This window comes from Gadus chalcogrammus, chromosome 16 (genome assembly GCF_026213295.1).
Source record: "Gadus chalcogrammus isolate NIFS_2021 chromosome 16, NIFS_Gcha_1.0, whole genome shotgun sequence".
NCBI classification, from domain to species: Eukaryota; Metazoa; Chordata; class Actinopteri; order Gadiformes; family Gadidae; genus Gadus; species Gadus chalcogrammus.
In genome coordinates this window covers 29763454-29835542 of record NC_079427.1, presented here as the reverse complement: position 1 = coordinate 29835542, position 72089 = coordinate 29763454, and positions in this window count along the sequence as shown.

Below are 72089 nucleotides of genomic sequence, written 5' to 3'. Positions count from 1 at the left end.
GAATGCAGTCCGGGTGATGTTGTGAATATGGGGTGCGAATGAGAGGGTGTTGTCCAGGATGACGCCGAGGCTCTTTACTTTGGAGGAGAAGGGTACTGGGAATCCATCGATAATTATGAGTGGAGCTGGGGTGTGTTGTGATTTAGTGAGGGTGGATTTGGATCCGATGAGCAGGGCCTCGGTCTTGTTTCCATTGAGTTTCAGGAAGTTCCTGCTCAACCAGCTCCGGATCTCTTCCAGGCACGTGATGAGGGAGGTGGGGGGGATGGCAGCGGTGGGTTTGGTGGAGATGTAGACCTGTGTGACGTCAGCGTAGCAATGAAAATGGACCCCATGGTGACGGAGGAGTGTGCCCAGCGGGAGGAGGTAAGTGGTGAAGAGGAGTGGACCCAAGACTGACCCCTGGGGGACACCCAGTGAGACACCTGAACACCCAGACTTGTGGTTGCTTAGTTGAACAAATTGTTGACGGCCGGTGGGGTAGGATGTAAACCAGGAGAGTGCAGCACCAGTGATCCCAATACCAGCTAGGCGGTCCAGGAGCAGAGGGTGGGAGATGGTGTCGAATGCTGCGCTGAGATCGAGGAGGATGAGAATGGTGAGTAATCCAGAGTCGGCTGCAAGGAGGAGGTCATTGGTGATTTGACTAGGGCTGTTTCAGTGCTGTGTTTTTGACGGAAGCCAGATTGGAACGGTTCGTGGAGATTGTTAGTGTCGAGGTGGGACTGTAGTTGTGCGGCAACCACCCTTTCAAGTGTTTTGGAGATGAAAGGGAGATTGGAGATGGGCCGGTAATGGTTAAGGTCAGTTGGGTCAGCACCAGGTTTTTTTAGGATGGGAGTGATGGCAGCCAGGTTGAGAGTGGGGGGTACAGTACCAGTAGTGAGGGAGGAGTTAATTATGTTGGTGATCATGGGGGAGATGGACGGAAGACATGCTTTGACAAGGGAGGTGGGAAGAGGATCGAGCTGACAGGTGGTGGTTTTGGCTTTGCGGATGAATTCCTGAAAACGGTCTGTTCTGTTACTAGGGTGAAGTCAGAGAGGGAGCTGATGAGAGGTTGGCCAGAGGTGATCATCCAGGGTGGGTCATCAGAGGGGGTGCGAGATGAGGTGAATGGTGTTGATTTTAGAGCTGAAGAAGTCAAGGAACGCAGTGCATTGGGTGGTGGAAATGTCTGGAGGGAGAGATTTAGGAGGCTGAAGTAAGTGGCTGACTGTTGAGAAGAGGACTCTGCTGTTGCCTGTACCAGTGTTGATGAGGTTGGAGTAGTATGAGGTTTGGCCGTGGTGAGGGCATTCTTGTAGTGATGGAGGTGGTCCGAATTCATTTGGCGGTGTACAGTGAGTTGAGTCTTATTGTAGAGTCGCTCCAGTCGACGACCAGTGGCTTTGAGCTGGCGCAGATGAGGAGTGAACCAAGGAGCAGTGTGGGTGAATGAGACTGAGCGGGTTTTCAGGGGGGCCAGGGTGGTGAGGGAGGAGGAGAGGCAGTTATTGTAGTGAGTCACCAGGTCAGTCAGGGAGGAAGCTGGGGGAGGGTTGGGGTAGGAGCTGATCATGGTGGAGAGGTCTGTGGTGTTGATAAGTTTGATGTTTCTGAAGGAGATGGTCCGTTGTTCCTTGGTTTTGTGTAGTTGGGTATGAATGTCAAAAAGTACAGCTTTGTGGTCAGAGATGGGGAAATCAATGACATCAAGGTTAGTGGGAGTGATGTCAGTGCAGCAGATTAAATCCAGAATGTGACCTTTGTTATGGGTTGGGAGGTTGACATGTTTTGTGATGCCAAGACAGTCCAGAAGTGATGTGAAGTCATTAGCAAAAGTACAGGATGGGTTGTCAATGTGGATGTTGAAATCACCAAGGAGGATAACAGTGGGGGACATTGCACATACAGATGTAAGTAGTGATGAGAATTCATTGAGGAAAACGGCGGAGGGTTTTGGTGGTCTGTAAATGGTGACAATGATAGTGGGTTTGGGGCCTGAGAGTTTTACAGCTAGACATTCAAAGGAGGAATGAAGGGTGTGACAGTGGTGACTTTGATGTTATCACGATGGAGGAGAGCAAGGCCACCCCCCCTCCCATTAACCCGGGGTTTACTAATAAAAGAAAAACCTGGTGGGACAGCTTCATTTAGATGGGAGAAGTCATTTGGTTGTTGCCAGGTCTCAGTGAGGCAGAGAATATCTAGGCTCTGGTCAACAATAAAGTCATTTATCAAAAGGGCCTTATTACTGAGGGATCTGGTGTTCAGCAGACAGAGTTTCAGACAGGTGAGTGGAGTGTAGCAGGTTGCTTTGAGCAGAGGGGACAGTACACTGTGATTGACGGGACTGACCGTACGGGCTGTGCGAGGAGGGGGGCGGGGCCCAGTGGACCAGAAGGAGCGGATGTTTTTGTTGCTGGTGTGAGTGTACTGAAAATTCCGTCCAGAGCCTCGGTGGATGTATTTTGGTCGTTTGAGAATGTCCTGGTGGGATGCAAGCTGAGGTGGTTGGGTCCTTGAGAAGATCCGTAGACGTAACATCTCCGTTACCGAGTAACGGGGCGGCAGAGATGCGCTCGTTATGTGAGAGTCAAACATAGCGCAATCCAGAGGAACAGGTTAAAATCCACAGGTTGTGCAGTCGGAAGAAGCCAGCGGTAGATCCAGGCGATTATGGTGAAGCCACAGAGCCAGCACAGCGGAGGCAGAGGAGTGGAGCAAGCCGGTTGTAGCTACGCTGGAGACGGGGAAGCCAGTTGGACGGCGCCGGGGGTTAAAAGCAGTCTAGCCGGCCAGCAGGTGTCATCCACCAACAGCTGCACGACTCCACGCACAAAACACCAAACAAAACACGCAGACGTTTAACGTTCAGAAATAAATAAATAAATCAAGAAAACTGACGCAGTTACTTAACTTAACTTTGTAGTCCGACCCGAGGTCCAGAAGGGTTTCAGACAGAAGGTGTTGAAAGTAAGCAAAAGAAAACTGATAAAAAGTTAAGACTAGAAAGAAAAAGAAAATCGCGAAAAAATAATGTTCAGAATGACGTTCCGGTGAGCAGCAGCAGCAACAGCGTTCAAAAGGCAACAGCGTCAACCAACTGTACGACCTCACATATAAAACACGTAAAAATAAAGAAACCGGCGCACTGACAATAGCGAAAAGTGACTATATAACTAGTAAACTTAGCTAAACGACTAAAAACCAAAAAAAACGACAAAATGTTCAATGCAATCGGAATCATGGATTCCTTCTGCTGATTTCTTGCGTACTCATTGCATGCAGAGCATTTGGCTACATAGTCCTTGATTTCAGCTCTCATGCCCGGCCAGAAGAGGGTATCCCTGGCCCGCCTATAACAGGCCTCGCCACCTATGTGGCTAGAGTGTATCCGCTTCAGTAGCTCTGCTCTCAGGGCCTTTGGGATAATAATGCACTGTCCCCTGTAATGCACACCATTTTGCACATTCAGCTCATCCCGGAATGGCCAGTAGTCCCGCACCGCCAGTGGAGTGTCCTCCTTGAAGTCAGGCCACCCGTCCAGAATCACCGTCTTCAGCTCTTGGAGTACATCATCTGTTTCTGTGTGTTGTGTTATTTGACGGAATCTGAAAGTAGTGACATTCAGGTGCTGGGCTTGGTCCAGCTGTGTGTACTCCGTCTGGGTGGCAAACACTGCATGTCGCACGTGTGGGGTGTCTGGCCCTTGGTGCGGCAGAGTAGCTCGACTTAAAGTGTCACTGGCGTACATTTCTGGCCCAGGCTTGTACACAACATCTAGGTTGTAACACTGCAGCTGCATCAGCATTCCCTGGAGACGTTTCGGTGCACTTAGGAGTGGCTTCTGAATATTGTGATCAATGGTTTGTGGTCTGTTTCAGCAGTGACCGTTTCTCTGCCATATAAGTATTGGTGGAATCTTTGGCATGCGAAGACTATGCTCAAGCACTCTTTCTCTATTTGAGCATAGTTTTGCTCCGTTTGAGTCAGGGCTCTAGAGGCAAAAGCCACAGGCTGCCCCCCTTGCAGCATCCCAGCCCATTCATGCTGGCATCACTTTGGACTGTGACAGGCTTTGTAACGTCATAGTATCTGAGAACGGGTGTATTTGAAACCAGTCGATTTATTTCTTGCACTGCGTCCTCATGTTTGGCTAGCCAGTGCCATTCTGTGTCCTTGTCCAGGAGCCTGCGGAGTGGCTCACAGACCTCTGAGAGCTTTGGCAGGAATTTTGCAAGGTATGTCACGAAGCCGATGAAGCGTTGGATAGGAATGCGCGATATAAAAGATATACGATATAAACGATAAAAAATGGCCTACGATAGAGATTTTAGTTATATTGCCCTATCGCGATAATGCATGTTTGACGTGATCTATCCATGACCCGCAAAATATAAAGAGCGGGTCATGGGTAGAGCTACGAGCTGCAACCGTCTGCAACGCATCGTCCGCGACCCGCGGAATTTAAACAGCCACGAGCTGCAACCGGCTGCATCCGCGAAATTTAAAGAGCCACGAGCTGCAACCGGCTGCAACGCATCATCCGAGACCCTCGAAATTTAAACAGAGCCACGAGCTGCAACCGGCTGCAACGCATCGTCCGCGAAATTTAAAGAACCACGAGCTGCAACCGGCTGCAACGCATCATCCGCGACCCTCGAAATTTAAAGAGCCATGAGCTGCAACCGGCTTCAACGCATCATCGTCATCTAAGCAAATATGGCTGAAAGCGAAACGGAGGAGCTGGTCATTGCCCTAATTTCATGTTCAGTTTAAAATTGTATGCGTTCACTTTGCACCTTTATGTTTTAATATCAAGTATCTGTGCACACACTTGGAAGATTTTCTTTATTTAAAATAGCCATGCCTAATACGTATTTCCCTAATTCACAGTATCCGTTTCTTTATTAACAAGACACCACCAGTTTTAATTTAATTAAGAGAAGCATACGTCATTACACAGAAGATTTTTTTCTTTGTTAAAGATCCCATGCCATGCTATTTATGGATGCTTTAATATAGGTATTAGTGGGCCACAAACACAGTATTCAAAGACGTCCCCGAAATTCAGCCGTGGTGCAGAGTTACAGCCACTCCGAACCTGTCGCACATTGAGCTTCCCCCAAACGCGCTGTTTCGGTGGGCGTGTCAAGGAGGGGGGTGGGGGTGTGGCCCTGAGCAGCTTGTAGCCACAGTACAATGCGCTCTGGTTACGGTGGGCGTGTCAAGGCAGGTCAAGGAGGGGGGTGGGGGTGTAGCCCTGAGCAGCTTGTAGCCACAGTACCATGCGCTCTGTTTACGGTGGATGTATCGCAATGGCTCGTAGAAACCCATATTATACATAGATATCTATATAATATAATATAATATATAATGTATATTATCACCTGGCCCTGAGCAGCCCACGGTACCATGCGCTCTGTTTACGGTGGATGTATCGCAATGGCTCTTAGAAACCCATATTATACATAGATATCTATGTCATATAATCTATAATATATATTATCACCTGGCCCTGAGCAGCTTGTAGCCATGGTACCATGCGCTCTGTTACGGTGGATGTATCGCAATGGCTCTTAGAAACCCATTTTATACATAGATATCTATATCATAATATATATTATCACGGCCAAAAGCTGTGTGAGCCTCCAGACGATAGGCTATTATGAATCTCAAACGACCGCGTCTTCTTCAGATTGATGTGGAAGTGGAAGAACCAGAGACGTCGGAGAACCCGACGAAGTCCTTTGCGATTCATTATATCGTCTGGAGGTGCACACAGCTTTTGGCCGTGATCATATGTATTATTTGATATAGATATCTATGTATTATATGATATTATTTAGATGTAGAGCCCCAGGACTGTAACGCAAGTTTTGTACACTTCCTTGTTATTTGGATAACCGTTCTGCTGTTGGTGTGATGGCGCAGTCGGACTCTCGTCTCTGGTATTTCTACAACGAGACTCGTAGTGGGGGTCATCTCAGCCATGGTTGAGAATGAATTGGGGGAAAGGAACTTTGGCTCTGACTCCCTGAAGTACATGAACCACGACATGGAGGAGAAGGGGATTGTTGGCCGTGAATGTATCCCGCTTGAGCCCTGCTTCCCGCCGCCTCGGCAGCGGTCAGCGCTAATCACCGCCTCCTGAAGCGGTGGTCCATCGGCAGCGAGGCTCCGGCGGGAGACGACCGCGGTCAACAATCCCTTTCTCCTCCATGTTGTGGTTCATGCCTACTTCAGGGAGTCAAAGCCAAAGTTCCTTTCCCCCAATTCATTCTCAACCATGGCTGAGATAACCCCCACTACGAGTCTCGTTGTAGAAATACCAGAGACGAGAGTCCGACGTGTTATGCGCCATCACACCAACAGCAGAACGGTTATCCAAATAACAAGGAAGTGTACAACACTTGCGTTACAGTCCTGGAGCTCTATATATAAATAATATCATATAATACATAGATATCTGTATCAAATAATACATATTATCACGGCCAAAAGCTGTGTGCACGTCCAGACGATATAATGAATCCCAAAGGACTTCGTCGGGTTCTCCGACGTCTCTGGTTCTTCCACTTCCACATCAATCTGTAGTAGACAGAACCGCGCGCTGCCTGCTGCCTGCTGCCGGCGCAAGGCAGCATGTCGCAGTTCATGTACTTCGATGTCGTTCTGCCATTGCATTCAAAATTCTGTAACTAGCCTGTTACTACGAACTAAGCAACTACCATACACGTATTAGCATTTAGCACTAGCTCAATCACGACTCCTTCAGAATTCTTGTGGGTGGTTACGAACCAACCAAGTGGGCAGGGCCATGAATAATAGTTTGACAACGCTACGTCACAGTGTCACCTTATCCAGATTGGCTAATTTCTTCTGCCTTTTTCCTTTCATTGCCTATTGCATTCAGCAGACAAACTGCATAGATTTCAAACTTACCACAGCTCACAAACTTATTCAGACCTATGTTATTTAACAAACAACAGGAAAAATGTGATTTTAATGGCATGGGCTCTTTAAAGTATCTGCAGCTACAACATTATGTTGTATGATTACAGTTTTGCACAATAAATGTTCTCAAAACGACATAGGCCTACTAAGTTTCTTTCTTTTGTTTTATACATTTAGCAGTTTGGCTTTCCTTAGAGTCTATGTAACCTGTTCTGAAATGGTTCTATTATGATTTATATATCGTGATATATATCGTTATCGCAATAGGTTGCAATGTATATCGCAATATGGATTTTAGGCCATATCGCCCATCCCTAGCGTTGGACAGCTTTTGCATCCGTAGGGGTCGGCATCTCCAGCACAGCCCGCGTTTTCTCTGGGTCAATCTTCAGTCCTTCTGAAGACAGAATGTGATGGAAGTGGACTGCTTGAAGTTTGAACTGAAGCTTGCGCTCGCTCAGTCTTAGCTTCACAGCTCTGCATCGCTCCATGAGGGCACGTAGGTTGGTGTCATGAACCCGTTCCGCGTCCACCTCTGTGTCGCCACACCCGACCACCAGGATGTCATCAGCTATTGGTTCAATGCCAGCCAGGCCTGCTAGCAGTTCGTGTTGTTTGCGTTGGTAGATCTCCGGTGCTACAGAGACACCGAATGGGAGTTAGAGCCACCTCATGCGACCCCACGGTGTCCAGAAGGTCGTCAGGCGGCTGCTTTCATCATCAAGCTTGCACTGTAGAAAAGCATCGCGAGCATCCACCAGTGTGAAAATGCGAGCCTTGGGTAGCTTGTACAACACATCTTCCAGTGTAGGCATGTGATAGTGAGACCTCAGCAATGCTCGGTTAAGGGGTTTGGGGTCAATGCACAGTCGTATTTTTTCTGGTTTTGCGACAGTCACCATATTACTAATCCACGCTGTGGGCTCGCTCACTGGTGTGATGTTGCCTGCTCTGATGTGCCTATCTAATTCTTCCTTGACTTTCTCCCTCAACGCTACCGGAACATTTCGAGGTGCACATTGTACAGGGGGTATATTTGGGTCCAGCTCAAAGTGTATCTCACCTGGGACTGACTCGATTGGGCCATTGAAGATGTCAGTGTAGTTGCTTAGCAGCTGCTCTTTAGTGAGGGGCGTGCACTGATCTGCCTCTATCTTATGCAGCTCCTCTGGAATTGTGAATGTCATTAGGCCTAGGCGCTCGCATGTGGCCCCAGAGAGGAGAGGCTCCTGCTGAGTTTCCACTACCTCAAAGACCAGGTCATGCTTTTTCCCTCTAATGACACATTCTGTGTGGAATCTCCCCTGTGACAGCATAGTTTCCCCAGAATATAGTTTTAGCTTAGTTGTGCTCTGTTGTAGCGCTGTCCTAGGTGACAACTTCTCTTTGATCTTTCTGCTCATCACGTTGCAAGCGGCACCTGTATCTAGCTGGCATGCTTGCTTTTTTTTGTTCAAACGCAGGTGCACGAACCATTTGAGCCCTTTAGATTTTATATTGCTGATGCATTCTGTGGCCAGGAACATGTCATCTGTATCTGTGTCCCCTTGCTCAACATCTTCAAGCGCATTTACTTTTTTTGTCTTGCTACTAGCCTGACATACTTTTGAAAAGTGGTTTGAGATGCCACACGCTCGGCATGCCTTACCGTAGGCTGGGCACTGCTCTCTGCCCCGCTTGTGGCTGTTTCCACAGTATTTGCAAGCCTGCTGTATATCTCTTCCTCTCCTGTCTTGAGATCCACATCTCTCGTATTGCCTGTCTGCGGAGTTTACACTGTCCGTTTGCAATTGTGGGCTCTCCAAGGTTTTCATGCGTGTATCGGTTAGCTCTGCCAGGCGACATATACCGACTGCCGTTGCTAACATCAGATCACGTTCACGCAGCAAGCGTCTCGTTATGAAACTGTCAATTGGCTCATCAGTCTCCTGCTTGCAGCATCCAAACTTATATCTCTCATAAATCACATTTTTTTCCGGCTTAAAATGTTCTCCGAGAGCATCTAGGATGGCGGTTGGGTCTTTCTTTTGGTCGTCATCCAAAATCACATTGTGCATATAGATATGACGGCACTGGCTACCCATTAGCCGTCTTAGCGCGGCTGCCTGCACTTCTTCTGCCTTTTCATTAAGGCCCGTAGCTAACACAAAGTCCTCGAATTTCCTTACGGAAAACTTCCCAGTTCTTCGCCAGATCCCCGGACATCTGCATGCCCTCTGGTGCCGGAATCATATTGCTCGAGTTCGCCATATTATTCTAGTTAACTTTGTCAACTATCCCACTTCTGACGCCATGTTTCAGTTCAAGCTTTTAATGAATGAGTTCACATCAAACGCGCACTGCCTTATGGGCTTCAGCATAACGTAACATAACACTAGAACGTAACGTAACGTAACACACTCAACATCCATAACAGTGGCTACGGATAGACTTGAGGTAAAGTTGTTGATTGCATTCCTCTTCAATGAAACTCCTTTTGGGTTCTTTGGGTCAGCAGCTCTTTTGGGAAAGATGAAGTCCTCCAATGCAGACACGGTGATCCTTATGCATTAGCGTCTTGATTGGCGTCTCAATGTCCATATTTAGAACAATAAGCCACTGGTCTACCAGAGATCGGTCATTGTACCGCAATGGCAGTCTATGGAAAGTTTCTGGAGTGTAACTTTTCTTTCTTTTTTCCGCAGCCGGGGAAAACACCAACACGAACCATCTCTCTCTTGACTTCAAGCTGTGGATGGTTCGTCTTCTCCGGTGCTTGAGCTGTCCTTCACTCTATGCGTCAATCACGTGTGCAGTGCGTCTTCCGTCAACAACGTGCCATGCTTGATTGTAGCGAACAATTATTTTGTAACTGTAACTTACATATGCAATTCCTTTAATTTACGTGTCAACACTTGCTATATATTATTTATAAATATATATTATATACATTATAAATTCCAAAACTTTCCTCCTTGAACTGAACACTGGCGCATTCGGCAATCGACTTGTGTGGACTTCCTGTAAACACGGACCTACCGGTAATGCTTGTTAAACTGTCTTTTTAAATAAACTCTGGGTTTGCAAACTAAGTTGTTTGTGCTTCGTTTTATGTGTAGGGACCCTAGTCATGCTACTGCAGAGGTTTGGTGCTATTTAGTGGTTCAAAAATGCGGATTTAGAAGCGAAACACTATGCCCCAAGTCAACAACATGGACGCCAAACATTGCAACACCGGCAAACTATAATACTCGATTTTCAATGAAAAAGGTATCTGGAAGGCTTATTTGATGGGTTTTAATGCCAAAACAAAGATCCTGGGTTCAATTTGCGCCGGAATTACAATTTAATAAGCATTGTTCCATAGAGCTTATTTACTGCTAATAAATGAATAATAAAGCAGTTTTTACCTTCATAAAGTAACAAAAAATGCTAAGTAAAGGTTTAGCAATGAAATAATTAGTAAGTTAGTAATACTCAATAAATGTGTTTGTAATGTGTTTATTAACAACTGTAAGAAACTCAAGACTTAATGTTATTGAGCAATCATTAAATAGTTAACAAGTTTCTCATAAGTGCTTATAAAAGTCTTCAACAAAAATCTCACAATAAACATGGTTATTATGCAATTATTGACCCCTATAGATAATAATAATAGATTCAATTTATATGGCGCTTTTCTTACACTCAAAGCGCTTGAAGATAAAAACTCGAAGATAGTCTTATTAAACCCAATTAGAGTTAATAAGCATATAATAAGGTCTTAATACCTATTAACAAAGGCTTACTACAAGGACTTTGATATAAAGCGTTACCCCCGTGGGTACCCATAACTCTTTCATAATTCACGTTTTGCTCCCCAACCTTTGCATTCATGTCTCCTGTGATAATCAACATATCATCGACATTCCTCCTATCCAGTACATCTTTTAGCCTTGAGTAGAACTCATCCTTGATTCATTCATCTGCGTCCTCAGTTGGTGCGTAGACATGTGTGGCGGGGCTCAGTGTAAAAGTCAATATGAACGGGGGGAGGGGGAAATAACTAAAGAGGGCCCGACAACGCCACCTGGGGAATTACACCCCAGGAAATATAGAACAAAGAAAATTGAACTATGATATTACAGAAATAATAAGGACACAGGTTCGAGAACTAAAGAGGCAGAGACAATAAATATACTAACTGTTTCTTTTATTACAATCATAATAACTACATAAAGAAAACTGGAGCAAAACCAAACCAAACCAAACAGCAAAACAGGGGTTATGTAACCCGGCAGCAACCCAATGCTCAAACAATGAAACAGAAAAAGGGGAAATAACACAAAAGCAAACTGAACTAAAGCAATCAAAACAAAATAGCAAAACAGAACCAAAACGGAACAGCACCGCTAAAACAGAACAATTAAAACCGTACAAAACAGCACAGCTAAAACAGAACAACTAAAACCGTACAAAACGGCAGCAGGGGATCCTAAAAAACAAGAGACACTAATTAATAAAAGTTAAAAAACGGGGACCCTACTCACTACCCTAGGAGGTAACCAACAGAGGCTCAGTTCAGCTATCTTGGCCCTTTTATCTTGCACCAGGGTGCAGGGGGAGGAGCTAAGATAGGGTTGCATTCGGAACCCCTACTGAGGTTCACTACACATGTATGATCGTCAATTTAATGTGCCTTGAATGGAATCTGGCTTGGATGATCCTATATTCAACGTGTGCACATTCCAGTTTCCTATCCTCATGGTGTGTTTCAGCCCAGGTGCGTCCTTCTGGCTTTGGCGCCTGTGCATCATCGTGCATCTACTATGAGGTACGGTCATGGTATTCCCTTCATCTAATGAATTGGTTCTGCTTCTGGTTTATATAATAAATCTGTTTTTCCAGGAGAGGGTAATCAGCCCTCAGCCCAACCCCCAACCTGGAGGACCAGGGGATCACTCTTCATTTGGCCCCTACCCTTTGACCTGTCCGACATGGGTGACCCTGACAGGAGTCTAAGACTCCAGTCGGCATAGCTCTAATGGTCATTGGGACTCGCAAACCGCCTCACCACGATAAGGTGGTGATCCCGTTTGAGGCAATCCGAATAATAATATTATTATTATAATATTCAAACCTGTTATGGGCAGGCCAAGAGGGAGAGACGTCGGAGAACCTGACGCAGTCTATTCATAATATTGTAATGACCACGGAAGAGGCAGTGACTGAAGTATTGATTAGACAGCGATTTATTAGAAACCTAATAAACCGTTGGAACACGCATGACCGGTAACCATTGCAACGCCGGTAAACAAACCTCGCAAAACCCAATCCAGGGCTGAATCCGAATACTCATACTTATAGTATGCATTTTGTAGTACGCCACAAATATAGCGCGTCTGAATGCTCAGTACGCATTGTGTAGTACGGAAAACGTTAAAGAATGCGTACTACCGCCACAGTATACAACGGTAGGTCACTACGCTATCCCACAATGCAACCGGAGTCTGGTAACGAACGAAGAAGAGATGGCTGACCCGACACTACCAACAGCGGCTTAGAAAGACGTTGTAGAAAGCGGCGAAAAAAGGAGACATTAAAAAAGTAAAGTAAGTAATTAAGTAAAAAGAGACATTTTTAATTTAATAGCAACGATTACAAGACGGATAACAGGTAACTTATCAAGGTAATTTTGCCGGCATCTGAGGGGAGATACATCATCTCCAAACATCCGGTGGAGTTTCAGAGGCGTTCTACGCATAGCTGTAGACCGTACTACACTGTCAAGTGTAGTGCGGTCAAGTGGTAGACGCTGAACAGAAATAGTATGTACTAAGTATTCGGATTCAGCCCAGGTCTTACTGGTCAAAATATTATTAATAAATATTCGAATATATTCGAATATTAATATTAATAAACAAACAACCAAGCAAAAGTCAAAGCCCTAATCCGAATCAACATTTAACACGGTAAAATAGCCGTCTTGTTACCGGGAGCACGTTGTGCAGTGGCTACATATCCATGCCAAAGGCACTTTTTTCCAGACTGTAAGAATAAATAAGTATTTTTAAGTAGTGCACTCTGCTACGCTGCTACATTTTAGGTGCCAAGAGTTTGCCCGCTCAACATCCCACGAGGTATCCAGTCTCTCTAGGGCGGCCAGTGTCAATGCCAACCTGTCAGGAGATTTCACACCAGCTGAGCTCAAGGACGCTATGGCCAAACTCAAACAAGGCAAGGCACCAGGCTCCGACAACATCCACCCAGAGTTTGTGATCCACCAGAGCGAAATAACATCCGCCTGGCTGTGTGCTTTCTTCTCTGCGTGCCTCCGGAGGTCCAAGCTCCCAAGGGCATGGCGACGGGCCGCTGTCATAGCCCTCTTGAAACCCAACAAACCTGCGGATGACCCCAAGTCCTACAGACCAATCTCGTTGCTGTGCGTCCCTTTTAAAATCCTGGAGAGGATGATACACAGCCGAATTGAGCCAGTAGTTGACTCACAGCTACCGAGGGAACAGGCTGGCTTCCGCCGGGGCAGGTCTACAGTGGACCAGGTAACCCTTCTCACACAAGATCTCGAGGACAGCTTCCAGGCCAAAACCAAAGCTGGGGTGGTTCTACTGGACCTGACTGCTGCTTACGACACCGTCTGGCACCGCAGACTCCACCTGAAGCTGCTGAGAACAATCCCGGACCGTCATATGGTCAACTTCATCATGGAGATGCTGTCAAAACCGCAGCTTCATTCTCCAGACCAGTGACGGCCAGCGCAGCAGGCTCAGGAGGCTGAGAAACGGGGTCCCACAAGGGTCTGTCCTCTCACCGATGCTCTTCAACATCTACATCTTTGACCTACCGGTGACGACATCTAGAAGGTATGGATACGCGGATGATCTAGCCATCATGCTACACCGGCCCACATGGAAGGCGGTTGAAGAGGGTCTCAATCAGGACATGGACGTCCTGGCTGCCCACCTTCGAAGCTGGCGACTGCAGCTCAGTAAGACTGTATCACCAGCATTCCACCTCTGCAACAGGGAAGCAAGAAGGGAGCTGGAGATCTCAGTGGACAACAAACCCCTGGAGTTCCAGCAGGCCCCAAAGTACCTGGGCGTACGCTTGGACAGGACACTGTCCTACAAACAGCATTTGGATGAAGTGAGGGCTAAAGTAACAGCAAGGGTCTCACTCATCCGGCGCCTAGCTGGTACAACCTGGGGGGCCTCGGCCAAGGTTCTACGTATCTCCACACAAGCCCTCGTATTCTCTGCAGCTGAGTACTGTGCCCCAACCTGGAGTAGAAGCCCACATGCCAAGAAGGTCGATACGGCCATCAACAATGCCCTCCGGATCATAAGTGGCTGCCTGAAACCCACCCCCGTGTTCTACCTGCCAGTCCTAGCAGGAATAGCGCCAGCCGGCCTACGGCGAGAGGCCGCTACCCTCGCCCTGGCAAGGAAAGCCCAGGAACACAGCTGGCACCTCCTCCATGAAACCACCACCATGGCAACACCTCCAAGCAGACTCAAGTCCCGCCACCCATACAATCAGGCCGCACAAGAGATGCTTATTTCCATCCCGGAGGATTTGACAACCAAAGCCTGGCTGGCAGCGGCATGGAAGCAGGAGTGGGAGTCAGCAGGACAGACACGCCTACACCATTACATCCAGGATCCTGGAGGTGGCGTTGAGGGAGAAGATCTACCTCGCCGGCAATGGACCCTCCTGAACTGCCTTCGTACAGGGGTTGGCTGCTTCAAAGCATCCATGAAGAAGTGGGGCCTAACAGACAGTGCAGCGTGTGAGTGCGGGGAGCCTGAGCAGACTGCCGACCACATCATCACCACCTGTCCCCGGCATAGACCACCCTCAGAGGAGGGCCTCTTCCAAGTGGGACCTGAGACGAGGGAGTGGCTACACGACACGAAGTTGGACATATGAAGACGATACACGAAAGAGAGAGAGAGATATAAATTAACAAATACAAAATTTTTACTTACTTCTCCTGCGTGGAGGTGCTCAGTGAATCCGTAAACATGTGTAGCATATAGCAGTCGTTCGCAGCCAGAGCAGGCTGTAGAGGTGGACTTGCCTTGGCATGCCCACCCCAGCCCAGTTCGTCATGACGTAACGGTTCACATAAGCACTTTCATACATTTGTCGTCAAGTTGAATGAAAGTAAATTTACTTTGAGAAATTAATGAGTTGTTAAAGAGTGTTGCTGTTTTTATCTATGTGTGACTTAATTAAAACCACATAGAAAGAAAATGAATTCATACTTACAAAAAAGAGTAAAATGGACTTCATCATTGAGGGTGCACTCACACTAGGCCATCTGGCCGTGGCCGTTGGCCGTCGCAACTGTGGCCTGGCCACGGTAGGCTCTTGTACATACGTCATCACGTCGTAAGTAACACGTCATCACCAAGCGTCCGCTGCATGGGCCATAATAAAGTCTGCCGCCAGTCAGAGTTTTAACAACAATGGACAACAACACAGAGAACACAGTTCGCACTTTGCTGAGTCTGTTGCTTATTTGGATATATGTTTACCGTTTAATGGGAAAGAAGGCTCGTCGCCGTTGTTATGTCCGTGGTCGTCGCATGGACTATACGTCATCCAGCTCAGGTTGCGTAGCCGTGCGTGTGCGCGTGTCGGCTCATTAGCATCTGTACCGTAGCGGCCCGGACCGTAGCAGCACACCTCTCCCAATTGGCCAAATTGGCCTGGCCAGACTGGCAACACTCACACTGGCAGATTTGAGCACGGTTAGGTGTGAAAACGGCCACGGCCAGATGGCCTAGTGTGAGTGCACCCTAAATTCTAGCTTCTGATTGGATAGTTCAGTCACGTGATGGGTCCGAACAAGGAAGTGTTTGAAAATAGATTAACAGCGATATTTTTTTTATCGCGCGATAAAAGTTTTGCGTTAACGCAGCCGTTAACGCCGATAACGGCCCACCACTAATATATATATATCTATGAATGAAATTCCTATTGACGGTATGGCACTATATCCCTGTTCCCCATGCACCATTCTTGAATTTAATAGACCATTTTCGTTGCTTCGAGGAGGTCTGGTGGTCTCCGGTGGTCTCAATAAATAAGTAAATAAATATGGTGATAATAGGGATATAGTGCCATACCGTCAATAAGAATTTCATCATTTCAGAGAGGATGGTCAATGGTCAGATACAGATCTCGTTATAAGAATAATTTATACCAATTATATCAATAATAATAATATTTTTATTATTATTATTAGTAGTAGTGGTAGTAGTATATTATATGATATTATATAGATATAGAGCTCCAGGAGTTCTCAAACGGCAACAATCACTTCTCCTCCATGCTGTTCTTCACTCTGACAGCTCATTGGTCAATGGGCAGCAGCTCATTTGCATTAAAGCTACAGACACCAGAAACAGCGCATTCTGAAGGGACTGAAACAGAGGCGAATAGCGGTGGGCGAGATTATTTTTCCTCAAAGCTATTTCCAGCAATCGGCTTCAAAAACATGTTTTCCGGAACTCATATACTATGTTTACTTGTTGGGAAAACACCATAATATGTCTCCTTTAAGAGCCTGAGACAATATGTTCAGGAGACCCCTTCCCCCCGCCCCACACCAATTGAACCTCTATGTGTATGGTTGTGTGTGTGTGTGTGTGTGTGTGTGTGTGTGTGTGTGTGCGTGCATTTATTACATTTGAGTTACATTTATATTTGTTTTTAAGAAGGTTGTCTCATATCTGGCTGTAGATGACTCTTGAAACTAAGAACACATTACAATTGGTTGTACTAGCATTAACCCTATTGCCGCTGTGTTAGTTTTGGCTGCCGTCGTTGTTTTTTAGTAATAGCTTGTTGAGGTTCAGTCACAAGGTGACAACAATAGGCTTGATTGGTGGGCGAAGCTACGGCTGCCTATTTAGCAAAGTCAGGAAGCTGACAAATCAGTTATATTTGTCTTTAAGAAGGTTGTCTCATATCTGGCTGTAGGTGAGTCTTGAAACTCAGAAGTCTAGTGTTTAGCATTACGATTAGTTGTACTAACTATAAACCTATTGCCGCTGTGTTAGTTTTGGCTGCCGTCATTGTTTTTAGTAATAGGTTGTTAAGACTAGTTTCAGTCACAAGGTGACAACAATAGGCTTGATTGGTTGGCCCCGGGCCGCTGCGTGTGATGTGTAACCTGTGCTCTCTCTCCTCAGGCTGACCCGAGGCTGCTGTGTGACACCGCAGACGCAACTTCCGGGTAGCCGACTTGGTTTGTTTGGTTTGGTTAGCAGGACGCTTATCCTTATAGACGGTTTGTATCAATTTTTTCGGCATTAATATCTGCGACCTGATCTGCATACTCGCATACCTCGTTGGAGCTCCGTCTGCATCAACCACGGTAAGCATGGATTCCGGTTGCTATTGTTCTGCCTTTCTCATGGATAAGATAGCTCTGTTAGAGAGACGTATATGTCAGTTAGAGGATGAAAGGGTAGCGAGCATGAAAAAAAACAGATACTCCAGAAAGTATAGAGACGAGACTCGCCAGGCGGACTCATAGACCTAACGCTATTGTTAGCAGTGACTCCGTCAAGGCAATCCTGTCGGCAGCACCACTTGCGAAGGCTGACAGCAGCCTTTTTCGGGGGGTAAAAACGCTAGTCATAGGCGACTCTGTTACACGTAAAGTTAGACTACACTCGCCAGCGAAAGTTATTTGCCTACCCGGGGCCAGGGCTCCCGACATTGAAGCTAATCTTAGGGTGCTGGCATGCGGTCAGACCACATACAGAGTTAGATTAGATGCACCAAACACCGACACTAGTTTCGACAACATTGTAGTTCATGTCAGCACCAACGATGCTAGGAAGAGACAAACCAAGGTCACAAAAAGCAACATAGCTAGGCTTTGTGACTTCGCCAGAAAGATGCATCGATTAATTCTCTCTGGCCCTCTACCTGATAAGGGTAATGATGAGCGTTATAGTAGATTATTGTCTCTAAATCGCTGACTGGCATGATATAGTTCAGAGCAGGGCTTTGGTTTCATAGATAACTGGCCCTCCTTGTGGGGTCGCCCTGGTGTGCTCATGAGAGACGGCCTTCCACCTCAATTATGTCTAAAAACATAGATAGATGTCTTAGCCAGGCGTGACTCATCCACTTACAGCATGCTGGGTTGCAGGAGTTTAGCAAACCTGCTAGCAACTTGATAGTTTACGTTGCAGAGTCTAGAACACTAGATGGGTAGCTGAACCAGTTCATCAGGATGATGCATCTATTGCATCAACCTTTTCAGAGCTGAGTGTTAACCGGACTCCCTCTGAAATTAACGCTGTACCTATATCTACGGTGGTGCAAAATTGCATGTCAAATCGCATGTCAAATCGCATGACAAATCGCATGACAAACCGCATGTTAAACCGCATGTCAAATCGCAAGTTAACAACTCTTTCAGAACCGAGTGTTAACCAGACTCCCTCTGAAATTAACACTGTACCTATATGTACGGTGGTGCGGCCTCGCACTGTCTCAAGGTGTAAATCCCGCAGGCGAGGGCCATGACCAGTATGTCAAAATCACACCATCCGCTAGTGTTAACCGGACTCCCTCTGAAAATAATAAAATGGAAGCACTCAGAATAGGATTCATGAATATAAGGTTGCTTCCATCTAAAGCGCTCTTGGTCCATGATCTAATTGTTGATAATAAGATCGACATACTGGGCCTTTGTGAGTTTCTGAGTTTCTAGCCCTAAACGAAGCTACTCCCCCCAATTACGTTAGCGCCCAAGTATCTAGAGAAGTTTAGAAAGGTGGTGGAGTAGCCCTGTTATCTAATTCTTAGCTTGATTTAAAGCCAAAGAATAGATATATATTCAGATCCTTTGAGGTGCTCACGTTCTGCTCCTCAGCTCCCCGACAAGCGAAACGAGTTCCAGACTCTTTAATTTTAGCTGTAGTATACCGTCCCCCAGGACCGTATTCACTTTTTGTTGACGAGTTTTCTGATTTTGCAGTGATCAGAGGGGTGTTCCACGAACGGAGGTTTAACAAACACTGAGTTAACGCTGAACTCTAGGTTGATTTACCTTGTGCCGACTAACCCAGAGTTTTCGGTTCCACAGCAGCGGTTGTGCATTAGTTCAATCAACTCGGGGTTGGTTAACACAGGGTTGTGCGCGTCCACGCCAAACCTAAAAAGACGTGATGTATGGATCATGGAAACCCTGATCGAAATGGCGAAACGGGCCGCTTATTTCAATGAAATGGGACTTCAGGCTCTCCTGGAGAGCTATGACGAGGAGAAGGACATTATCACAAGAAAAGGGAACGCCAAAGCCTCTGCAACCCAGAGAACCAAAGCCTGGCAGCGGATCGCTGACCACGTAAATGCGTTAGTTACACGTCAAAAGCATGATCCTTAATATTTGAGCCATGAATATATAAATATCCCAGTTAAGCATTCTTAAAGATCCTACCACATAACCCCTTTCTTCTAAAAAAATATGCACTCCGATGGCTTCCAAGCGGTCAGCGGATCAAGTATAAAAATGAAGTATAAAAAACATACAAACTGGTAAGCTTTTCCCACCATCGTATTGATATAAATTTAAAAAAGCAATTTTTTTAAGCCAATCGTGAAAAGGCAGACAGTCGGCAGACTCAAATTGGCCCTCAAATTGTCTTGACCCCGGTGGAGGAATGGTTAATAAACATAAATTCAGGGCGCCCTGGCATGGAGGGGGTACCTGGAGGTACCTACCTCCTCAGAGAGTCAGGGGCCATACCCCACTGGTTGAATGTAGGTTTTTGTGTTTTCTTGCATTATAGATTTTTTTTGCCTTCGAAGTAACACATGCAAACCATGTGCTTGCCACAGCGCATACTATTCCAAATGTTTATTTTTTTGGTAACTGGGTAGAAAACCTAAAAGTGACAATTCATCAACTTCACAGATCAAGATGGATTAGTGCGTGTAACGATCAAACATTCTCCAGTGGATGCAAGTCTGTTAGGACTATTTTATACTTTGTGTTGTAAGTGCCTCTCGGCATAGTGCTCAGACAATATTGCTCTTTGTATGATAGGAGGCCGATACAAATCTTGGATGGGTCATCTGAAAGGACTGAGATGTGCTCAGCATCTCCAACATTATAGCCTAGATAAAACTACCATTTGCAAAAAATAGAGGGCTACGCAAATAATCTGGAGTGAACTGAGGCCAGGTCCTCGATTGGTAGTGTTGGCTATGTAAGGCTATTTAAATATTGAAAGATTTGCGCGAGAATCTATAGGCCTATCTCTCCACTCCAGCAAAAAGTCATTTGATATGCCAAGAAGAGGTCTTATCAATTGCTCCCGGTGGATTGCACGTATAATTTGCGCTCCGATATCAGCAGTTCTCTCATCAAAGGGGCATGCCATTGTGAACACATGAAATCTGCGGTGAACGCGGGTTTAAATACCCAAAACCGGGTTATGTTTCAAACTTAACCTGTGCCAAACCTGCTCCGACCAGGTTTGATTCAGAGCATGTTTCTATAGCAACTAACATACCGTGATCCTTTTGGAACGGAAAACCAAGGGTTACAGCAAACCCTGCGTTAACTTACCCGGTTATGCGATAAAACCGGCTTTGTGGAACACCCCACTGGCTACATATTCAGACAATATTTTGCTTATTGGGGATTTCAAAATGCATGTGAATAACCCCTCTGATGCCCTCGCAAGGGCTTTTCTGTCCATTACAGATACGCTTGGCTTCAAACGGCACCCAACCCACATCGGTGGAAGCACGCTGGACCTCGTTTTGACCCGCGGTGTAGACATTTCACAGCTAGTGGTCTATCCCTACACCTCAGCTTTATCAGACCATTTTTTGCTCACTTTCCAGGTGGTGGTATCCTGCGCCTGCGACGATCAGCAGGCTACTTTCAGCTGTCGCCGCATCACCCCTGAAACCATTACAGCTATGGCAGATAAGTTACCCTGTTTACTTGCTCCTCTTTGTAACTATAGGGGTTCTGTGGAGTGCCTTACTGATTGCCTCAACATTGCCTTGTCTGCTGCCATTGATTCAGTTGCTCCGCTCTTAATTAAAAAACGATCATTGAAAAAAACAGCTCCCTGGTTTAATGCAGAAACGCGCACCCTGAAGCGAAGCAGCAGAATCCTTGAACGCAAATGGCTCTTGACTAAACTTGAGGTCTTTCATCTTGCATGGCACAACAGTCTGCTCACCTATAAGGGTGCGCTGACTACTGCCAGGAACGCCTACTTTTCCAGTATCAACTTGAATAGAAACAATTCCAAGTTTCTTTTTGACACGGTGAAGAGTCTGACTCAGAAACAGACTGAGACCGTAGGCTCCTCCATCGTGGCAGGTGAATTCATGGATTTCTTTGAGAATAAGATCAATCGATTAGAGAGGAAATTGATGCTTGCCGTGCAGCTTGTCCTACACATCCTGCCCCGCAGGATGTGTAGGATGCCCAATAGGATGGGGAACTCTGACGCAACTCTCCTGGAGTTCAAGTTAATTCCTCTGGTTGAACTTGAAAGGGTGATAAAGGCATCGAAACCAACAACTTGTATGTTGGATCCTCTCCCTTCCAAGGTTCTCAAAGAACTTCTTCCCACGGTGGGGCCTGCAATCCTCTCGCTTATGAATCTCTCGCTTTCAACAGGAATTGTTCCCTCCAATTTATAGGCTTCGGTGATAAAAAACGCTACTCAAAAAGCCTGGCCTTGATCCTGAATTTGTCAGGAACTATCGGCCTATATCGAACCTGCCCTTCCTGTCCAAGGTTTAGGAAAGGATTGTAGCAAAGCAAATCGTCAATTATCTAACGAGAAACGATCTCTTCGAACCATTCCAGTCGGGGTTCAGGAATTTCCACTCAACTGAAACTGCTGTTACAAGAGATGTAAATGACATCCTTCTTGCTTTGGATAAAAATACAAGCTCAATGCTTGTGCTGCTGGACCCGAGTGCTGCGGTTCAACATGATCGACCACAGCACTCTTCTTCACTGTCTTGAGCACTACACCGCGTTCCAAATTATTGTGCAAATTGGATTTAAGTGTCATAAACATTTCATTTTTCATTTTTCAATTAAACTCATGGATGGTATTGTGTCTCAGGGCTCTTTGGATCACTGAAATCAATCTCAGACACCTGTGATAATAAGTTTGCCAGGTGAGCCCAATTACAGGAAAACTACTTAAGAAGGACGTTACACATTATTAAGCAGACCACAGGTTTCAAGCAATATGGAAAAGAAAAAGGATCTCTCTGCTGCCGAAAAGCGTCAAATAGTGCAATAGTGCAATAGTGCAAAGTATGAAAACATTAGACATTTCACGACAACTTAAGCGTGATCATCGTACTGTGAAGAGATTTGTGGCTGATTCAGAGCAAAGACGGGTTAGTGCAGATAAAGGCATAATGAGGAAGATTTCTGCCAGGCAAATTCATCGGTTCAAGAGAGCAGCTGCTAAAATGCCATAACGAAGCGGTAAACAGGTATTTGAAGCTGCTGGTGCCTCTGGAGTCCCACAAACCTCAAAGTGTAGGATCCTCCAGAGGCTTGCAGTTGTGCAAAAACCTACTATCCGGCCACCCTTAACCAATGCTCACAAGCAGAAACGGTTGCAGTGGGCCCAGAAATACATGAAGACTAATTTTCGAACTGTCTTGTTTACTGATGAGTTCCGTGCAACCCTGGATGGTCCAGATGGATGGAGTAGGTGGATGGTTGGTGAATGGCCACCATGTCCCAACAAGGCTGTGACGTCAACAAGGAGGTGGGGGAGTCATGTTTTGGGCCGGAATCATGGGGAGAGTGCTGGTAGGCCCCTTTAGGGTCCCTGAAGGTGTGAAAATGACCTCGGCAAAGTATGTAGAGTTTCTGACTGACCACTTTCTTCCATGGTACAAAAAGAAGAACCGTGCCTTCCATAGCAAAATCATCTTCATGCACTACAATGCACCATCTCATGCTGCAAAGAATACCTCAGTCACTGGCTGCTATGGGCATAAAAGGAGAGAAACTCATGGTGTGGCCCCCATCCTCCCCAGACCTCAACCCTATTGAGAACCTTTGGAGAATCCTCAAGCAAAAGATCTATGAGGGTGGGAGGCAGTTCACATCAAAGCAGAAGCTCTGAGAGGCTATTCTGACATCCTGCAAAGACATTCAAGCAGAAACTGTCCAGAAACTCAATTTCCTCAAGTTCAATGGATGCAAAAATTGTGAAGGTGATCACAGAAGGGGTCCTATGTTAACATGTAACTTGGCCTGTTAAGATGATTTTTTTATTGAAATAGATTTTGATTTCAGTAATTATGACCACCTAATGCTGGGGCGGCAGTAGCTCAGGAGGTAGAGCGGGTTGGCTGGCAACCTGAAGGTTGTTGGTTCGATCCCCAGCTCCTCCTAGCTGAGTGTCGAGGTGTCCTTGAGCAAGGCACCTAACCCTGACTCAGTGTTTCCCACACATTGACGAGACTATGGCGGCCCGCCATAGTCTAATTTCGGCCGCCATAGTCTCTGCGTGCACATGAATTATTATTATTATTAAAAAAAAAAAAAAAAATTTTTTTTTTTTTTTTTTTTGCTCAGGCGAAGTTTGAAGACATACACCCCCCCCCCCCCCCCCCCCCCCCCCGTCAACAATCGCTCCATACCCCCCCCCCCCCCCCCCGTCAACAATCGCTCCATACCCCCCCCCCCCCCCCGGTCAACAATCGCTCCATACCCCCCGTACCCCGTCAACAATCAACAATCGCCCCATACCAGCCCCCTTCCCCCCCCCCCCCCATAGTCTCCAAAATTTCTGTGGGAAACACTGCTGACTGTTAGCTCCCGACGAGCTGGCTGTCGCCTTGCATGGTTGACTCCGCCGTCGGTGCGTGAATGTGTGCGTGAATGGTGAATGTGAGGCAATATTGTAAAGCGCTTTGAGTGGCCAATGGTTAGAAAAGCGCTATATAAATGCAGTCCATGCAGTCCATTTAATGCTGCAAATTCAACAAATGACCATTTTCAGTTCTTTACAACCTATATGATGTTTTGAAACTGTGTTGTGCATAATAATTTGGAACAGTGCATTTTGAGTTTTTTATTTTTGAAAAAAATACTGCTATCATTGGGAGGTTTGTTCAATAAAATTTGAATTATACTCAAATTGTGGGGATGCGACAGCAAGGCGCATGGACGAGATGGGAACAGGCAGTGGACCGCAAGATCTCCTGGTCTGAGCTTTGGCAAGCTGAGCCTTACCGGATCAAGTTCCTGATTGCGTCCGTCTATGACGTCTTGCCCAGCCCATCCAACCTCTTCTGCTGGGGCAAGGTTGACGCACCATCATGTCCTTTGTGCCTCAGAAGGGGAACGCTAGAGCACATCCTCAGCTGTTGCTCCAAAGCCCTGGGAGAAGGACGCTACACTTGGCGCCACGACCAGGTGCTGAAGGCGATAGCAGAAACCATCTTCACCAGCATCACCCAGAACAAGCCTCTCCGACCAGCAAGGCAGGCGATTGCTTTCATTCGAGCAGGGGAGAAGCCTAAACCCAAGCCAAGGGGGGCAGCGGGACTCCTTGGAACCGCACCGGACTGGCAGATGAAGGCCGACCTGGGGAAGCAGCTCAGATTCCCAGAGCAAATAGTGGAAACCACCCTGAGACCAGACATAGTTCTGTTCTCAGATTCAACCAAACAGGTGGTCCTACTGGAGCTGACAGTTCCCTGGGAGGAGCGCATGGAAGAGGCCAATGAGAGGAAGCGTGCCAAGTATGCCAACTTAGTGGAGGAGTGCCGCAGACGGGGGTGGCGTGCCCGGTGTGTGCCAATAGAGGTGGGCTGTAGAGGCTTTGCAGCGCGATCTCTCTGCAAAGCATACAGCATGCTTGGAGTCACAGGTGCACGTCAGAGAAAGGCCATCAAGACCACCACAGAGGCAGCTGAGAAGGCCTCTAGATGGCTGTGGATCAAGAGGGGCGATCCGTGGGTACATGCTACTTAGACACAAGTTGGGACTTGATCAATCCCGGCTGGGTTGCCTGGTTGAGGGTGTATGATGTTGCGAGACCCGAAACACCCAATGACCCCAGGTTCCATCACTGATGATGTGTCCAAGTGCATCAATAGATGTATATTAAACTTAAACGGTTGATGACTTGAAAATTATACTGACAGTCATTCTCATTGACTATTTAGGAAAATCAGAGAAATGTCATTTGCATAATAATTTGGAACGCGGTGTATGTTGGTTTCGGGGGTACGGCTCTTGGTTGGCTTGAATCGTGCGTCACAGATTTGTGCTCCATGAGGGTTCAGAATCAAAGCACTGCAAACTACGCTTTGGCGTACCACAAGGGTCGGTCCTTGGTCCATTACTTTTTGCAATCTACATGCTTCCCTTGGGCGACGTTATCTGCAGCTTCGGAATTAGTTTCCACTGCTACGAGGATGACACCCAGCTCTTCATTCCTGTAGATTCATGGGACTCTGCCCTGATCCAGAGGGTTGAGTCCTGTCTGGCTGCGGTGAAGAGCTGGATGTCACAAAACTTCCTACAGCTAAACACTGGGAAGACAGAGCTGATAATTATCGTCTCAAAGCGGGACCGGAGAGAGTTTGAGGCTGTCTCACTGTGGTTGGATGGCCTTGCCATCCCACAGAGTGCATTTGTCAAAAATCTTGGTGTCCTGTTCGACCCTCAACTGGGCTTTGACCAACATGTTGGAAGTATAACTAGAATTGCCTTTTTCCATCTGAGAAACATTGCAAGAATCAGACCAATATCGGCAGCGGATGCGGAGACTCTGATTCATGCATTTGTTTCATCAAGACTGGATTATTGCAATGCACTGTTCTTGGGACCACGAAAAGTCTACAGCTTGTACAGAATGCTGCAGCTAGCCTGCTGACCAGAACGAGAAGGTTTGATCATATCACACCTATTCTCGCCTCTTTGCACTAGCTACAAATAACTTTCAGATCAGACTTTAAGGTGCTACTGCTAACCTATAAAGCCTTGCATGGATTATCTCCATTCTACCTGAAGGACCTGATCATTCCTTATAGTCCTTCTCGGTCCCTCCGGTCTTCGGGAGCTGGCCTTCTTTCACTGCCGAAGGTTCAAAAGAAATCGGCTGGACTGAGAGCGTTTGCCTATCGAGCCCCCTTCCTTATTTGTGCTTTTGTTAATACAGTATACATTCCCACTATGTACTTTTTCCGTTCTAATTCACTATTATGTTTGTTCCAGCGTGTTTTGGTGACTGGACTGGATGCCTGGACTTTCCTTATGGTTAACCGGCCAGCACCACATCACCAATTTAATATGATGTGCATGTATTTACCTGTATGTCAATTATGGCACCCAATGCACTTCGGACCATCCCTGGAAGAAGGGATCCCCTACTATGCATTTCTTCTCAAGATTTGTTCCTTGCTAATTTCAAGGGAGTTTTTCTCTTGCCCTTGTGGGGGCTTGGGTAAAGGGGGGTGTCATAAATATTTGGCCTGTTAAGCCCTTTGAGACTGTAATGGTGATTAAGGGCTATACAAATAAAATTGAATTTGTGGGCGGAGCTACGGCTGCCTGAGCTACCTTGTGCATTTAAAGGCTAGCTATTATTAGTGTCAGCTGTAGCATCAGGACCCTGCAAACGAAGACCCGGGAAACAAAGACTACGGGAGTCTCTCTGTGGGAGTCCCTCGAGGAAGACCAGGGAAGCCACCCTGATTGTAGCTATGTGTCGTACTTCACTCATCGTCAGGACTTCCACTCATAGACGACGCCACCATAGATCCTCTGCTCGGCGCAGCAACCCATCCAATCTGTGCCATCCACCGACCCTTGCCTACACTGACCTTGAAGTGATGGGAAGACTCTGGAACTGCCAATCAGCGGTCAAGAAGGCAGACTCCATTTCGGCCTATGCGTAACCCTCCCTCATGACCCTCCACTTCCTGGCCCTGACAGAGACTTGGATCACTCCAGAGAACTCTGATACTCATTCTCACACACCCCAAGATCATAAGGGCGAGGAGGAGGGACCGGACTCCTCATCTCGCCGATGTGGTCCTACCAGGTCCTTCCCCTAGAACACTTGGCCAGATCTGCTTTTGAACTCCATGCTGTCACTGTCAACCTTCCTATCAAGCACTCCATTGTGGTGATCTATCGTCCTCCAGGTCCCCTTCGTGACTTCTACGACGAGATGGATGCCCTTCTCAGCTGCTTTCCTGAAAATGGCACACCACTCGTTATCCTTGGCGACTTCAACATCCTGCCAGAGAAGTTGCACTCACCTGAATTGACCAACTTTTTTGCCACCTTTGACTTAACACTCTCCCCTTCTCCCCCCACACACAGGGCCGGGAACCAACTTGACCTGATATTCACAAGGTCCTGCGGCACCTCTGCTCTCTCTGTTACCTCGCTCCCCGTGGCTGACCATCACTTTGTTGCTTTTTCTCTCCCCTTGAAGTCCTCTCTCTAGTCCCCACATTGTCACCACCCACCGTAACTTCAAATCTCTCTCTCTCTCTCTCTCTCTCTCTCTCTCTCTCTCTCTCTCTCTCTCTCTCTCTCTCTCTCTCTCTCTCTCTACCTCTCTCTCTCTCTCTCTCTCTCTACCTCTCTCTACATTTGCCTCAACTGTTCTGTCTTCACTACCTTCTGTCGAACGATTCTCTCAACTATCCACTGAGGAATCCTCAGACACTCTGCTATCCTCCCTCTCCTCCTCTTTGGACTCCCTCCGTCCCTTCCACTCCAGACCTGCGCGATCCTCATGCCCCCTCCTTGGCTGTCCAATCTCTGCGGATTTATAGAGCCGAGTTGCGGGCAGCTGAGAGGAAATGGAAGAGATCAGACTGTCCTAATGATCTATCTCACTATCTTTTCCTTCTCTCTGATTTCACCTCCACTATGTCAACAGCAAAAACTGCCTTCTACCACACCAAAATCAACTACTCCGCCTCAAACCCCAGGAAACTGTTTTCCTTGTTCTCTTCCCTCATCAGACCTCCCTCCCGTCCACCTCCTTCCTGCCTCACTGCTGATGACTTTGTTACCTACTTTACCCAGAAAGTAAGGGACATTAGCTCCTCTTTTACCCCTGCCTCCATTCTCCCTCCTCCCATCCCCACCTCTGTCTTTACCCAATTTATCGCTCTCACCTCCGACGAGGTCAACAGAATAATAACATCTAACCATGCCACCACTGGCCCCCTTGACACTATCCCTTCCTCTCTCCTCCAGGCTGTCTCAATCGACATCCTGCCATTTCTCACCGCACTTTTCAAATCCTCCCTCACTTCAGGCATTGTTCCAGCTTCTTTTAAGACTGCCAGAATAAAGCCTCTCCTCAAAAAAACGACCCTTGATACCACCGACATCCTGAACTTAAGACCGGTATCTCTTCTTTCATTCCTCTCTAAAACACTGGAACGTGCCATCGCTAACCAACTGTCCTCCTATCTCTCATCTAACAACCTCCTTGACCCTCACCAGTCAGGCTTCAAGAAGGCACACTCCACTGAGACGGCTCTCCTTGCGGTGACTGAGTCCCTCCGTGCTGCCAGAGCCTCGTCCCTCAAATCGGTTCCCATTCTCCTCGACCTGGCTGCAGCATTTGACATGGTAAACCACCAGGGGTCTCATTTATAACCGTTGCGTACGCACAAAACGGGGCTGAAAGTTGCGTACGTGACTTTTCACGCCAAGGTTGTGATCTATAAAAAACCAACTTGACGGGAAAATGTGCGCAGCCCTAAGCAAACTCTGACCCATGCGTACGCATGGTTTGGAGGAAAAGGAGAATTGGCGACACAGACGGTGTGGTGGTGAACTGAAGTCAGACCGAAGAATTGCAGAGTGAGAAGAACGATTAAGTTTTATCATCGCCCTTCATCAATTTAATTTCAACCCGTATCATGCGTTAAATCCTAATCAGAATCATTTAAGTCCACTGCGTTATTTCTCAGTTATAACTCCAGAAATATCTCCTTAGAATAGAAATAAAAAGAAATTCTCTATATTTAATCCCGTCACTCCATACTGTCCACTGACGGCGCGACTGCATGGAATAAAGCATCTGTCCAACATATGTCAATAATATAATATTTTTATGTGACACTGTAAACACATGATCAAATGTCAATTAAATCCCAAGTGTGAAAAACCAAGCCACACTCATCACAATCGTTGTCCGTTACTCTTGATGCTTTTCATGACAAATCAGGCATTAAAAAGGGGTTATGTTCAAGAACATTTTACGTGGGTAATTACAAACTGATTATCCAAGGCGTTCTCGTCAGTATTATTACCGTAACCCTATAAATACAGAGGTGAGCGCCGTGGTAATGCTGCACCATATGGCACTTCTGGCGGACCATGCAGGATTCGGAGGGAGAGGGTATTTAGGGACCATAACGATTTATTGGTAGGCTACATAAAAATATGTAACTCTATGTCAGACCACTTCTTTTTTAATTCTGGGACTGTGCTACTGACAGAGTTCACTGCTGCAGCAACATGTTGCCACTCACTCTGCTTTTTGTTGTTGGCGATTCCAATCCCGTGACCGCCGAACAAAACTACCTTTCGGGCCTCCATCTCACCCACAAGTGTCTTCACTTCAACCTCCGTGAAATTTCGCTTTTTTGATTTTCTCAGTACTTCTGCCATTGTTTCCAACAAGACATAATACCGGCATCTGAGTCTGTTTTATATGCAGATCGCATTCATGAGGTCATTTGCATTGACCATTTATGGTTAAAAAGGGGGGTGTAGAGGGCGGAACGTGAAGCTGATTCAGCTGCGCACAATTGTAGTCAGTATGTGATTTATAAATCAAAGATTGCGTACAGGTGTGCGTACGCAGTGTTTTATAAATCCAGATATTTTTTGGCGCACGCAAAACTTGGCTTCTGGGCGTACGCACATTTTTAGTAACGATCCCACGGACAGTTTTATAAATGAGACCCCAGATCCTCCTTGCCACTCTCGCTGAACTTGGCATTGCTGAATCTGCTCTTTCCTGGTTCACATCCTACGTGACGAATCACATTTATCAGGTAACATGGAATGGCTCCTTGTCCAAACCTTGCGCGCTCGAAACTGGTGTCCCTCAAGGCTCGGTACTGGGGCCTCCTCTGTTCACCCTCTATACCAGATCCCTGGGCTCTGTAATTACATCACATGTTTTTTCCTATCACTGCTATCCTGACGACACTGAGCTATTTCTCTCTTTCCCCTCATCTGACAAAGCCCTGATAGCAACACGCTAGCGATGCGCGGGTCAGGTTTTTTTAACACCCGCCCCATCCCAACCCGTTAGGAGATCTGAACCGCCCCGCCCAGCCCGCAAAAATATGCGCCGATAATGATCCAAACCCGACCCAACCCGAGAAAAAAAAAAAAAGGCAGTGAGTCCATATTGCAATGGAACCATAGCCGCGGGAACGTATTCTCAGCAGGGGGTGCTGGAAAAAAAAAGCTTGTCCTGCACTTGACTCGCAACTCGCTACATTGATAAAAAAAAAATATAGCAGCGCAGCTCGATTACACCAATGCAATATTGTACATGCGCGCACAGTCGAAAATCTACCATTGTTCACATCCAGCTGCTCACAGAACAAGTTTAGCGCACCACCGCTCCCCCTCACACTTTTTCAGATAATTTTTTATTTCAGCACTAGGTCATATGAGCATTAAATAAATGCTGCGTCTCAAAATGCCTTGGACAGCAGCGAGGATGACTTGCTTTGCCACGGGCCGAAACAGTGCGGACCGACCACAGCCAGAGCGAACACAGCGGGGCAGAGGAGTGTGAGGAAAAGCCTTTGGTGGACACATCAGTTCGGCCTATTTGCACTACTGTTTAGTGGCAATGCAGTGTTATATTCTATGCCTTTTTATTTTCGTACATTATTTCAATAAATACAATTTATTTATTTATAAAAACAAGATCTGGTGTTCAAATCTTTTTTCCAAATATAGGTCATCTTACAATGGGGTTTGTGTTTATATTCGGACCAATAGGCCTACGGTATACGGATTTATATGAAATAAAGAGAAAATCATGAAACACACTTAAACAAAATGAGATGAGATCAGTTGTCAATCAAAAACTGAAAGGAAGTTTTAATTTACAGATAATTCAGAGCTGATTAGCCGCAGCTTTATAATAACAATAATAACAATGAACCTATGTCTGCAAAAACCTTAACTGACACACAATAGAGGGAACTAAAACAATTAGGTATTGCGGTGTGAATGCTACAAATTTAAAACTCAAAATTGAACTAAGGGCTACTGTACACATGACCGCTGTTTGGAAGCAGTGTGGATAAAGAGGATGGCATCCACGGTGCCGGGGTTTAGCCTATTGCAACACGCTTCCAGCACGCGACCTGCTGAACTGAAAGCGCGCTTGCTTGATGCGCTGGTTGCAGGAACGCAAAGCACCGCTCTTGCCAACATCGAGAGGAGAGGGAAATAGTGACAGTGATCCCTCCAAAATCCAAGGACGTCTTCTGTGCAGTCCTCAAGACTCAAATGTGACAGCATATAGCGCTGTATTTCATCCGCCTCAATAAGGTCTGGAGTGACTTCCCATTCCTGGAACATTCTGTGCTTTTTCAGTAGATTTTCTGTCAAAAAGAACAAGGCACGTCTGAATTTAAATAAAGTCAAGTAGGCTATAAACATGCAGTCAAGGTTTGCAATTAAAACTGTGTGAAACAGTTCACATAATTCACAGCCTTTTGTGGCTGTCATCTTGCAGGTTGGGCCTACCTTCTACTTCTTCCCTCTCTGTTGCACTTGTCCCGTCCGCTGCTAAAATGTGAAAGGGGTGTTATTATTATTAGGGGTCCAAGCCAACAGGTTGGATCCCTATTGTTTTTGTAAGGATTATTATTATTATTATTTCGTACGCCTTAGAAGTGGTACCACAGCCCAAACCGTAAATGGTGCACACGCGCCAATTACATGACTAGAACCAGGTCCGGCACCGCTACTCAGATAACAAAATCCAGACACGCCGGTCCCTAGGTGGCGCTATACCAAGGAATACGCGTTTGGGGCTATAACTCCCACACCGAACCTCCCAGAGTCCAAAAACTGACTCTGGGAGTCTGCTGCATCTTTTGGCCTAGGCCACGCCCATTTGCGTCTATGAATATTTTTCGCTAAATCGCGAAAACCGCAAAACTGTTTTTTCGCTACTCCTCGCACATTTCTTGACCGATCGACACCAAACTTTGCACACGACATCTTCAGACGCACACGCAAAGAAATCATTAACAGTTTTTTGATCCGACCTTCGACGACGAAACAGTAGCGTTTTGAATATTGGTTTATTTGCTAAATTAGACGTGGAATATCAAAAATCCAAATAAATCCAAAATTAGACATCGGATCGAGTCCAAATTTTACACAAATGTTGGTGCTAACCTTCCTGTCGTTCGATAAACATTTCGCCATTAGGGGGCGCAATAAACGAGGAAATTGTATATCTTCTACAAAATTTTGCCGCGAAAACGCTACACTGACTTCTCGCTACTCCTACCACAGTCAAATACTTTGTATCCACAGGTTCAGGGTAGCGTTTTAAACACATGCTTTGCGTTGTGCCGGCGAAACGCACATTTCTTGTCGCGTTGTGCCGGCGAAATGCACACTTCTTGGACCCCTGCATAACTGCTTGCAGTTCTAGTTATTATTATTATTATATACAGAAATCCTCCAATTTATAGGCAATTTAATTTTGGTAATATGACTGGAAGCTACACTGAGGCTTCAATTTACCTTGACTTGTACTTTGCGCAGACTGAACCTGCAGATTTGGAATGAGGGCTGTTGTCTCCTTGCTTCCACTTGGACTGCCAAGCTCTCATCTGGCGAGTGCATCTTTAGGGTCTTAAAATGCGGGGAGAGGAAAGCGGCAATTTTATGGATAGGGGAGATGATCATGTTCTCGCTCAAGAGCTCTCCGGCACGTCTGCGGATGTGTTGCATGTACAATGGGTCGCTGTACCTAGACTAACAGTGTCGCAGCCTGTGGTACCACAACAAAACTGTGTTGATAGTTGGATATTGGTCTCCCTCCATATCCTCTGAGGCATGTTTGAAGGGGGTCAAGAATTCGCCAACTGCATTGAGGACCTCCACCTGTATGCCGTCGAAGCGGTGTTCTTGACCCTTTTCTTCAAGCAGTCGTCGAAACTCACTGTGTTGCCTCGCGATTGAGTTCATCATCTCTTCCTTACTATTCCACCTTGTTCAGTTCAGTTCAGTTCAGTTTAACTTTATTGTCCCAAAAAGGGAAACTTGTCTTGCAGTCAGGTACACATAAAAACATAAAAACACAATATACACAAGGACACACAACAAGGAGATAGACACGGGCTAATAAGTTAAAAAACTGTCATACTTATCTAGTCATCTGATTCAAATACATTTACAAGTATGTGCAAAGAATTGTGCAAATTTAGCAAACGAATTGCGCTAGGAATAAAAGAGTTATTTGACCTATTGGACTTGGAAAGAGGGACTCTTAGTCTCCGGCCTGAGGGAAGGGCCTCAAATGAACAATGAAGGGGGTGATTTTTACAGTCCAATATAGACAATGCTTTCTTAGTAACCTGCTTCTCATAAATGTTCAGCAAGGATACTTGTGGACAGCCAATCAACTTCCCAGCCACCTTCACAATATGGCTGAGGTTGTTTTTGTCCCTAAGGCTGATGCCCCCATACCAGGCAATAAAAGAAAAAGTGAGAACAGATTCTATAAAAGATTTATAAAATAAAGACAACATAACCTTATCGACATTGAAGGAGTTAAGCTTCCGAAGGAAGTACAATCTTTGTTGCCCCTTCTTGCAAATAGTATCAGTATTAACGTCCTTGGGAAAAAGAGATGGAACTTCCGCAAAACCAATTGGAGCAAATTTACTACCGTAGTCGATTCGCTATCCTCCGAACTCCCAGACCCCTCGCGGCCAGCATCTGAGACCTACAAGGCCTTTACATCAACGCTCAACTCAGCCGCTAAGACCTCCATTCCCCGGGGCAGACGTAACAGCTATATCCCCTGCTGGGACAGTGAGTGTGAGGCAGCCTTCCAAGCCTATAACGCCGCTAGTGTCGAGGAGAAACCAAAATCAAAAAGCGACCACCTCATGCAGATTCTTGGAGAAAAGAGGCAAGCACGCTGGGAGGAAACCGTCACATCAATCGACTTTACCCACTCAAGCCGGAAGGCATGGAGTACAATCAACCACCTCTCAGGGCAAAGCAGCAAACCCAAGCCATATCTCGTAACTGCAAACTCTATCGCAACAGTGCTTGTGGAAAATGGGAAATGGGGAGACAAGAGTGCCGATGCCAAGCGCCACACCTAAGAGGTTAATAGGGGAATAAGAGAAGCCACTGCATCACAACATGCCTCATCTGACCTCTCTGGACCAGTTACCATAGAACAACTTATGGACGCTATCATGTGCCTGAAAAACGGCAAAGCTCCTGGGAAAGACTTGGTCCACACAGAATTCCTCAAGCACTTGGGGTTCCATGCTCTTAACAGGCTACGCCTGTTCCTCTCAAACTGCCTGTCAACCCTAACCATCCCTGCTATCTGGAGAAAGGCCCATGTGGCTGCTATCCTCAAACCCAAGAAATCTGCTGAAGATCCGAAGAGCTACAGGCCAATCTCATTGCTCTGTATACCATACAAGTTGATGGAGAGAATAATCCTGGCGCGTATCAATGACATCGTGGAGGCAAACCTCCCACAAGCCCAGGCAGGATTCCGCAAAGGAAGTTCAACGACAGATCAAATAGTCAGATTAGTCAATGACATAGAAGGAGCGTTTCAGAAGAAAGCGAAGGTTGGAGTTGCCTACATCGACCTCACAGCTGCCTATGACACCGTGTGGCACCGTGGTCTTTATTTTAAGCTACTACAAATGATCCCTGACGTGAAGCTTGTGAAGTTTATTATGCTTATGCTCCAGAACCGATCATTCTATGTTACGACCTCAAGCGGTGAGCTTGAAGTAGAAAAAGTAGAAATCTCCAGCTCCGAAATGGCTTACCACAGGGATCTGTGCTTGCTCCCATTCTCTTTAACATCTACACTGCGGACTATCCCGCCACCTCTTCACTAAAGTACCTCTATGCGGACGACAGCGCAATTGCAGCCCAAGCCAAAACATATGAGGAGATCCAGAGCATCCTAGAGGCTGACATCTCTACTCTCTGCAACTACTTCCGCCTCTGGCACCTGAAAGTAAGCGAGTCAAAGACTGTCTGTTCGGTCTACCACCTGTACCACCGACTTGCCAAAAAGGAGCTAGAAGTGAGAATGGAGGGCAAGAAGTTAAGATTCGACTCTGCACCTGTCTATCTGGGTGTCACCCTTGATCGCAGCTTAACCTTTGGGCCTCACCTGAAGAACGCTGCAAACAAAACATCCAAGCGCGTCAACCTAATAAGGAAACTCTGCGGCCTAGACTGGGGAGCCAGTTTTAAAACACTGCGCACATCAGTCCTCGCACTTCTATTCCACTGCTGTATTCCACTGCTGAGTATGCCGCAGCAGCCTGGTCTCACAGTGTCCACACCAAATCAGTCGATGTTGTCCTCAACGAAGCTATGCGCATCATCTCAGGCACCATGAAACCAACTCCAAGAGAGATGCTACCTGTACTATCTGGAGTCCATCCACCAAAAGTAAGGCGCGACTTCCAGATCCTCAAGCTTGCGGAGAAGGCACTCCAGCCTGGCGGAAATAACATCATCCCAGCACCGCAGAACACACCCCAAAGGATCACGAGGCAACACTTCGCCACTAGAGCAGCGGATCTCTTAAGGTCTGGCCCTGTCTCTGAGACATGGATGGACTTGAGGTGGCAAGAAGAATGGAAGGACGCAAACACCAACCTGCACGCCTTCGTCGCCACCCCTTCACCAACACCACCTGGACATACACTCCCGCGGAAAGAATGGGTTCGGCTCAACCGCCTCCGAACAGGCTGGGGGAGAACCCAGTCCTTCCAGAAAATGACCGGATCAAGCCCCTCAGGCACCTGCCAATGTGGGGCTACCCAGACGGTCTCACACATAATCAACGAGTGCCCGACCTTTGGCGCCCCACATGGCCATAGAGGCCTGGTACAGCTGGACGGAGGGACACTGAACTGGCTGCTGAATGTAGCAATCCCTGTGTGATGGTTCCAAAGGAAATTACACGAAAGAAGAAGAAGAAGTATTAACGTCAAATTTGAGTTTATTGGCTATCATTGTTCCCAGATATTTATACTGGTCAACCATCTCTATGCAGTTTACATTTATGTATGTAGGTGATGGAGAACAAGATTGGTTTCTTCTAAAATCAATGGCCATATTTTTTGTCTTTGAGATGTTAAGCTGAAGAAAAGACTTGTCACACCAACTGACAAACTCATCAACCACTGGCCCATGCTGAGATTCATGCTTATGCAGTAAACTAACAATAACTGTGTCATCAGCAAATTTCAGGATGTGTCTATTTATATGCTGACTTCTACAGTCATTAGTGTAGAGGATATACAGTAGAGGGGAAAGTACACAACCCTGGGGAGAACCAGTGGAAGAGACACGCCTTTCCGAGAGACAACCATTTACCTTTACTCGTTGTGTTCTGTTAGTTAAGAAATCCATAATCCAGCTCACAAGATTACTCTCAAGATTAAATTGTGATAGTAGTTTACTAACTAAAACATGTGGCTGGATAGTATTAAAAGCAGAAGAAAAATCTAAAAACAGCCTGGCGTGTGTGCCCGGACCATCTAGATGGCTGTACAGGAGATTTAGTAGTGTAATCTGGGCATCCTCCACCCCTCTTCTAGCCCTGTATGCAAATTGCCTTGGGTCCAGGGCCTCACCCACCCTTAACAACAAAAGACACTTCACAATCTTTTCAAATTACTTCATGACCAGTGAGGTCAATGCCACTGGCCTGAAGTCATTTAAACTCTCTGTAGTGTTGCTCTTTGCCACTGGAACAATAATGGACTCCTTCCATGCCTTTGGGACCCTTCTCTGTTCCAAGGACATCTCAAAAATATCAGTGAACACCCCGCAGAGCTGTTCTGAACAGCACTTTAACAATCTCCCAGTAATGCCACCTGGACCCGGACTTTTATTGACCTTATTTCTCTTAAATACTGACCTAACATCTTCTTGTGTAATTGAGAATGGTGTGGACTTTACCAGAGCTTGCTCCTCAGTTAATTTCTTATGTTCATCTGAAAAGTCATGAATATCAAAACGTGAAAAAAAAGTGTTCAATGCTTCAGATAAATCGCTATCACTCTTATACATTGGGATATGGACTGGCTTGTTTTGTGTTTTATGCAAGGTAAGCAACCAGATGCTTGCACTGAATAATCTGGTCAGTCACTTCGCCCATACAATCTGGTGCGTCCCTTTCTTCGAATGTGTGCTTTAGAACAGTGTTGAGTACGTGCGCTGCGCAGGGTGTCCAATTCAAATTCTTGAGTGCGGCCTTAATGTTGGGGCCCTGGTCACTTACAAAGACAACATTTGACATGTTGTCAGGGGAAATGCCAACTTCAAGAAGTTCTTTGGTAATCTGTTCTTGTATGTCGGGGGACGTTTTTCTGAGCGCATGGTCAAATTCTAAGGTGGAAATCACTCGACTGAAAAGTTTCCAATCTTCAGTAACAAAGTGACATGTTAGTACTGTGTACGATCTGTCAGTCCACATGTCTGTTGTGATTCCTATTCCATTTTTCATGGCCTTTTTAATCAGCTCGATTAGGCTCTCCTTTTCTTTCCTGGCCTGCTTTTTGGCCCTGTCGCAAATTGTTTGTCGGTGAGGGAGGACAGAGTCTACGTCTACTGATCCAAACCGTGCACCGACATTTATAAGCCCTTGTGCCACACGAGTAAATCCCTTTCTAGAGACAACATCAAACGGAAGTAGGTCCGAGCAGCAGAATGCTACAAAGTCATCCACAAGTTTAGATTTTGCTGTGAGTGGAACCTTGTTTTTCATGAATGCAGGCATTAAGGGTTGTTCTGAATGAGCTTGTGTGGAGGAAGGCTTGTTAGGCTGTGGAGCCGACCCACGGCATGAATGCCGAAATAGGTTTGATGTACCTGTTTTATGCCCGTCGTATTTGTACAGCATCTCACACTCAGACAACGTAGTCTGTAACGGTGTCATCGGACAAGACGACACTTCCAAATTTTTCCCAAACCTTGCTTTTTTGGCCCACCTTCGTCACAACCTTTGCATCGCCATTTTTTAACTTTTCTCTAATCAAGTTAGCCATTTCTTCATCTGAGATCTCCAAGAGGTTTTGGCGGTGTAAACAACTACGGATACCATATAGGGAAAAACAATTTGATTAAGCAGGTGGAACGCTGCCCCCTGGTGGTCATTGATGGAGAATTAGTGATTTCAGACTTTGACCCAAACCCGCCCGCGACCACAGTATTTTATAAATATCAAAACCCAAACCCGCCCGACCCACGGGTAACCCGCGGGTGTTCGCGGGTCGACCAGCGCATCACTACAACACGCATATCTGAATGTCTCCTCCTAATGCCAGGGAAAGATTGCCCAAACATGGACTTACTGGTCACTGTTGAGAACATCACTGTATCTCCTTCTCCAACTGCCAGAAGCCTTGGTGTGGTACTAGACAATCAGTTATGCTGCACTGCAAACATCACTGCGGTGACCCGATCCTGCAGATTTGCAATTTACAACATCCGCAGGATCCGGACTTTCCTCACAAGGGAAGCAACTCAGCCTCTAGTCCAATCACTGGTCATCTCCCGCGTCGACTACTGCAACTCGCTCCTGGCTGGACTCCCTGCCTCTGCGATTAAACCTTTGCAGCGCGTCCAGAATGCGGCAGCGCGCCTCTTGTACAACCTACCAAAGTTCTCTCATGTGACCCCCCGCTTCCGGGACCTCCACTGGCTCCCTGTAGTAGCTTGCATCAGATTTAAGATGATTATACTGGCATACAAGGCAGTCGATGGAACTGCCCCTGCCTACCTCAAACCATTGGTAAAGTCACACACCCGTGCTCGATCCCTCCGCTCAACTACCTCAGCTGGACGTCTGGTACCGCCATCGCTAAGAGCAAGCAAAGGTCGATCAACAAAGTCACAACTTTTCTCTGTTTTTGGACCTCAGTGGTGGAACGAGCTCCCTGCCGATGTCAGGATCGCAGAGTCACTCACCAGCTTCTGCAAAAGACTCAAAACTCACCTTTACAGAGTTCACTTCGACTCTACATAGCTACCCAGCCCCTTCCGGCCACCATTGTATGTTGTACGTCCTGGCACTTAATGTACGCACTTATTGTACGCACTTAATCTATGGTGCACTTATTCATAGTACTTAATTGTGTAACATCTGCAGTAACTGCTAGCATTGCTGTACACAGGGAATGGGTTAGCCTAGCGAGTGCTAGTACTTGCACTTGGCTCTATCAACATCTTTACTGTACTCACAGCTATATATTGTTTCACTTCTTATGACAAATGTACTTATGTAAGTCGCTTTGGATAAAAGAGTCTGCTAAATGCCCTAAATGTAAAATGTATGTGTATGGGTGCCGGTATGCGAGCTTCTGCGCACGGTGTGTGTGTGTGTGTGTGTGTGTGTGTGTGTGTGTGTGTGTGTGTGTGTGTGTGTGTGTGTGTGTGTGTGTGTGTGTGTGTGTGTGTGTGTGTGTGTGTGTGTGTGTGTGTGTACAGTGTATTCTAGTGTGTGTGTGGCACCTGCGTGTGTGTTTACGGTGCATTCTAGTGTGTTGTTGAGTGGCGCTTTAGGTGATGAGAATTCGAGGGGCAGGATAATTGAAAGGAGTCTTGAAGGTGGCTTCTAATTATGGAAGAACCAATTTCAATCTGCCACAATTAAAGCCCAACAATGCAATAACTGTCTGCTCATTACCAAGAATCATAAAACTCCCATCAAAGTGTCACTCTCTTAAATATCAGCAGTGGGCGTCAACCACCCTTTAACCAAACCCCTTCACACACAGACACACACACACATAACCAACCCCCCCCCCCATACACACACAAACACATAACCAATCCCCCCCACACACACACAATATGGCATTAAGGCACATATCTGCATTAAAAAGCTTTACTTAGCTTGATCTTGTTAACCCTAACTAAGAAATGATAAAATGATAAAATGTCAAAGATAAAATGTCAGATGACTAGGCTATTGCAACCCACAAAAAGTGCCCTCAGAGAAGAAACACATAAATACCAAATGCAACTCTGGCGTCATAGTGAAAACACAAACAAGTGATTTAATCGTGACATGAAATGTGATCCACAAATAAAAACTGTAACAATTTATTTTAAGATACACATGTTCGCCATTAACTAGGTGCTTGCCTCTTAGTAACATACTGGCCCTTTATTAGTAATTAGATACATATTAATACCTAATTCTGTATAATATTATTTTACCCTTGCTATTCCATTAATTAAGATTTCCCCCAATATAACCTCCTAATTATTGTTTAATTACTGTAAATAGAGCCGTTATTGGATATGAGTAATGATGCTACTAACCAAGGCATCATTGGGGCCTTGTAAAGGGGCAATAACACAAGAATAGTCATTCCCTATTTATTACTCTGGATTAGTATAGTCTATTCTTATGGAATACAATGCAAAACTACAAGTGGTAACATTACCTGTATTAACTATTAATTAAGCCTTATAAAATTGAAATATTTTCCCTATTCTAAAGTGGGATCTTGTTCATATTTAGCTCACAAGAACTTTGACCCTTATTAACCCAAACATGTTCCCTATTCTAAAGTTGCAACCGCTTCACTTTTAGTTAAGTCATTACAGCATACAACTAGTAGAAGACAGCCAACTAATCACAAATGCAGGTTTTTTATTTTGAAAAGTAAACAGTCAAGCTATACAGAAAGGAATCAAAATGGCATTCAGATTACTGCACTGAACCAAAACAAAGTACAAAGACAAAACCAGGTCAATTATTTCATTTTAAGCATTACATAACTATAGGCTTGTGTATCAAAGGCAGTTACAACACAGAGGTACTTACAATGCAGTAAATCGTCAAACAAAAATAGATAAACATTTAACAGATACATTTGTGCTGGGTACAATGAGAATGCACTCTTTTTTTCTCTCTTTAATGCCGGTAATGAAATGTTCTGAAAGACGGCATACCCATGTAGCTAATAACTAAGGAATAAAATGTATACAAAATCTGTCTGCACGTTTTATGAAGAAAACGTTTCCAAAAAGCATCGGACATAAAACCCACTATGTTCGGCTCCATGTATCCAATGTTGACAACGTGACATGATATGGCTAAGCTAACAACATAAAGAAAAAATATTTGTTGCACAGCTGAACACTGTATCACACCATGAGCTGGCTGTTCTCAATTCACAACACGCATTCCATCAAAACTAGCCTACATCAGGCATTCTGACCAAAACCCAATGATCTCTCCCCCACAATTATTCCAGATTTCAAGAAAAGCAAGAATGACCAAAAGTCCCTTTGTGTCAACAAGAGACTGACTCCACCGACTATCAATTGCAAGTTAAAACAGCCGACCACTCGAGTGCAAAAAACACAAAAGACCTCGCCACAGCACCAACAAATCTTAACCAATAAATATCACGTCTTACCTTTATTTATGTGGCAGTGGTCTGCAGATGCATCCCGTGGTGTAGCCTACCACATCCATTTAGTTCAACAGGTTATCGTTCTGATACTGTCTATGGTACTAGCAACCTTCTCTGGTGCTTTTTACCTATGTATTCAGGCTAAAATGACTTGATTTTCTGATGCCTCATCATCCCAGCCAAAGAGTATTGGTAGTATTAGTAATGGCTACTTGCCAAATCGAAAGAATAACTTCACACAGTGTGTCTTTTTCCAATGTATTTGTTATCATTCGTAGCGTTGATCAGTGGAGAAATTGTTTGCCAAAGTCGTTGACGTCGCTTAGCAACCAAATACGCTGGGGTTGATAAGTTACCGGACTGCAGAGTGATACAGATGACGTGAGTCAGAGGCAAAAACACTTTCCTTGACAGCGGTCAGTATGGTGCACGTGAGCATTCCACTGCATTGAGAAAAGCAGTGTAATAAACAAAAATAATTGACAGCTGAACGTTAGGAAGGCCCATGCAAGTGAAAGGAGCAGTCTACGGCATTGAGAAGAGCCGTGTAATAAGTAAGGGATAATGTATAGAATGCCGGTCATTATCGGGAAAATAAGCCCCGACAGGGCGAACAGGACACCGACGTGCAGCAAAGGTGTCTTGCTTGCCACTGAAGGGGCTTAATTTCGATAATGACCGGCGACGTTCTACACATTATCCGGCTTATTACACGGCTATGTGCCAAAACGAAAATATGACTTCACATGGTGTTTTTACAATTTATTTGTTACCAGCATTCGTAGTGTTGATCAGCAGAGAAATAGTCTGCCAAAGACGTTGACGTCGCTTAGCAACCGAATACGCTGGGGTTGAAAAGTTACCGGACTACTTGGTGTGTGATACCTATCACGGCTTTCAAACATGCAAATTATATAGCCTTAGTGACACCTTGGGACGGATTTCAACGCGCTGCGGCATCACTTACTTGTTACTGTTTGCCTGAAGATCGGCTGTTTGTGGTGGGTGGGTGCGTGCGTGCGGGAATGTGTCAATGAATGGACGTGTGTGCGTGTGTGTGCTGCAGGCGTGTGCCATTCAAAGTAACAAACAAACTAACTTAAAGACGATGCATGCATCTAAACTATTCATTCGATTCAAAATAAACAAATCAAACGGCGTCGCTTATTTGCTTCAAAACCGATTCTAAACAAATCAAAAACGGCGTAGCTTATTCACTTCAAAAACGTTCTTATCGTTTCAAACTTGCGTGTATTGATGCAGAGTGGTACCGAGCGGTTGAAAAACAATTTCTGTCGGCGTCTCCTGTGTGCGCCTCGCACCTGCGTTCAATTACTTATATCGGCGCGGGACACGCAGTGATTGTGTCATTGATCAAAAAAAACGAAAGTGCGACGCTTGCAGTTCTTTCAATGAAATGGCTCCTACAACACCGGCCCCTATTGTTACGGGCGGGGTGCGCAGTAACAATATCAAAAACAAAAAAAGGAGACAACTAAAACAAAGGCAAAATCAAAATGTGAGGGTGTGTAAGTGTGCGTCTTCATTCAGTAGCCGGAACCAGGAGAACGATCTTGGTGACCGGTCTTTCGATTAAGTTGGTCCGGGTTTGAAGCTTTACACTCCTTACGACACCTCTTTGGTCAGGGTTGATGTTCACAATTCTAGCAATAACCCATAACCCTCTAACGGCATTTACATCTGCTATTAGCACAATGTCTCCTTGCATGAAGTTTCACCTAACTCTGTTCCATTTCTGGCGTTCCTGCAGGAGCGGTAGATAATCTTTAAGCCACCTGGACCAGAACAGGTCTGATATGTATTGTACTAGAGTTGTTCCGATTCCGATACCAGTATCGGAAATGTCTCCGATACTGCCGAAAATGCTGGTATCGGTATCGGCGAGTACTGGAGTCCAGGCACCTCCGATACCACGTAATTTATTAAAATAGAAAGCTATTTACTGGTTAGCTCCGTTAGCGCTGACACAGTTCTTCTTCGCGGCTCTTAAAACAGTTGCGCTGTGCTGCCATCTGCAGCCTACTGTTTTAGAGGGGCGAAGAAGAATTGATCACCTGTCAATCAAGGAGCTAGCGTTATCATGTCGGCGGTGTGGCAATATTTCACGCTGGATGCTCCCACCAGCAAGACTGCGACATGCAACGTATGCCGTGAAAAGATTTCCAGGGGTGGCACGAGTGTTGCTAATTTCAACACTAGCAACTTAATAAAACACTTGAAGACGCGTCACGCTAAAGAGCACGACGAGGGGGTGGGACCCACTGACGCTACAGACCTATTAGAGCAGTGCCAGTGGGTGGGACTTCACCAGCAGAAACTAACATCCACAGCGTCTGAAGCTAAGATAACAGAGGCTGTTGATAAAACTGAAGTACATTGGCGGAGGGTACTGGATCTGACATAGAAGATGGCTCCATGCAAAAGTTCACCATTTCGAAAGAAATACAAACGAGGACTACCGTATTTTCCGTACTATAAGGCACACCGGATTATAAGGCGCACCTTTAATGAATGGCCTATTTTAGAACTGTTTTCATATATAGGGCGCACCGGATTATTAGGCGCATAGACTAGACAAGACCGAGCTGTGCTATAGAGAATGTCAACAAAACAGTCAGATAAAGTCAAACTTTATTAAGCGTTCTGACAACTCCGGTCACTCCCATGGTAACGATGTTCAAACGTTAATGTGCATATTAACAATATCTGATCAATATCTCTTAACAATAAGCCCACCTTTTCAGTTCATTCCCCGTCTACGAATTCCTCGAATTCTTGTGTGTGCGAATTGAACAGTTGGGCGAGTAGGCTACGGCATCCAACATGCCCGGATTCCTCTCGTCATTATCCGAGTCATTGTCGCTGTTGTTGCCTGGCAGTTCAGTGATTATTCCTGCCTTCGTGAAAGCTTGGACCACAGTGGAGACTGTTTTATCAGCCCAGGCATCCACGATCCATTGGCAGATAGTGGCGTAAATCTCCCCGTCTTGGTGACGTGTATTCGCCTTCTTGGCCCCGTCCACACGAAGCCGATTTTTTGGGTGAAACCGCATAAAAAAAACGCTTTTGGTGGACACGGCCTACGGCCACACCAAACGCGTGTAACGTGCCTAACTTGTCGCTTGATCATTGTGTGTCACAAAAATTGGTTCAACGCGCCAAGGCGCCTGTGGCTGCGCTGGATTTAGGAATCCGAGGTAGGAAACCCAAACGCCGCCATGTTTGGGTGCATGATAGAGTTTAGATCGGGTTAGATTAAATAATCTCGGATATAAATAACAATAATATAGTCCGCCAAGACGTTGAGGTTGCTTAGCAACCAGAGACGCTGTCCATGCAAGTGAATGGAGCGTTCCCTCTTCGTCATAACTATCAAAAAAAACATCCTTCAAATTCAACGAGCGAACATTATGAAATTAAAATGCACATTTCTCGCTAAAAATGTTTACATGAACGCATTTAATGGCGTAACTATCTTACTATTTCCACCCAGAATAAGGAAAGATGACGGCCGTATGCTTCTGTGCAAGCGTCACTACTCTAGTGACGTCGGTTCAAGCTCCACGCTGATTTGTTCCATTAGTAGATGGAACAAGGAGGTGTCCGATAGGCGGAGATGATCAGCGGGAGTGGCCGCCAGCGAAGCTGTGCATGGTGGGAGTTGTTGTCTTCAATCCACAAGCGCCAAAAGTCACTTTCTGCCTTTTCTCGGTCAAGACGGCACCAAATTAGAATTTTATTTTATTATTCGACTACATATAGGACCCAATTTCAATACATATTCATGTCTGCACCGGTGAAATGCTCCTTTAAAGATATTGTGGCTACACTTTATTATTTTTTTTAAATAACTATTATTTAAGTTGCTGTTGCACTACTGTTTTTTATACTGTTCTATTTAAAAAATAAATGGCTTTAATTTGCCTTATTCATTCATTCATTTACAAAGGGTTTAACCTGACCCAGGCCTTACCACAATGATAATCATATCACAGTCATTTTTGTAACATACTGGTATCGGTACTCGGTATCGGCCGATACCCACAGCATAAGTATCGGAATCGGTATCGGGAGGGAAAAAATGGTGTCGGAACATCTCTATATTGTACTTGGCGCCAATGTCTTCTTCGAACATGTCCTCTTGCTTAAAGGGGAGCAAGGGCTGTACTTTAGATAGTAGTAGGTGGTTTGGGGTCAGCGGTTCCAAGTCATTTGGATCATCTGATACAGTGGTCAGGGGACGGTTATTAAGGATAGCTTCAACCTCACACATGACAGTGGTGAGGCTTTCGTCATCGAATGTTTGCTGTTTTACAGCAAACATGTTTGCTGAGAGCAAAATCTTTTTCAGCGACCGAATCAATCTCTCCCACACGCCTCCATGATGGGCAGCTGCAGGGGGATTAAAGGTCCATTTCACACCTTTCTGTTGCAAAGCCTTGTTGATCTTGTCCTGATTCCATGCTGTAAGTGCTTCCTTCAACTCTCGCTCAGCAGCAATGAAGTTGGTCCCGTTATCGGATCTTAATTCGTTTACCTGTCCTCGCCTACAAATCGTCGGAGGCATTAATGCACGAATCCGTGTCAAGGGAATGAGCCACATCCAGGTGTACCGCACGACTGGCTAAACATGTGAAAATGACCCCATATCTTTTTATTGTGCCCCTTCCTCTTTTGACCTCGATGGGGCCGAAATAATCCACTCCGACATTAGTGAAGGGTGGCAGATCGGGAGTGATCCTGTCACTAGGCAAATCCGCCATTTTCTGCTCGCCAACGTTACCTCGTAGACGTCTACATTTTTCACAGTCGTTTATAATTTTACTGGACAATGCGTTGGCACAAGGGATCCAATATTTCTGCCTTAAAACAGATAACATGTAATTCCTTCCACAATGTCCTATTTGTCTATGGATATTTTCAAGAATTAACCTTGACACATGGTGATTCTTTGCTAGGATCACAGGGTGCTTCGTCTCTTCCATCATGGCCAGCTTACTCAGTCTTCCCCCGACTCTCAGTATTCCATTATTCAGCTTAGGATCAAGCTTAAAGATTGGGCTTTGTCTTTTGATGTTCCTAGTTTCACTCTTCAAACGTTGCAATTTCATCCGGAAAGTTCTGCACTTGACAAAACTTCACAATTGCGTCATCTGCCGACCTTAGGTCGTCCAAGGTAAGCTTTGGTGCCCCCATAGAGCTTTTGAAAGTTTTCATTTGACTTCCGACTTCTGGACTGCTGGCAGTACTTTTCTTTCTTCCGTTTCTCAGACGTTGCAGGAGGTTTTTCAGGTGCAGGAACCATGCTTGCGCTTGTTGGAGCTTGGTCCACGTTGAAAAGTAGTGTATGAGTTGATTAGTTGGACTTGGTTCTGAGGCTTGGATTACATTGACTGTGATGGCTTTATCCTTCTTGACTTCGGGGTCGTCATGAGAAATTATACCAAGATCCACCGGGCTGTATGGCCAGTTTTCCTCTGTGCTGGGGAGGAACCGAGGGCCGCTTATCCAAACATTGGGTTTCAGGAATGCCTCAGCTGTCATACCACGGGAGGCAAGGTCCGCTTGATTTTTTTTGGTGGCAATATGCCTCCACTGATCAATGTCGGTCGACTCTCTAATAACTCCATCACGGTTAGCAACGAATGTTTGGAACCTCTTTGTGTCATTTCGGATGTACTTTAAGACAGAAGTGCTGTCCGTCCAGAACACTGAATTTGCAAGTGGGGTTTGCAGTTCGGTCTTTAGAACCTTATCAATTTTGTCTGCTAACATGGCAGCAGTCAATTCCAATCTAGGAATAGTCACCTTTTTCAAGGGGGCTACCCTCGCTTACCCAAAAAGGAAAGCTGTGTGGACTGCATCTTCTGTATTGGTGAGTCGCAAGTAGGTCACGACACCATACCCAACTTCGCTTGCATCACAGAAGTTGGGAAGCTGAGCAGATGCAATTGCTCCAAAGCTCTTTGGTTTGATGCATCGGTTGACCTTGTAGCTTTCCATTTGCCGCAGCCCAACGAGCCACTGCTGCCATTTTAGATGATACGTACTTGAAATTTCATCATCCCACCCACAGCTCAGTTTACACAGCTCTTGCAAAATGTATTTTGCTGTAAAGATGAATGGAGCAAGAAATCCTATGGGATCATACACAGATGCTACAATGGAAAGGATTGCTCTTCTAGTGAAGGTTTGCATTTTTAAGGTTACGTGAAACCTGAAAGAGTCATCTTCTGTGCTCCATTCGACTCCAAGGGCTCTATCCACAGGTAAGCATTCTTTGTCCAAATCAAGATCCTTTACCTCTTTAGCTTGTTCTTTCTCGGGCATAGCTGGCACAACTAGCCGAAGACGTTGCACCAAACAGATGAACTGTCATTCTGTATTCTGTCAATTTCTGCTCAACGACGCCATTGGGCCACCACAAGAACCGAAGGAAGTTCGAGTCTTCGGAACGTACTTTGACTTGATGGTACATTCCCTCAATGTCTGCCATGACCGCAACTGGTTCCTGACGAAAGCGAATGAGGACTCCCAGTAGAGTATTCGTGAGGTTTGGTCCTTGAATTAATTCTTTGTTCAAAGATGTACCATTAAAGTGTGCAGCGCAATCAAACACAACCCGTATTTTGCGCTTCTTTGGGTGCCATACACTGTGATGGGGCAAATACCATGCTTTGCCATCTTTTTGCGTCAATTGGTTTTGTGGCACAATTTCAGCATATCCCTTTTTTATGACATCTGCCAAGAAGTCACGGTACTCCTGGTGAACGCTGGTGTTTTTGCGTAATTTCCTTTTAAGGCCTAGAGCTCGCTGCTCTACTACCGCTCAATTGTTTGGCATGGAGATGTCATCCTTTTTGAATGGGAGCTTTAGCTGGTAGTGTCCGTCTTTCATTGTGGCGGAAGTAGACATAATATGCATGAATTGTTTATCTTCTATGGACATTTCAACATTCTCCTCGTATACCTTCTCAGGGAAGTCGTGGTTGAAGGTCTGCCTTACAAGATCATCCAAGTTTACAACTCCTATTCGATTACTGTGAACCTGGCGAAGCTGACCTTCAGTGTCACCGCAGTCGTTCAAAAGTCTGTTAATCACCCATCCTAGCCTGGTCTTGACAGCATAAGGACCACCTTCTTTACTGTTTATTACCTTCCATGGTTCCATGGTCTTAGGTGCATTAGTTCCTATCAGAAGCCCGATTTCAGCATCAATATGGGTCAATACAACCTCCTTTAGGTAATCCCATTCCTTCAAGGCTTCTGATGGTGGAATTTGCTCCTTTGTAGCAGGTATCTCCTCTTGGGTGTAGACCGCTGGCAGCGCAATAAAATCATCTCCTTCAAGATTCGATACTTCCAAACCGGAAATTCTGTCTACATTCACAACCTTCTCGTGTCCAAGGGTTTTTAGTAAAATTCTTGTTTTCCTTCTTTAGCATTCAGTTGTCTTTGTAAAGTAGTTGTGCAAAAAGTGGCAGTACCGCCTGGGTCTAAAAAGGCGTATGTATGGATGTTTTTATTGCAGCTCAACAGTTTGACCTTTACTGGTACAATGGCTAATGTTTGGTTATCACCGGCCCCAGAATGAGCGGGTTTCTCCAGTGATACCAGAGAGCTGTTTACTGCTGTCGCTCTGTCTTCATTCTGCCTCCTGATTTCCTCTGGTTTATTTCTTTCGATGTGCAGCATGGTGGGGTGCTTTAATGAGCAGATCTTACAACTCAGTCTCTTTCTGCAATCCTTACTTAGATGACCTTTGTTCATGCAGCCGAAAACAGATTCCGTTGACTTTGAAGAATTCAACTTTCTCTTCACGCTTTTTGCTGTTCAATTCTTTACAAGTTTCAGTTGCGTAGTCTTTTTTGCAGAACATACATATTCTGGGTCGTGATATCAAAACAGGCATTGGATTTTGAAGTGCATACTCTTGTATGCAGAGCCTGATTTTACTCTGGGGATTTTTTTCCTGTCATCCTTTGGTGTGACATCTTGGATGTTTCCAAATGATGGGTCGCATGCCATATTTGCCTGTCTTTCAACAAAGCTGACTAATTGCATGAACTTGGCTCTTGCTTGGGTTCGCTCATAACACTGAGATGTATTGTTCATGTCATTAAGAGCTTCAATGTCAATCATGGCATTGCCACAACTATGCATAAAATAAGCGTACTCTTGCAGTGCTGCTCGATTTTCGGCCTTGAGTACCGGCCAGTTCAATGCCTTCTCTTGATAAGCCGAAGCAATAAGGATGTCTTTCCCAAAGTGTTTTTGCAACAATTGCTTTGCTTTGTTGTACCCTTTTTCAGGTTCCATATGTAGACAGCTTCTCACAAGTAATTTTGGCTGGCCTTCAGTGTACTGATCTAGGAAGAACAGTCTGTCCCGCTCATTACTTGTTTCTCCTACAATGCAAAGTTCAAAGGTGTGAATGAAAGTCAAGTATTGCATGGGGTCGCCTTTAAAAACAGGAATTTCCTTTGAGGGCAAAGTTTAGAGTCTTTGTTCTTTAATCAGCATTTCTGTTAATTCATTCTGCTTTTGCATTATTTTCATCAGGTTGGTGTCTGCACTGTGTTTGTCATGGGCATGCTTGTCACTGTTGGATACTGGTAATTGCAATAATTCTGTCTTGAAAGTGGGACCTTTAACTTGCACATGCAGCTTTTCACCTCTAGGGGCATATGAGCTCTGTCCAGGTAACTGTGCAGCAGCATGAGTGTACTTCTTGTCATCTGCTATTTCATCTCCTTCGTCATCACCAACTTCATCGTCGTCATCCTGCTCCTCTCCATCAACAGCATCTTCTGCCCCATCGTACTGAGCTAAAGTAAAGTAAAGTTTTTTAACAGTTTCCGTTTGCCTTGAAAGCACACTGGATACCATACATACCATCCAGCTCATCATAAACCTTGATTTTAGCATCTGCAGCAGCAAGTTGGGTTTCAATGCTTAGCATTTCCTTTTGAGCTTTTATTTGTTCCCACCGTTGAGTGAGCTCAGCTTCTTCCCTTTCTTCCTGCAAGTTTCTTTTTAAGACCTTTAGCTTGTACCATGAGCGCTGCTCTTTCAGCTTCAGCTTTACACCTGGAAGAGGAAGCTGTAGAAGATATATGGCTGCTCCTTGTGCTGCTTTGATGAACCGTGCTTATGAGAGAGGCACCTGAAGTATGCTCTTCTGGAACCTCTGTGGCTTGATGCTCATGTGCAAGTGTTGCTGCATATTGCTTCCATTTTTTTTACTGTACTTTTGAATTCATTAAATCTGGCAAGATGTGGTACCATGTTGTGTGATCATCTTCTTTTTTCTCCTTTGGAAGCAGTTCATAAATTGAGCATTGTATTTTACTAAAATCCTCAATAAGCACAGTGAAGTTGATGTGGATTTGTGAAATAACCTCCAGGTTATCATATTCATCCATAAGTGATTCAATTTGATTTCTGCTTGAGATCAGCTGCTTTAATTTAGCACTTCTTGATTTAGTTAACTGCTCCAATTTAGCTGCGAGTCCCTTTTCAGTTAACTTGGGCACTCTCTTTGGTTTAACTTCTGCTGACTTGCTTCCATCTATAGGTTTTGCAACAGGGCGATAGTCTCCCACCACATTTGAATAATGCTCCTCATATTCCACCACATTTCTGGCGTCTTTATTTTCAATTTACATTTTGTCGACAATTCAATAACACAAATTTATGCTTGCACATAAGTTGCAGAGTTAAAGCACGTTAAACGGGGCGCGGCTCCTCAACGTTCTGTACGGTGGTGATTAAAGACATTCCATTCATGTCATCAACTGGCTCATTATACGGCTTTTTCAGATTAAAGACTTTAATCACCGCGTTTTACTTCCGTTGCTCCATTCCGGTTAAATATACAATTAATTCCACAACTAATTAATGTCCGACATCATATTCATTACATCCTTCCAGGGAATAACTCTTCAGATGTTTTTCAACTTTTGTCATGGCTTTCAAACATGCAAATTATAAAGCCTTAAGGCCGATTTATGCTCAGTTACGTAAGCGTAAGCGCAAGCGCAAGAGGCCCTTGCGCGCCCTTGCGCACCCCTTGCGCGACTTCTCACGTCTTGCGTGCGTCGGGCGATTTTTCTAGACTTGCGTAATTTTTTACGTAAGCTTTTACGCGAGCCGCCCAGCCTGCAAGGCTGTGATTGGTCTGCTGGTCTGGTTACTACTTCCTGTCTGGAGTATCACCCGGCAGGCTCATATACAAAAGCATTAACGTGAAGTGAAGTTAACTTTGCTGCCAACACATTATGTCGTTTTAAAATGTAGAGAGATATGCACATTTATACAACCCCAATGATCAACAACTTCATCACCCCTGTTCCTCTGTCTGTTGCCATCATTCACTGTGTATGGGGAGAACACGATCTGGCACATAAACAAACCAACGACTCCCACAGACAAAGACGTCATTCTCGAGGTCGTCTTCAACGAAAAACTTTACTCCACATATTACTCCACCTACTGTTCTGGCGGTAAATTGCTTGGCAACACGCGCAACCTAAAAGGGAGCATGAATTGCTTTGAGTAAATTTTGCGCAACAACGTAACACCAACGCTGAAGCATGCAGCCGCCTTTAGGGACGCCTTGGGACGGATTTCAAAGCGCTGCGGCATCACTTAAGGCCGATTTATGCTCAGTTACGTAAGCGTAAGCACAAGCGCAAGAGGCCCTTGCGCGCCCTTGCGCACCCCTTGCGCGACTTCTCACGTCTTGCGTGCGTCGGGCGATTTTTCTAGACTTGCGTCATTTTTTACGTAAGCTTTTACGCGAGCCGCGCAGCCTGCAAGGCTATGATTGGTCTGCTCGTCTGGTTACTACTTCCTGTCTGGAGTATCACATTTCCTGTTTTCATACCGGCACCTACCACCCGATCTGGCACATAATAATGCGAACCCTTTATGCGAACCCTTCCACAGGGGCAAAGTGCTATTTTGATGCGCGACATCAAACAGCTGATGCGGGATTGTGAGCCATTTTAATGATCTTGTCACCCGATATTCGTTCTATTAGGCCTACTGGCCTTATTTGTTTTAGTGTTAGCCTATTTGAATTAATTACGTGATGTTTTGTGTTCACGTTCTATGTGAAACATAAGTGTTCATGTTCTGTGTGAAACATAAGTTCAGTAGCCTCTTTGAGTGAATGAAAGTTGAAAGCGTGAGTGTGTAGTGAATGAAAAATGTGTGGGTGTATGGTGGGACTATTTTCTGTATTTGATAAATAAACCCCTTTTCTCTAATAATGCTGCCTACCATATAATTTATGTGGACATTATGCGCTATAGCTTAAAGCCTTTGGCTATAGGCCTACACTTAAATAATTCATTCATCTGTCAAGGCAGTAGCTGTTGTATAAACATTTTATATGGATATGAATTAATGAGTTTGACGTAAACCAAATTAGGTAACTTGTGTAACATGATAACTAATGAATCAAAAGTCATGCTTCCAAGTGACCAATGTATATATATTTATTGGTCACTGCGCATACCCAATCGTAGCACATTGTACTGGTGGGGAAACACGCCAGAATCTGACAAAAAATAATCTGCCAGCTGCTCCCTGACAAGGGCCGGTTTTGGTGAGAGTCGGGAAGATATCGGATGACTCGCGAAAGGAGATCATCAAACTTTGGCAGATAAACAAACCAACGACTCCCACAGACAAAGACATCATTCTCGAGGTCGTCTTCAACTAAAAACTTTACTCCACATATTACTCCACCTACTGTTCTGGCGGTAAATTGCTTGGCAACACGCGCAAAACGCGCAACCTAAAAGGGAGCATGAATTGCTTTGAGTAAATTTTGCGCAACAACGTAACACCAACGCTGAAGCATGCAGCCGCCTTTACTTGTTACTGTTTGCTTGAAGATCGGCTGGTTGTGGTGGGTGCGTGCCTGCGGAAATGTGTAAATGAATGGACGTGTGTGCGTGTGTGTGCTGCGGGTGTGTGCCATTCAAAGTAACAAACAAACTAACTTACGGTACGGCCACACCAAACGCGTTACTCGCGTTAGGGGCGTCAAAATTCGGCATTTTTGCATAGGGAACCATTGGTATAGGCGCGTAGACGCGTTACATGCGATGAAGCTAAGGCAGCTGCATGCTTCAGCGTTGGTGTTACGTTGTTGCGCAAAATTTACTCAAAGCAATTCATGCTCCCTTTTAGGTTGCGCGTGTTGCCAAGCAATTTACCGCCAGAACAGTAGGTGGAGTAATATGTGGAGTAAAGTTTTTCGTTGAAGACGACCTCGAGAATGACGTCTTTGTCTGTGGGAGTCGTTGGTTTGTTTATGTGCCAGATCGTGTTCTCCCCATACACAGTGAATGATGGCAACAGACAGAGGAACAGGGGTGATGAAGTTGTTGATCATTGGGGTTGTATAAATGTGCATATCTCTCTACATTTTAAAACGACATAATGTGTTGGCAGCAAAGTTAACTTCACTTCACGTTAATGCTTTTGTATATGAGCCTGCCGGGTCGTCCTTGTCTTCTGGCTTTTAAAAATGGCGGTATGAAAACAGGAAATGTGATACTCCAGACAGGAAGTAGTAACCAGACCAGCAGACCAATCACAGCCTTGCAGGCTGCGCGGCTCGCGTAAAAGCTTACGTAAAAAATGACGCAAGTCTAGAAAAATCGCCCGACGCACGCAAGACGTGAGAAGTCGCGCAAGGGGTGCGCAAGGGCCTCTTGCGCTTACGCTTACGTAACTGAGCATAAATCGGCCTTTAGGCGCGTCAGACGCACGTAATTACGCACGTAAACGCAGTAACGCGCCAACGCCCGGAGTTCAGAAATCTGAACTTTCAACGCTCCAACGCGTGACATCGCTCTTGGCCGCGATAGCCAATCAGCGTTGAGCTGATTGGCGTCACTGGCAGAGAGTAGTGAGCTTGGACAGAAGCATACGGCCGACATCTTTCTTTATTCTGGGTGGAAATAGTAACATAGTTACGCTATTAAATGCGTTTATGGAAACATTTTTAGCGAGAAATGTGCATTTTACTTTCATAATGTTCGCTCGGTGAATGTGAAGGATGTTTGGTTTGATAGTTATGACGAAGAGGGAACGCTCCGTTCACTTGCATGGACAGAGTCTCTGGATGCTAAGCAACCTCAATGTCTTGGCGGACTATTTCTCTGCTGATCAACACTACGAATGCTGGAAACACACCAGACACACCATGTGAAGTTATTTAACCCGATTATTGTTATTTATATCAGAGATTATTTAATCTAACCCGATCTTCACCCTGCTACCCTTTGGCAGGCGCTACCGGGCCACCACAGCCCGCACCTCCAGACTGCAGAACAGTTTCATCCCCAGGGCCATCACAGAACTTAATAATCACACTACACTCCTACCCTCCACCCAGCACAACTGCACTTTTGTTAGTGGTTGCACAAACAAATTGTGTTGTGTATCCAATGCACAATGACAAATAAAGTCAATTCTATTCTATTCTATTCTATTCTATTCTATTATATTCTAAACTCTTCACCCAAACACGGCGGCGTTTGGGTTTCCTACCTCGGACTCCAGCGCAGCCACGGCCGACAACTATCTTTATTCTGGGTGGAAATAGTGACATAGTTACGCCATTAAATGCGTTTATGGAAACATTTTTAGCGAGAAATGTGCATTTTACTTTCATAATGTTCGCTCGGTGAATGTGAAGGATGTTTGGTTTGATAGTTATGACGAAGAGGGAACGTTCCATTGCATGGACTGAGTGTCTGGATGCTAAGCAACCTCAACGTCTTGGCGGACTATTTCTCTGCTGATCAACACTACGAATGCTGGAAACACACCAGACACACCATGTGAAGTTATTTAACCCGATTATTGTTATTTATATCAGAGATTATTTAATCTAACCCGATCTAAGCTCTATCACCCAAACACGGCAGCGTTTGGGGTTCCTACCTCGGACTCCAGCGCAGCCACGGCCGACAACTATCTTTATTCTGGGTGGAAATAGTAACATAGTTACGCCATTAAATGCGTTTATGGAAACATTTTTAGCGAGAAATGTGCATAATGTTCGCTCGGTGAATGTGAAGGCTGTTTGGTTTGATAGTTATGACGAAGAGGGAACGCTCCGTTCACTTGCATGGACATGGACTCATCTAGCTGCGTTGGCGCGTTGACGCGTTGGAAGCGTTGAACCGAGTAACCACCCCACAATGATCAAGCGTCAGGTTAGGCGCGTTACTCGCGTTATCCAACGCGAGTAACGCGTTTGGTGTGGCCGTACCGTTAAAGACGATGCATGCATCTCAACTATTCGTTCGATTCAAAATAAACAAATCGAACGGCGTGGCTTATTTGCTTCAAAACCGATTCTAAACAAATCAAAAACGGCGTACCTTATTCACTTCAAAAACGTTCTTATCTTTTCATACTTGCGTGTATAGATGCGGCGTGGTACCGAGCGGTTGAAAAACTATTTATGTCGGCGTCTCCTGTGTGCGCCTCGCACCTGTGTTCAATTACTTATATCGGCGCGGGACACGCAGTGATTGCGTCATTGATAAAAGAAAATGCGAAAGTGCGACGCTTGCAGTTCTTTCAATGAAATGGCTTCTACAATACCAAAGACATCATTATAGGCAAAAAGTCCTTTGTTTTCCTTGGCAGCAGTCAATTATACTTAACAACGGTTAATTATCTAATATAATTCACCGCCGGAAATTGTGAAGAGCCCATGCAGGTGAACGGAGCGTTCCACGGCATTGAGAATAAAAAATAATCCATAAAATGTCAACTCGTTATTTTTGGTGGGTACAAAATTGATCTTGACGAAATCTGGTGGGGACGCGTCCCCGGCGTAATCGACACCTATGGGTCCATGGCTGATGTGGTAACCACGCCATTTTTGGTGCACTGCACACGAAATATCCAAACTCTTCATTTGTTTCTTCAACTGCCTGTGTCTGCGCCATGGACCTACTACTTCATGAGGATTGGATGCGCTAGAGATAGTAGGCGGCTAGTAAACACAGACTGGTGGATAGTCCTGTTGATCATTGGAGTGTCATAGTTGGAATTCCCCATTTTTTTTCTGTGTTTTTCCCCCCTCCCTATCAACTCATTGAACAAGGATAGATAGCAGGTGAAATTAAGGCAAGGCAACTTAAAAGAAGAAGAAAAAAGATTTTGACAGTTCTATTTCCCATGATTCATAGTGGCCCGCCGGTTTTCCATTTCTGTCCGAGTGCTATTTACATAGCGGCTTGCACATTTGCACCGCTAGCACGAATCTTGAAGGCTACGGCAATACGTAGTTGTAAAAGTTATATATTACATGAGGTCAAAATGGCAAGTGGAGCCCGAACTCACACTCTCACTAAACTACAACCAGCTACGTATTCTCGCTTCTAACCAGAAATAGGAAACCAGACTGGTCTTCATGGCGGCGCGCATTGTTTAACCCGTAATACATTAAGGTGTCTCAGCATGAGTGCTTAAGACGAATACATTTTAGACAGTGCGCCAAAGAAGCCATGAAGTTTAACAGGTGGTTAATGAAACAAGACCTGCCCCGAAAATCAATGAAATTCCCTTCCTGCTCTCATGCCATCATTTTGAAGAATTGATACAGCAGAAAAGGCTCTGCATGGTGAGTACTACACACACACACACACACACACACACACACACACACACACACACACACACACACACACACACACACACACACACACACACACACACACTATGAGCAGGTCATATTTTGGAATACTGTTTCCAGATGTAAACATGCCACTAGATGCCTTAAATATGTTGCAAAGATCTTTCGTGTAGCCTATTATATTATTATTTCATTAAATCTAGTTATCATTATGATGGGGAGAGTAAGGCCCATTTTAAGAAATTACATATTATTCCTGTGCTGCTCTTCCTTATGATACATTCTGGAGAAAACACTTGAAATGTTGATCCTTGATTTATTCCCTAATCTTTTATACTATGATTACAGAAGCATTCTTTTTTTTAAGGTTGTCATTGACTTGGTGTTATTGTTTCAGTACTTCATTAAACATTAATGTCATAACAATAATGATGACTGGTTTTGTGAATTTCAGTACAACAGAGGACGGGCAAGCAACCGGAGTTCCTGGGTGTTTGGAATGTTGGGCATCAAGGAGGACAGGAAGAGACCCGCTTTCAAGATAGTGTCTCACCGCTCAGCCAGTCATCTCCTCCGCATCATAAATAAGCACATTCGTCAAGGAAGCTCCATCATTTCAGATGGATGGAGATCATACCGCCGTCTTCATGATGAAGGTTACAATCATCTAACTGTTAACCATAGAGAATGTTTTGTTGATCCACTTACAGGTGCACATACTCAAAACCTGGAGCGACTTTGGGGAGTGTGCAAATCCACTATATGGAGACTAAGGGGCAACCGTACAAAAAATATGCTGAAAGATCACTTAGATGTTATTGAGTGGACCTAGTGGCGTGGTAACCACCACAGACCTGGACCAATGGGAATGCTTTTCCATGACATACAAAAATAATATCCGGTCTGAAACAAATTCCGGTATTATTTTTATAAGGAAGAGGTCTCAGTTAAATTAATTTGAATAATTCAGAGATAAATGTATTTTAAATGTTTATCTTTTTTTGTTTGCTTATTGAATGCATTGAAAACAACTCTGAAGGGATGGGAATTGATAAGAATTTCACGATTCCGATTCTGCTTATCGACCCGATTCCTTATCGATTCTCTTATCGATTCTCATTGGGTGAGAAAATAAGTACAAATGTGTTTGTTTGTATTAAATCTCTTTAATATCTGGGGCCGTATTCACAAAGCATTTTATCTTACCGCTAGGAGTGCTCCTAACTCGCGCTAAAACATTTTACGTAGGAGTTTTTTCTTAAAAGTCATTCACAAAGCCGCTGAGACCTACTCTTACTAAGGATAAATCACAAAGAGTGAACTAAGAGTGACGCGCCGTTGCTATGGATTACGTCAATTCTCGTGCACGAGTTTAGAAGCTGTCAGTTCGGTGATTGGTTGTTCAGACGAGCCCACTGAATCACCGAAAAACAAGGAAATAGCCTAGGCTAGAAATGAATTCCTATTAAGTAGTTATTGTGCAGTTAGCAGAATACACGCATGATGACAATTTTGTGCAGACCACGATAATGACGTTGTAGCCTGCACGTTCAAGAGAGGGAGAAAGCAAACAATAAAAATACGTAAAATCTAAAAGAAAATAAATGTTACGAACTACCCAAGTGTTGACTGATTTGTGCCAAGGTGTTTACCTAAAATGTGTTTTCAAAGTGATCCCTAAATGCCTGTCCACTCGGTTCCACACGGCCAAATTCCTTGTAATGTTGATCGCCATCATCATCATCATCATCATCGTCTGGCTGTGGAATGTTCCTCCGCTTGCAGAGGTTGTGTAGAATGGCACATACAGTGATTACTGTGCTTGCCCTCTCTGGGGTGAGGCGTATTTCGCCGTGGAGGACATGAAACCGACGTTTCATCTGCCCAATTCCTCTCTCCACAACATTTCGTGTATGTTTGTGTGCTCGCAAAGAGCCAATACGATGTGTTTTACGCATAGGACTAAGCGTAATCTGCGTAATCACTTACATTTAACTGTGCTCCCGGTTGTGGATTGAGGTAGGGTGTCTAGAGCCACGTCTTGCATGGATAGTCACTGTCACCCAGCAAGTGACACCCAACTGGTACATCTCAAAAAGCTGCCTCAGACCGCTCACAATTAAAATGCGCGAATCATGGGTAGCTGAAGATCCAGGCCACTTTGCAACAACATCCAGTAGGCTATGTTAAAATTTGCATCAAAAACAACCTGCGTGTTGATGGAATGCACTTTCTTCCTATTGACGAACACGTCCTCGTCTTTTGATGGCGCAATTATTTTTTATTTCTTATAAGTTATATATTTTTTTTTATAATTTATAATTTTTATAACATTTTATTTCGGGACTAATCGGATTATTCCTGTTAGTCGGGGATGTTATTGCATCGCGCATTAACTCCACAATAAGTTGAATACCCTAACATTTCGTCTCGCAGGCATTTTAAGATTCTTTGTGAATAGGTCTTACTGAGTTAGGAGTCCTCTTGAGGACTTTTAAGCTCTCCTAGACTTAGGTGCTACTTTTAGTCCTAAAATACTTTGTGAATTGCTCTTAGTGAAAAAAGTTAGGAGTCCTAAATTTAAGAGTGACACGCCCATTATTTTTAGGAGTTACTCCTAAATTCGCCAGTTAGGACCTACTTTTAGCCCTAAGATCCTTTGTGAATACGGCCCCTGATCAGGGGCCTAAAAGTAGCACTTAAGTCTAGGAGAGCTTAAAAGTCCTCAAGAGGACTCGTAAAATGCCTGCGAGACGAAATGTTAGGGTATTAAACTTGTTGTTGAGTAGTGTGCGATGCATTAACATCCCCGACTAACAGGAATAATCAGATTAGTCCCGAAATAAAATGTTTGGCCACACTACGTTATTTAGCAACAGGGGAAATGCAACTTTGCAATGCCGACGATTTAAAAAATATCGCAACCATCAGTCAGCCGTGCCATAAACTTTCCTTTGGACATTCAACAATTACACAGGATCAAAGCCAACTTCATGGCACTTGCAGGTATGCCCGGTGTGGTCGGTGCTATTGACGGGACGCACATAAAAATAATTGCGCCATCAAAAGACGAGGACGTGTTCGTCAATAGGAAGAAAGTGCATTCCATCAACACGCAGGTTGTTTTTGATGCAAATTTTAACATAGCCTACTGGATGTTGATGCAAAGTGGCCTGGAGCTTCAGCTACCCATGATTCGTGCATTTTAATGGTGTGCGGTCTGAGGCAGCTTTTTGAGATGGACCAGTTGGGTGTCACTTGCTGGGTGACAGTGACTATCCATGCAAGACGTGGCTCTAGACACCGTGGCTCTAGACACCGTGGCTCTAGACACCGTGGCTCTAGACACCGTGTCTCTAGACACCGTGGCTCTAGACACCCTACCTCAATCCACAACCGGTCGTGTATGTTTGTGTGCTCTAGCATATATGGAAGAAATCAGTAAACAATAATAAATATGAATTCAACAAATAAAAGGCATCAAAGAGCCAATACGATGTGTTTTACGCATAGGACTAAGCGTAATCTGCGTAATCACTTACATGTTATACTTTAATGTTGTGGAGAGAGGAATTGGGCAGATGAAACGTCGGTTTCATGTCCTCCACGGCGAAATACGCCTCACCCCAGAGAGGGCAAGCACAGTAATCACTGTATGTGCCATTCTACACAACCTCTGCAAGCGGAGGAACATTCCACAGCCAGACAATGATGATGATGATGATGATGATGATGATGGCGATCAACATGACAAGGAATTTGGCCGTGTGGTACCGAGTGGACAGGCATTTAGGGATCACTTTGAAAACACATTTTATGTAAACACCTTGGCACAAATCAGTCAACACTTAGGTAGTTCATAACATTTATTTTCTTTTAAATTTTACGTATTTTTATTGTTTGCTTTCTCTCTCTCTTGAACGTGCAGGTTACAACGTCATTATCGTGGTCTGCACAAAATTGTCATCATGCTTGTATTCTGCTAAGTGCACCATAACTACTTAATTCATTTCTAGCCTAGGCTATTTCCTTGTTTTTCGGTGATTCAGTGGGCTCGTCTGAAAAACCAATCACCGAACTGACCGCTTCTAAACTCGTGCATGAGAATTGACGTAATCCATAGCAACGGGGCGTCACTCTTAGTTCACTCTTTGTGATTTATCCTTAGCAAGAGTAGGTCTCAGCGGCTTTGTGAATAACTTTTAAGAAAAAACTCCTACGTAAAATGTTTTAGCGCGAGTAAGGAGCACTCCTAGCGGTAAGATATAATGCTTTGTGAATACGGCCCCAGAAGTGCATCTAGCATTAGGAAATTGTACATTTTCAAATCAATTGGTCTAGACAAAAAAATATGTTTGGCTTTTTAAGCCCAAATGCCATCATTATGTGCCATAAAACTGAAAACACAGACTGAAAACAGTCAAGTAAGGGCTTGTGCCTTTTGGAATGCTGTGCTCATTTGCATTCAACTTGTACCAAAATTCAACTGACATAAACAAAATGTATTGATATTAGACAGATTTATTAGATGGGCCTACATAATAAACTGTTGGAACACACAAGACCGGAAACCATAGCAACGCCGGTAAACAAACCCCGAGAAGCCCAATCCCTACGAGAGCTCCCCATGCTACGGCCATCCGGAGGCGCACAGAGCTGTTGGCCGTGATATTATATATACAATTATATTATATTATATACTATTATGTATAGAGCTCCGAGAGTCGCAAACAGCAACAATCACTTTCTCCTCCATGCTGCGGTTAACCCCGGACTGCACTGCACTTACTTAGTTTGACGGTTGAACGCTGATTGGCTGCTACGTGACACATGTCACGCTGTTGAACGCTGATTGGCTGTCATCACGCAAAATTCGGGTCAAAGTTGAAATATTTCAACTCGAGCGAATTTGTCGAGGCACAAATCCTCGCGAACGCACTCGCCTGTGCACGGCGAAAGTGTGGCGCGACAAATCAAAACAAATCAGAACGATAGTTATGTTATTATAACTCTAGTTGTATGATTGTAGGCGTAGCCGTCCAGGGCTCTCAGACTGAGGAGATACTGATGAGCCCAAAGCCAGAGCTCGACAGCCTTTCGGTGGAGAGCAGGGGAGCGGACTCCCCCCTGTCTGTTGATGTACGCCGCCGCGGCAGCCGGCGATTCTCACAGGCTCCTCCCACCAGTGAGCATTCTGAATTTCCTCGCAGCAACGAATCTGTTGGAACACGCGAAGATCCAGAATAGGTCTCTTTTCCCTTGACTTCATGGAAACCAGGAACAGGTCGATGGCCTCAGCGAGGTCCACCGAAGGGGAAAAGAAGAGATGCCTGGAGAGGATCCCCTCTTCAGGCAGCCCCCGGCAGGCGATACAGGAGACAAGGGCCGCCATAGCAGCGGCGGCGTGGTCGGCGCAGAGGCACCGAAAGCACGCCAAGTGCCCGTCACCCGGTGCCAGCGAGGCGAGACAGGAGGCGCATAGGGGTCCTGAAGGGGACCTAGCTCCAGGAGCGCTCTCAGGTGGCTCTGAAGAGGGCCGTCTGTCCAAGGCCTCGCCCGAGCCGCTGCCACCGGCTTGGGAGATCCGTTTTGTCGAAGTCATCTTAATGTATTCTCGATTTTCCGCTGATAAGCACAAGTGCTGAAAGAAAAGGGAGGATGAACACGGTATACACCGCGTTATATAGACACGATACCGATACACGCTGATTGGTGCATAGCTTGAATTTTCACGGGACAAGCCCATAAGGCGAAGCCTAGACGGCGTAGCCTACATGAAATAGAACGTCTCTACGTTCACTTTGTATGGGATCTTGTCGCCCCGTCGCATTTGGTGTGAACGCACAATGTGCTTCTTCCTCGGCGGCGCCATGTTTGCTGCGTTCTGAACCAAAACAAAGCAGCATGCGTGTGACGTCATGACGCATTTGCCGCGACCGGAACCGATCAGCGGAATCGTTAAGCAGGCTTGCTAATGATTCCAAGGAATCGGTTGAGTCGGCACCGGTTCTGAACAAGAACTGGTTCTCGATTCCCATCCCTACACCTCTGTGTTGTAACTGGCATTGAAGCCTATAGTTATGTTAGTTATCCTTTGTGAATACGGCCCCAGTTCTGGTTCAGACTAGCTTTGCGCCAACGGGGTGTGGGCCGTTTAGGTGTGGTACGATAACTCTACACTCTACTTTGGTCTCTAATGTGGTGGGATAATGAATGATACATTTGTAGCCCTGTGCTATATTTTCCTTTAATTTTCTTTAAGTTAAAAGGTGTTAATAAATGTTTAATGGTTTTGAATGCATTAGGCTGAATGTTTTGGAAGAGTACGGCCGGCTAGTCTGAGCCATGTGCCGTGTTCCAATACCCGTACTTCCATGAGTACACTTAAAGTGAGTACTATCCGTACTCACTTGAGTACGTTAATTTTTCAGATGTGAGTGCTTTTCCAAATCGAGTACTCCGTCACTAATCGGAAATTACGATCACGACTGCCGCCGCGGCTCCTCCCCCGCAATAAATCCCGCTTTGAACGGTGAACTCTTTACGCCTAGCAGCTATAAAAAGCTATAAAAACAACAAAATTACTCTATTAATGCAGGCTATGTGGAAAATGCGCCGACTTTGGCTCAGCCTGGCTCCGCCTCTTCCGCTACGTAGCTAAGATGGCTGCCGTTGAGTACGGAAAGTGTCCTTCGATCCACACTTCACGATTAGCCCGTTTTGAGTACGACATCCTGGTCCTTGAAGTATACTTATTTTCGCCGGATCTGAATTGGAACGTACTACGTACTCAAAACTTGGCTAGTAAGTATGGATAGTACGGGTATTGGAACACGGCAATGGACATATTATAGAAAGGACAGCGGACTACAAAATGGCGCCCCATTCATTCCTATTGAAAGTGCTCAATGGCGCAGGGGAACATCAAGGAGCGATTTGCTTCCGCATCATGGGAGCCTAGCCACGCCCTAGTTCATGACGAAATATAGAACGCATGCGTGCCCATCCCCCCACTCCGGTCCAACAACAATATAAAATGATACCGTAATGCACCTGTTCTTTGTCTTTGGATCTTTTGAAGGACCGTGAGAGTTATTGAGCAGCAGATGAACCAGTCCAAAAATCGGACATGTTAACGGAGCACTGAACTAGGCCCTCTCGGGTGCCATTTGTTTCACTACGACTCCTTTCAGCTGCACATCCCTCTTCCCCAGTGAGATAACGGCTAATAAAACACTTGAGGTGGCGTTTTGAAAAGAAAAAACTTATTTTTTTTTAGTACACGGTATAAAGATAATTATGAACCTTTGATTGATATCCACACATTTTTTGCGGAGACACATTCCTGCTCCCCACTTGTATTGGAGTGAACGAGGATATCTACTTCCGGGCCCCGTGATTTGAGGGACCCGTCCACAGCCCACTAAACCGACTGCAATACCAGGCTTGGCCTCTGAGCACTGGTGGATTCCGGAAATATGCAACAGTCCTGGGGGCCTGGTCTGAGCTCGTGATCCATCTATACCTTAGATTTATACAGGCGAATGATACTCTGTCTAGGATATAGACTAGAGGTATACTGTTTCCGGTTGTCGGTTAGATAACCACCAGATCAGTGATCGTGTATAGTTTTCATGTTCTTCTGAGGTTTGCTGGAGATGCTGAACCTGCCTCCAGACGTGGACGCGGCAGAAGGCTGAGTGCGGCTAAGTGAGATACGTGCCCAAATAAGGATCTTGCCGGTCGTTTGGATAAGACACCAGCGTGGATCAGTCGACACGAGGCCCGCGACTTTCCGCTCGCTTCCACACGCACACACACACTCCTCCAAGTGAGGTGAAAGGTACGTTTGTTTGTTTGCTCCTTTGAGTGAAGCAGCCGTTCTGTTTTTGGCCTCCACGTACCCAAGCGACGACACAGGCCTGCAACGTGGGGATAAATAGTTTGTGCCGGCATAGGACTTTATTTTGCTTTGTACATTATCTTTCCACAGTGCATTTGATTCCATGTGTGAATTGGTTTACCTGTTGGTCGATGCAAAGAATGATTTATTTTGATGTTTAACGTGTTAATACCTATCTTTCATACTAAATGATGTGTGTTTTTATTGTAATTACCATGCCAGTGATTCCTGTTCATTAGGGGTTTAGTTATAAAATACTCTACGAGACACTACAATACAACTAACATAAAATCGTGTAGATTACCACATATAGGGTGTAGCCAGTTTAATATGAACTTGGGAGCCTCCCAGTTAACTGTTTGGTTAATTAGAAGATCATGTCCATAGCCATGGCATGGGGGCGCTACACATTTATTACAAAGGTTTTGTGAAGTGGAACTAATGGAACTGTCAAACTACACTGCCAAACAACACTGTGTTGTATTGTCGGATGTGCATGAATGTCTGCGTGGGTTGCAATGATCAGTGTCATAATAAAATTATATGAAGCCAAGAATTTGATTTGAAGCAACTACAGTGTCTCAGAAAATGACAGTATAGTGAGGAATAAAGGCACATTCAGAATACAGAATAAATGCAATTTGGAATTGCATTGTTTAAAAAAACATACCTGCAAACTATTCTTTAAAGGTGTTCTATTATGCTCTTTTTGTGGATAATCTTTTATATCATTTATAATTTCCTATAACTGTGAACTTGTGGTAATTGTGTCAGAATGCTGAGTGGAAAAAAATCAGCTGCAACGAAATACAAAAGTTTACTAACACTAAGTATAATCAAATACTACTTCACTACAGCATCTGTTTGCCTCCTGGGTTATTTGCTATATTTGAAAAGGTGTTGTTGCAAATCATTCTTATTTCCTTATTAGGTTAAAAGATGAATGAACCAGGTTCAAGTCCCCGCTACTTGCATGGCTCAGCGTCCAAATCCAGGCCTAGAGCCTCGCTGAATGCCTACACCCCCGCTGAACACCAACAAAATATATAGAGCTGACTACTAGAACAGAAGAAGAATCATTTTGTATTACTTGTAATAAAACAGCTGCTATTCAGACATGCTGCCAGTCCGACCTGCCGCCAGTCCGACATGCCGCCATTCCGACATGCCACCATCTTGACATGCCCCCATTCCGACACCTTTTAGTACCACCATTCCGACAGTCTATCAATCATTGGCGCCGACTTCAGGTCAACATTGGGGGATCTAAATATTTTGTTCAAATGTGTTCAACCAAAAAGTAGCCATTTCAGTATTATTTATCTGTATTTTGGTTGGGATGATGTATGAAATAACCCATTCCATCAATTGACGACTGCATTTTACAAGTGTGTTACGAGCGCAGGGCGTGCACTTATTTAACATGCCTTGGGAATGTATAAATATTCTATGAAACTTAAAACTGGACCATTTATTCGTTAGAGATGGATTTAAACTCAATGCAGGACCACTATTGGAGTGGATTGGACAAACATTGGAACGAAATTAATTGTTTGGAGTGCTGCGGCAGAACGAATCAACAAATAGGCAAACTTAACTTCATATTGGCCCATAGGCAATACAATGCGCTTTACAAAGGAGAAAGGCGAGAATATAGCCCGCCCCAGACCCACCCCTTTCCACACAAATTCTCGAAGGGGATCAATAAAAATAAACCAACAGTTTTTGACCATAGAAGGGAAATCCGTTAAACATAGACTGTTATACAATATCCTCAGACCTTTTTTTTTTTACCTATAGGTTCCCACTAAAAGGGCCAGTAAATATTCCCTCGCGGGCCGGATCCGTGTGTGTGTGTGTGTGTGTGTGTGTGTAAGACATCAACCTCGTCGAGCTCTGAAAACATGACCTCAACACAGAAACAAACGCTCTTCAAATTAGCCTACACATATTTGTAGGAGTGAATTTGCTCCAACATCGATTTGTTTGGTGACATAATTTGCTGCTGTGGAATTGAGCACAGGTGTCATCAAAATTGGCCCTTGTGATAAGCAACACCTTTAAGGTGGGAACGGTGTGGTTCATCTCAAATTCAAGTATTGTTCATGATGGAATAAAGATCAGTTCAATGGGAGCATTAGTGCCAGGCAGCACACGGCAAATTATACATTTATTTTTGTCTTGTAATCTCCCTGCTTCTGAAATGAGCTAACATCTCCGGACAGCACTCGTCCACTGGGTGGACGAGCGCTTTCCACTGTGCAGATTAAATCGCGCAGCATTCCACTGTGCGATTATCCCTGTTGCGTATGCCCTCTCACATTGTTGAAATCACATGCTGGATGCTTTAATCTTTCTATGTGCTTTTTAGTTAATGATCGGGCTATAATAAGACCACATTGGCTATGTAATTGCGGACAAAAGGGGACATTTCATAGTGGATGGAGGAAACCAGGACATTTTAGCCTCCTGACAGGCTTTTGCTGAGACTCGGGAGACGCAACTCAAAATCGGGACTGTCCCAATCACCAATGACGAATGTCAGTTTAGGACAATATAGCGCATGCAACTATGAAATAATCATATTAAAGTACTGCCACTCCGACCATGGCAACAGAAATGGTTGGAGTGGTGGGACGTTTGAAAACAATGGAAGTGCCGCCACAATGACAATTAGACGTCAATGTAGGAGTGGCGTTAGGCGTCAATGGAAGGCGGTCCCCCATGTGTACATCCCTTCTTGTTTGGTACTCCGGACAAGCAAGGAATTTTCTGATCTGGCTGGGCAGTATGTTCGCTTCGGACCGGCCTTCGACTTAACTTCCTTTGAAGGGCCCTTATACTGGGATGACAGGTCCTTGGGCATGGGGCTACCCGTATCTGCTGGGTCCTGTTCTAATTGCTTGATGGCTGATAGATTCTTGCAGGCTGATGTAATGGTCTGGATAAAAAACATGACATTACTTATTCATTATGTTCTTATCATTTCAATTTAAATGATCCTGTCACTGCCACTATACCTACTTTAGCTTGACACTATCCATGCAGAAATGCACAAAGCAGGGATATATTTAAAAGTTGCATTGTTTTTTTTAATAACTATGCAACAAACTAACAATGCATACAATGATAAATTATCACAGCCCTTAGAAAGGAACCATTTTTTTGCTAACATGTCCCCAGAAAAATTGTCTCAAAGTAATCAAGTTTTGATTAAATCAGTTCCGATTATCGGGTCGGAATCCGGTCGGAATCTACCCTCTTTATTTCAACTTTTGATGCTGGAAGAAATTGATGATCTGCCTGCCTTTATTCTGCAGTGTCTTGCTCAGTCTGGAGATAATGTCCATCAGAGTCATCTTTTCAAAGTGAGAAAATAGACATTTCTACAGGATAGAAAGGGCCTCTGTCGCCTACCATCAGTGGCTATGAGAGAAGGAGCAGATGAGTGGGCTCTGCTTTGGGTACGATGTGTGCATGAGGTGGACGGCCGCCCCCCAAGGCGGTCCTTCATGTATATCGTGACCAACATCTGGCCCTTGTCTTTGAGAGAACTGATGGGCTCTTCAGCCAAGTTATGAGGCTGCCAGTTGATCCATAACTGTCCAATTGAATTCAGGTATTTGTTCGATGGGAGGCCTTTGAATTCTAAAGAGATTTTTTCCATGTGGACATCTTCCAATCTTGTTTTGATCAGATTCAAGGGACAACAGAGTCTCCCTCATCTGTGACCTCTCTGATCAGTAAAGTATTTGATATTGAGCAACAACATCCTGGAAGGAGAGAGGGATAGAGATAACGTTGGAGATGGAGATGGCGAAATGTCTTTAAAATGTGCTCTGCCATTGTATCATCCTCCCGTTATTATCATATCAATATATATGTCAATATATCATTATTCACTATACGGTGTTACCAGATGTTGATCATTGAATTGGCTGTATACATTTATACATGACACAATTATTTTGACTGTTGAGATACAGAACAAAACATATTGCGATCTATGTGAACACATTGGTATAACAGAACATCCAATTTGGAGAGTCATAGTTCCGCTGATCCTCTGTTCTGAGACAGGACTGCCTCAGCCACATACCATAATGATGCTGGAACTATGACATACATTTGACCATTTATAACCTGGCATTAATAACCAGTGTTGTGGAAAGTTACAAAAAAATAACCCACCTAGATGCATGCCTTAGAAATACATCTTATAATGATGTCATAACTATTATTGTACAGACTAACTAATCATCACATGTAGGATACATCCTTAAATCACAGTTATTAGGTTATTAATCTGATGACTTGCCCGCAGCAGCACTTTTTATACATTTGGACTATGCTGAGCATGTGGCCAGCACGTAAAAGAATGCATGGAAATACACCTTCAGCTGATTTTATCTTTTACTTTTTACAAATTGGACAAAGCTCTCCTATGAAAGGCATCTATAGGTTTGCGACTCTGTAGGGTCATTCTCCTTTAAATACCTCAGATCTGTAAAACAAAAGCAGTCACTCAACCAATGTCCTCAGCTGATCCTCAGCCAGCCTTGGTTGTGTGATTGTGTCGGCAAACTTTAAGGCCTTGTAACACCTTCAGACACAAATCTAATGTTGGGATGCAACCACTGATCCACCACATAAGTGATAACATGGAAGTGGGTAGAAGCCAACAAGGCTGACAATGTCCCCTGACATGCAGTCCCTCTAGAGTCAGGCATCAAACACCAACATGCTGAGCGCCTGCTGAATCCCTTGGCTGTAGAGCTTCTCTTCAAAGTTGCTTGATTGTGCTTCCACTTGAATATTTGGAAAACAGCTGCCCTGTGCTTAAGTTAGCCTTTAATAATTGGTTTCTTTCCACCAGTGAGCTGAACACAGCTCAATCCATAGGGTCCAAAGTTGACTTAGAGGGCTAAATTGCAGAATGATGTCTGGATAGTTTGATAAATAGTGATGGTTGGCTTTAAGTGATAGTCAGGAAAGCTAGTACTTCTGAAGTCTATCAATTCTTCAATGAGAATTCTGAAGTACGCTTTCTGGCCAGATTGTTGTTGTTATATTTCCCTAAGTTTCAGGCACAATTGTCAACTGGATCTTTAATACAATCCCAAATGCAAAAAAGAAGCCAGCGCAAAAAGCACAAATTCTGAGCTGCAATCAACGCCTGGCCGAGCGGTCCGCGCAGGGTCCTAAAGGGGTTACGGGCGGCTGGGTTTACCTCAAGGATTGTTCCCCCAGTTTTCCGCATTCACGCCAGGCGGTGCAGTACCGGGTCAGGAGAATCAGTCAGGAGTCCAGCCCCCCAAACCATGACCTCTTTCCCTGGCTGAGGGCGAGGAAGAGATAAGATGCAGAAAGGCTCAGGCGGATCTCCTACCCCAGGACAATACGGCTCCTGAGGATCTATGTTCTCCCCGAGGTCTATGAATGCTCACATGCCCAACAGATTCTCATTGGTTTAATGCACACTGTCATTTCATGCATATATCACATGCTGCACTGTTCATAAAGAAATGTTTTTAGAACAGCATCATGTGTACGTACAGTTGTATTTATATAAAAACGAATATACCAGGATAAAAAAAAAACATGAATTTACATTATATAAATTTTCTTCTATGTAAACAAGTATTTTTATTTCACCTGTTCACTCTTATACTGATAATTATTGTGTGTATAATTTATTGTCAAAGAAAAGTAAATGGAGCAGGCAAAGTAAGCATTTAACCTGTACAACTGCTAGTTGTACATAGATGACATTTTGCGTGAAGAATACAACTTGAACTATGAGACTATCCCCGAGAACAGGTCCTGGCACAAACAAGGAGGGAGACATGTACTACCAACATGGAAGAGTTTCTTGTAAATTCAAACAGAATCAAAGTGTTTTTGTATTCCGAAGCTTGGTATATGGTATACAGTAAGATGCTCAATGTTCTCTCTTTAGTTTTCAAATGTCATCTTGGGGCCTAGTTGTTCAGGTTGATTCTGAAATCTGTCCCCGTCTATCAAGTAGTAACTGCAGAAGTACTTGTTCTGCAAAAATTATCTCTGACACAATGTGATCAAAGATTGTCCCCTGATATGGCTATCAATGCTCCTTTCAGACTGCTACCATCCTCGGTTTCAAAGCCCAATGCTTCTATATAATTCAAATAGGAGGGGAGAAGATTCTCTCCTGCACAAAGAAACAAAAGTCTTCCTCCCTGCAAAGCAGTGCCAACTGCTTTGCAGGGAGGAAGACTTTGGATCAATACATGAGCGATTGTGGATTACTATTTCACCAAGAATACACAGCCAGTTCTTCATGCTTCTTTTTACCAGATGGGGGATGATTGGTAATCTTAAATGACTTCTGATATGGAACTATTGACAAAGACGAGGGAGATTTCATTTATTAAAGCATTGTCTTTGACGGCTTTACAAGCCATTAAATCTGACAAAACATCTGTCTGAGAGATGGTCATCTGCTTCATAACTGAGCAGAGACCTCAGTGAATCTTGGATGGGTATGTCCTGAAATAAACATTCTGCACCTAAATAGATCCAAGGGGTCACAACATAACAAAAAAATTTAGAGATCTATGTCCCCGTTTGGTCAGATGATATGGGCCCTTAATGGCGCTCTAAAATATATCTTCCTATGACACACCATCAAGTGTCTGACTAATTGCATTGTCCTGTACGTTCAACACAGTTCTCTTCTCAGGAACCTTTGCATAATTACCTCCTGAAATTTCTCTATGATTCTTTAAAAAATGCTAGCAGGATTGACCATTTTGGCTTGCAAAAACTAGAATAGAGCTAGGTTGTTTT